This window comes from Leucopleurus acutus (genome assembly GCF_964270905.1).
Source record: "Leucopleurus acutus genome assembly, chromosome: 8".
Classification (NCBI taxonomy): Eukaryota; Metazoa; Chordata; class Mammalia; order Artiodactyla; family Delphinidae; genus Leucopleurus; species Leucopleurus acutus.
In genome coordinates, this window is record NC_139151.1 from 4,533,204 (window position 1) to 4,604,789 (window position 71,586).

Genomic DNA, 71,586 nt, shown 5'->3' on the forward strand with positions numbered 1-71,586 from the left:
AGTGAAGTAAATCAGAAAGAGAAAAACAAATATCATATGCTAACGCATATATAGAAATCTAGAAAAACAGTACTGATGAACCTAGTGGCAGGGCAGGAATAAAGACGCAGATGTAGAGAATGGACTTAAGGACACCGGTGGGGGGGGGGGGTGCTTCCCTGGTGGCGCAGTGGTTGGGAGTCCGCCTGCCAATGCGGGGGACACGGGTTCGTGCCCCAGTCCGGGAGGATCCCATATGCCGCAGAGCAGCTGGGCCCGTGAGCCACAGCCGCTGAGCCTGTGCGTCCAGGGTCTGTGCTCCGCGATGGGAGAGGCCACAGCAGTGAGAGGCCTGTGTACCAAAAAAAAAAAAAAAAGGACACCAGCGGGGTGGAAGGGGAGGCTGGGATAAAGTGAGAGAGTGGCATTGACATATATACACTACCAAATGTAAAACAGCTAGTGGGAAGCTGCTGCATAGCACAGGGAGGTCAGCTTGGTGCTTTGTGACAACCTAGAGGGGTGGGATAGGGAGGGTGGGAGGGAGGCTCAAGAGGGAGGGGATATGGGGATATGTATATATGTGTACATATCACTTTGTTGTACAGCAGAAACTAACACAACATTGTAAAGCAATTATACTCCAATGAAGGTGTAAGAAAAACAATACACAACAGTGTCTTTCTGGCGGTCCAGTGGTTAGAACTCCGTGCTTCCACCATAGTGGGCATGGTTCGATCCCTGGTCAGGGAACTAAGATACCACATGCCACATGGCCAAAATGTAAAAAAACAAAAACAAACTCACAACAACAGTGTCTCTGTCCTGTAACTAGACTGAGTCCCCTTAGGTGAATTACAGTGTCTTATGTGTCCTGTTATCCCCAGCACTCTGGCAAGACACCTAGAATATTTTGAGAAATGATAAGAAGGAAAGAAAGAAGGATCTCAGAGATAGTGAATGATATGGCCAAACAGCCAGCCTCCCCCGCCATGTCCACACACCGTCACCACCACCAGACACCAGTCCTGCCCCCACCTCCCCCCAGTGATTAATCTGTTTGGAGACTGAGCCCCTCCGCCCCAGACCCCCAGTCAGCAGCTCACACCAGTCAAAATGACAAGTGCGCTGGCACGTTCATCTGCAGATGCTGCTTCATCGTATCCACTTCAGAAGCAGGAAGGCACTCTCGGCTACCTCAGTGCTCCAGACCATCTGGTCAGGTGGCACAGCGCCCACTTACAAGGTCAGTTTTTCCTGCCCGGAGCATTCCAGATTCTGCTGCAGAGTAAACTTCCTCTCTGAACCATCTTGGGGAATTCTTCAGACTCATCCTCAGTCCCTCCAACATCCACTTCTTTTTTATATATATATAAGTTTATTTATTTATTTATTGGCTGTGTTGGGTCTTTGTTGCTGCGCGCAGGCTTTCTCTAGTTGCAGCGAGCGGGGTCTACTCGTTGCGGTGCACAGGCTTCTCATTGTGGTGGCTTCTCTTGTTGTGGAGCACGAGCTCTAGGCACACGGGCTTCAGTAGTTGTGGCTCACAGACTCTAGAGCACAGGCTCAGCAGTTGTGGCACATGGGCTTAGTTGCTCCATGGCATGTGGGATCTTCCCGGCGCAGGGCCCGAACCCATGTCCCCTGCACAGGCAGGCGGATTCTTAACCACTGCACCAACAGGAAAGTCCTCATCATCCAGTTCTTATTTTAGTTCTTGGCTCGGTGGCAGGGACATTTCTCTGTGATCTTCTAACTGCCCCTGAGGACAATGGAATGGTCTGGGAGGACAAAGACAGCAGCACTCACTTCTGAGGCTCCTTTTCTGTGAGAAGCAGAGCACCAGTGAAGTGGCCAGCGTTCTGGGAGCTCAGGAATGTGCCCAGTTCCCTTTGTGGGCACTTTGATGCTAAATCCAACTTTTGCTTTAGAAGTGATAGTCATGAACTATGCCCCACATCTAAACAATGGTTCCCTTTGCATTCAAAAGAGATCTTTACCCCAATAGCTGAAACGGAGATGAGAGGAGAAGCCATGATATGCTTCCTGTTGGCACAATTTTGGGTTGGAGTTTGCCTGAAGATTCCTCTAAATATGTGGGGACTAAGGCCATCATGATGAAAAGCTGCTAACAGCACAGAGAGTGCTGAAGACAACCATGAACAGCCCTGTACAAATGATACACGTCCCGTGCCAAAATAAAAAGGAAAGCCACATGCACACAGAGCTCCTGGGGGCCAAAATGCAGAAGGAAGCCGGCTTCACATGAAACTGGCACCAACACTCTTACACCTGGTCAGTGCTACTGTCGAATACTTAATTTTCCTACAGGTAATTCCGTCTGTGTGGACAACTGAAGGCAAAAAACCCAAAACCAATCAAATAGAGCACATTCCCAAGCAAATCTATCAGAAGACTGTCTGAACATACATCTCTATCTCTGCTTTCTTTTCCTATATATTTGGGGAGGAAAAGGGAAGAAGAGATGGAGGGGAATAGAAAGGCAGCCGAAAGGCTCCCTTCTCTTTGAGGTCTCCCTTAACCACTACAACCCACGGTGACCTTTCCTTCCCCTCATACGTATAATAATTTGCATTTGACCATATCCCATACTGACGTGCATTATTAAATATGCACTCATGACCCAAGAACGCGTCTCCGCAATTATCTGCAAGGTCCTTGAGGACAAGGACCGCTTCTACTCCTCCACACTACCTATCACAGGGATTGAACCTAGCAGATGCTCAAAAGATTTAATTGCTCGGGCAATGCCACCAGCAAATAACCCCAAATCACAAAAAAAGATTTTATTATACGGTATTATGAAATTTTAGGAATAAATCTATCTCTGTGTTAATGTTTTATGCCTTGTATTCAGCAATTCCTGAGCACAAGTTCGCTGAGCTGAGCTGGGTGTTGGGAGACGGGCGCTGGGGAGTGGGGGGTGAATGTTAAAATGTATCACCAGGCCAACTAAAATATGCCCAAATGAGAGTAAAGTAATTGGACTACTGAGTTTGCTTAAACGGTACCCGGTGTTTGCAAACTTCATTTAATCCCTGGAGCGGGAAATGAGTCTCGGAGGGTCCTTACCTGCAAGCCTGCTCGCAGGTCCCCATCTCTAGGAAGTGGGCGCACGCTTGGCTAGCTCGCGCTGTGCGGTCACGGAGGCTCCTCACCACCAGGGGGAGCCGGGCCGCGCCGGGCCGCGGGACGCGCGGCGCTCTCCCGACATGCCTCGGTCCCGCCGACCCGGAAGCGGTCGCCGGTGCCGGGCCGGACGGCCGCTTAGACAAGAGCCGGGCTGCGGAGCGCAGGTGCCCGGCGGTTCCAGCCCGGCGAAGGACCCTGTGAGGCCGCGGAGGAGAGGCCGCTAAGTTCACTGCAGGTGGGACTCAGCGGGGCGGGGCGCAGCGCGAGCCGTTCCCGGGCGCCCCGGTCCTCGGCGTCCGTGAGTGTTCTGTGGGCCCACGGCCCTGCCCACCCTCTGAGGCCGCGGGCCGCCGCCCTGGCACCATGAAGGCCGAAGGGTTTTCCTCGAGGGCCGCGCCCCGGCCGGAGGAGGCTGCGGAGAGGCCGAGCCGCCGAGCCACCCCTGTCGCCGGGCCCTGCCTGTAGGACGTCGGGGCCCGCCGCCCGGCTCTCGTGTCCGCGCCGCAGTAGGCGACCCATCGCCGGCTCTGACATGGAGGAGGGGGCAGCTGGTCCGGGGAGCCCCCTCCCGCCCGCCATGAAGGCAGAGACCGCGACCGCGGCGCAGGAGCCCCCGGCCGGGCCCAGCCTCAGTCACCTGCTGAGTAGCCGGAAGCTGGTGGCCCTGGGGGCCGTGCTCGGCTGGCTTCTGGTCATCCACCTCCTGGTCAACGTGTGGCTCCTGTGCCTTCTGTCTGCGCTGCTGCTGGTGCTGGGAGGATGGCTGGGCGCCGACGCCATCGTGGGGCCTTCGGGTCGGCTGCACCTGGAGCGCTTCATCCCCATGGCTGTCTGCCCCCCAAACCCCGAGGCCGAGAGGCAGCTGGAGCAGGAGATCGACCGCACCATCCGGATGGTCATGCGGGACTTCGTGTCGTCCTGGTATCGCACGGTGAGCCAGGAGCCTGCCTTCGAGGAGGAAATGGAGGCAGCCATGCGAGGGTTGGTCCAGGAGCTCCGGAGGAGGATGGCCAGGGTGGACAGCCATGCTCTTGCCCAGAGGGTTCTCACTCTCTGTGGTTGTCACTTGCAGAGCTATCTTCAGGCAAAGGAGGCCACGATGGGGAAGCAGAGTGGCACAGATGAGCCCTCCCAGCTCTGGGAGGCTTACTGCCAGGCCACCGCCCCACATCCTGCAGTACAGAGTCCCAGGGCTGAGGTCGCCTACACACGTGGCATTGTGAACGTGTTGCTTCAAGGCCTAGTGCCAAAGCCCCACTTGGAGACCCGGACCGGCCGCCATGTAGTGGTGGAACTCATTACTTGCAATGTCATGTTACCACTGATCAGCAAGCTCTCAGATCCGGACTGGATCCACCTTGTGCTAGTGGGCATCTTTTCCAAGGCCAGAACTGGCCCAGCAGGAGTGGGTAAACCACTCTGCCCAGCCAGTGCCCTGGAACAGCCCTCAGTGCCCACATCTCTGCCACTGATTGTGGAGGTCCAGAGTCTAGCAGATGCGAGAGCCCCTTCTCCAGCCCCAGTGCTCCTAAACTATAGTGAGCCTTCACACCCCTCCCCAGAAGTCGAAGAAGGCCATGAAGCACTGGAGGGAGATTTGGGGGGAGTGCTAGAAGAGAGAGAAGTAGGAAACAACTCTTCTCACTTCCTGCAGCCTCTGTTCTTGTCCGAAGACTCAGAGCTGGAGTCTCCGTTGTCTGAACTGGGCAAAGAAACCATCATGCTCGTGAACCCAGGCACCTTCCTCTCTGCCAGGATTCAGGACTCCCTGTGTGCCCTAGGGGGTTCCCAGGCTCTGGAGTCTAAGGATGAAGAGGGATCTGAAGGAATTGAAGGGGCAGAAGCTGAGGAGGGTCCAGGAACAGAAACAGAGACCGGCCTGCTTGTCTCCATGCTGAATTCCTGCCCAGAGATCCAGATTGACACAGCAGACAAGGACGTAGAGCAGGGAGATGTCACCTCTCTTACGACTTTGCTGGCCAGTCCAGAAAGGATGTGTCCCCCACGACCCTCGTGCTTAGAGAAAGATCTCACCAATGGTGTGAGCTCCCTAGATCCTAGTCTCCCACAGGTACTGCTCTCCTCCTCTCCACCTGGTCCCCTCAGCTCAGCCACCTTCAGCTTTGAGCCCCTGAGCAGTCCCGATGGCCCCGTTATCATCCAGAACCTTCGTATTACCGGCACCATTACTGCTCGAGAGCACAGCGGCACCGGATTCCACCCATACACGCTCTACACGGTGAAGGTAACAGGGTTAGAACTGTGGTTGTCCACTCTGGTCTGGGAATGAGTCGGAAAGCAGAGTCAGTGAAGCTAGTGTTTTGAGAGGGAGGGGCTACTCTTACTTAGTTTGCTATGGTTAATTCAGCCAGCATCTGTATGTGAATGGTCTGAAGCTCATTTGTGAAGCAGAGTAGGCCTCTGTCTGATACCCTCACAAACAATCCTAGAATCTTGGTATACTGAGAGTCATATTTTTCAGTGGTTCCCAATGGATACAGTCTTGTCCAGAGATTCTTTCCAAACTTCTTCCCTGCTAATTTCTTTCTTTTTTTAAGTACTGGTATCTTTCATACTTTTTGTTTTAGGAAGGAAGGTTATTTACCTGTATATACATCGAAAGGTAGCAAGTTCTTCATTCCTAGAGATGTTTAAGAGCAGTAGTAGGAACTGCTTGGCAGAAATGATATGAAGGGGGTTCATGGATCAGGTGGCTGGTTCGATTAGAGCAGCAGCTCCCTAAAGCTGGTTTGGGGATAAGCTGCCTCCAAGTCAACTGGAGAGTTGTATTTTTAAAAAATACGAATCTTGGGGCCCATTCTTGGGAAATTCTCATTCAGAATCCGTCAGCGCCTATCAGAATCCGTATTCTGACAGCAGAGTTTGTAGCCCAAGTGATTTTGAGGTGCAGCCAAGCTTGGGACCGTGTCAGTATCAAATAGTGTCCCTCAAGGAGCAGACTGTTCCACAGAGAGCATCATAACTCCCAGGTGCTCCCAGTCTGAGAGCTCTAACCTGAATTCCACCTGCATGTCTTACCTAGACCCTTCCTTCTCAGTACTGGTCTCAGGGACTACTTTGCTCATTTCAGCTCATAAGGAATACCTCTCTCTGCCTCTAGAAAAATTTTAAACACCAGCCTCAAGTCCCACCAACAAGGAGATCGTTTCTTCCATCACTTGCCACAGTATAATACCTTAACCAAACAATAACAGTAACCTACTCTTAATGAGAACAAGCACATATATTGTTCTTGCACAGAATTTATTATATCTTAACTACTCTGTCAAAAAGTCTCCCCCTGTAGGTATGAAGTTGCAGCTTTCATGCTGTTCAGGGTGCTCGCTCTGGGGGAACTTTCAGCACCGTTGTCATTTCCGACATACCAGCTCTCCAAGCCTATGAAGACAGCAGACTCTGACCCCTTAAAACATCTCTAGTCTCCACATGACTTCTCATCATACAGATGACCTGTGCTCGGGAAGAAAAATTCAGCGTCACTCCCAAGAATGATAATTAATTTGCCCAAAGCAAAACAAAAACACATGTTCCTTTAATGCATTCCAGGCAAACAAATGATTTTTGTTCATCGGCTGTTTTGGATTATTTGTTCTTCCCCCAACTAATATAGATAATCACTGCTTGCGTGTAATGACAAGATGGTTATCCCCTTATAACATCCAACCCCATAATTAGGGATGAAAGAGGCAGTGTCATTTTTATCAGTGTTGTACCTTCTTTTTTATCCTGTGTCTTTGGGATTTGAAAAGAGTTGTAAGTAAAGAGAGTGTTTGCAGGGAGAGCTTTGAGATGGAAGAAGGAGTGGAGGGCAGTAAAACTCATTTTTCACTTCCTAGGCCACGTCTGTTGGGAAATGCATGTCGTTCCGTAATTCACTCAGTTTGAGTTACTCATTACAACTTAGAGCAACAGTCAGATCTAATACGTTCAGGAACATAATAGAAGCATCTTGCTCCCTTTACCCCTACTCTACTCTTATTGTGTGGCCAGTAAGCTGATGCAGTAAACAAATTTGTTCACCCGACAGTATGAGACCGCCCTTGACTGCGAGAGCAGCAGTGGCCTGCAGCAGCTGGCCTACCACACCGTGAACCGCCGTTACCGAGAGTTCCTGAATCTGCAGACCCGTCTGGAGGAGAAATCCGATCTACGAAAGTTCATCAAAAGTCAGGAGTTACCCCAGCCCCAGAATGCCTGCTTGCTGTTCACATCCAGCCACCCTGATCTGAGAGGCTGGAGGCCTGTTGGTTTGTGGGGAGGGTGGAGGGGGAGAGTGCAGCCTCAGGGATCCTGTGCTCCCCCAGTTTGCTTTTGGGTATTTTGGGTTTTAGTGCTGGACGGTGCTAATGACATTCTTTCCGAGGTGCTACTTTGCCACCGAACGTTTTGTTCTGGGGCCCCATCTAGTTTAAGCTTAGGAAGGAAACTTCCACAGTCCACCTGTGCCTGTGAGGTAGTGTGAGGTGTTAAATTAACTTTTCCAAATTCATAGGTCGATTGCTCTTAGATATTAAAATATCATCTAGAAATCCTTGCCAGCTTTCCTTTAACAACAGGCTTTTTGGTGTGCTGTTTGGTACTTGTGAGGCACAGGAACAATAAGAAAACATAAAATTTTACTCGAAAAATAAGCTAGTAAGCAGCTGCTTTGTTTTTTAAAAAAATGCCAGCGATCACTCAAACATTTTAATAAGTTTTGGCATAAATTGTGTATTTCAGTTGCACATTTTCTTTCTTAATAACAATAATTGATACCAAAAATATATGCCCAGTTCTCTACTAAGCACTTTATACTTATTAGCTCTTTTAGTTCTCATAACAGTCTATAAGAGAGATACTATCATTATCCCCATTTTACAGAAAAGAAAGAAAGAAAGATTAAGCAAGTTGCCTAAGGTCATTATTATAGTAGGGCTTGGAGCCAAAATTTAAACTTCCGGGCCCTTGTTCATAACCACTATAGTGTTTGGCCTCTTATACCTTAATATTATCATTAATAAGGAAAGTAGGTTGTCTGTATTATATCCCTGGGGTATATTTGGAACTCCTGAAGTAAAAAAAATCCGAAGGAGGGGAGGACCCGGGGAGGGACTCTGAAGGGATGAGCCCCAGGCCTTGGGACCCAGCCCCCTCGCCAGCCTCGGGCCGCCTCTCAGCTCCAGCTGGCAGGTGAGGGAACACAAATCCCCGGGAAATGCATTCAACAGTTCTATTTCCTTTACACACAGGACGCTTTTTATATGGAATGGCTTGTAGTGAATGTTAATGAATTAACTTCGGGTTTTTTTAAGATGTGAAGGGTCCTAAGAAGCTCTTTCCAGATCTTCCATTTGGAAACATGGATAGTGACAGAGTGGAAGCCCGCAAGAGCCTCTTGGAATCATTCCTGAAGGTCAGCACCCTCTGCTCTCGTTCTAGCCACCAGGCAGACACCCAAGCCAAGGTGGAGAGAGCTGGGGACCAGAATTTCTCTTTGAAGTCCTTGTGTCTCTTGCAGCAACTCTGTGCCATTCCTGAGATCGCTAACAGTGAGGAGATGCAGGAGTTCCTTGCTCTGAACACAGATGCTCGTATTGCCTTTGTCAAGAAACCATTCATGGTCTCCAGAATAGACAAGGTACGAGCGGGGCCGCCGTGCTCAACCTTAGTTTCTCATCAGTGTGGAGGCGGGGGTGGGAGACGCAGCACCCAGCAGTAAGTGGAACACGCACTGGGATTTTCAAGACCTGTTGCCAATATTGGTTAGGTCGTCTACTTGCCGGACGACAGTGAACAGCTAATGAGGATACGATACCCCGCCACAGTCGGTGTACACACGTCTCCCAGGGATGTCATGGCGTTGCGATTCCAGGGGAGGGATGTAAGGGTGCTTCTGCATCTCCACAGATAGGTGGGGCAGCAAGGTCTCTCCCGGAGACGAAGGTCATTCCCAGGGTCGGTCACTCAGGAAAGAGCCCTAAGACAGGACACCGAGCTGGACTTAGGTTTGTGTAGTGATTCTCTGCTGGAGAACAGAGTGTGAGAGAACTGTACCTTCTTCGAGATGGTAACTCAGAACCTTTGGAGACGGTAGGAGAAGGACATTTGAGCACCACACTGGAGCCTGTGAGCAGAGGTTGCCAACTGATTTTAGCACCTCCAGGGCAGAAGGCTGAGGTTTCTGCTTATCAAAAAATGCATATGTTTTAAGAGGTTAGAAAACACTGACTTGTGGCAGAAGAGGCCTCTCCCTCTTCTCATCTAGACTTCAGGGGATAAAGTGATACAGTGGAACTTCATGTGGTGGGAGTTAGGAGACATTCACTGCTGGGAGGAAAAAACTGCAAATCAGAAAGGGATAGACGAGGTAAAATCCCCAGAGTTCCCTGCAGGTGTGTTCATCCATGCTGACGTGTTCCTTCATTGATTTTTTCAACATCTGCCCCCTGCATGCCTACTTAAAGCCACGTACTGTATGCGTTGCTGATGATACAGGAGTGAACAAGACAGATATGCACCCTCACCACAGACTACCGTCCTGTGAGCCGAGAGAGCGAGTTGTATTTTCTCAGCTACGTTATCCGCATTCATGCGGCTCTCTGTGTTCTTGCCCTGGGTTGCTGTCCCCCGGTCTTTACTGTGGTCCTGCTTGACCATTTCAGCCTTGCCTCGGCTGTGCTGGCTGTGCTCGTGGAGGACTAGCACAGAAGAAAGTCAAGCAGGTGCTGCGCTGCTCTGAGCCAGCAGTGTTCATTAATGAGCCAGAGGCACCAAAGGAAAAGTAAACGTCTCCTTCCATTTGGATATTTTAGGGTTTCATTTGTTTGTTCTTTTTTCTTTTTAGCAAATGTTTGTATGTCATTTTCCCATTCTGAGAAATAGAAATAATTTTTACTCTTCAGTGAGGATTGTTTCATTTCGTCCTTATGAGTAGAGAAGTTTATATCAATTCCAGATTCCTTAACTTTAACCTGAGTGGTTTTTGTTATTCTTTCTCTAGTTAAAGAAGAGAAATTGTTCGAATTAACTGAAAAACCAGATTTTTTACTCTGTGTGAATTGCTCTCAGCATTTTTATATCACATGTTTCTAGAGGGTATTTCTTAATCTTTATCACTCTTTCTTTTCTCCATATATTCCTGTCTGTATTCCTTCCATTAGTCACATCTTGGTGAAAGTATTACCAGTTTGGAAATGAAAAATCATTCTTCTGTATGAGGACTTCCCTGGTGGGTCAGTGGTTGAGAATCCACCTGCCATTGCAGGGACACAGGTTCCAGCCCTGGTCTGGGAAGATCCCACATGCCGGGGAGCAACTAATCCCGTGTGCCACAACTACTGAGCCTCTGCTCTAGAGCCCGCGAGCCACAACTACTGAACCCTCGTGCTGCAACTGCTGAAGCCTGCATGCCTAGAGCCCGTGCTCTGCGACAAGAGAAGCCACCACAATGAGAAGCCCGCGCACCACAACGAAGAGTAGCCCCTGCTTGCCGCAACTAGAGAAAGCCCACACGCAGCAACAAAGACCCAACGTGGCAAAAAAAAAAAAAAAAATTATTCTGTATGAAAAGAAAAAAATTGAAAATGAAAAGTATTTCACCAGCCTGTAGAACTTCCAGATTATTATTTATCCCATTGTTTTGGCTTCTTTTCCCATGACATTGTTTGTCTTAACTCTGTGAGGAAGAAGATTTTTATGGCCAGAGAGAAAAGGGGAGAGAGTTTCCACTAAGTCATTAGCTAGTGTCTGTGTGGATAGCTAAGGCTCTGCTAGATAGGCCAGCCGTCTACTTGTCCTGGGTGCAGAAAGCACCTTTGTGGTTTCTGTCTGACCCTGCATCTCTGACCCCTGCAGGTGGTGGTGAGCGCTATCGTGGACACCTTGAAGACAGCATTTCCTCGCTCTGAGCCCCAGAGCCCCACAGAGGAGCTGAGTGAGGCCGAGACAGAAAGCAAGCCCCAGCCAGAAGGCAAGAAGGCTACCAAGTGAGAAACCATTCCCAGTTCTCAGGTTGATCCCCAGTTTTCAGCCAAAGCCCATTCCCACACTTAGGCCCTAGAAGAGAGGAGATGGGTCATACCTACCAATTTTTATACAAAGCCAGACCACAGACTGAGCCTGAGATCCTGCACAGGCACACTTGCTGAATGTTTGTCTTGCCATGAGAACCCAGGGCCCCAACTGACCAGAGAATTTTGATTAGAAGGAAAATTCTGGAATATGGATATTCTCCTTTTTTATTCCCCTGGAAAATTGAGATGTTTCTTTCCCTTTAAGAATTAAGACTTATGACTGATCTCTGTTTGTCATCGTTTCTGGAAATCTTGGCTCAGATGTTGAGTGTACTAGCAGTAAACAGAAATGGGCTAGAATGGACACCTACAGGGCCGATTTTAGTCACTGGCTATTGCTGCTACTCTCTCCTGCACTAGGGTCCCAGGTGCTCTCTGGCAGCACTCAGAGCCAGCACGTGGAAAGGAAGGGCACCACACTTTCCTTCCTGGACACTTCGTATCGGTATCTGGGCCATTACGAAGGGAGAGAGAGAATGGGGGATGGGGGGTTGTAGAATGTGTGTGTGTGTGTCTGTCTGTCATGTGTCATGTTTCATGGGCCGGCAATAACACTCACAATTCTTAGCCTTTTTTTTTTACTGGGCCCATTTTTGAAGGGTAACCATGGTGCCTGTGCTTATAAGAACGCTGTTCCTTGAAACATTGAGGTTAGCACTTGTGGTTCTTTCCCTGGTTTTATTTGGAACACAAGGGGAATAGTGGATGTGCAAAAAGGTGTGAACAACAAGGACACCCTTCGTCCGTGCCACTTGTCTGTTTAATCTTCAACAAATGTTTAATGAGTGCATAGTATGTGCTAGCCACTCTTCTAGCCTATGGGAATACAACCGTGACAGACTGGTCCTTATTTTACATTAGCAAAAGTCCTTTCACAAATGCAGGGTAGGCATAGCTTAGTGCAAGTGTTGCACTGTATATTAAGAATTGCCAAGAATATATATTGTTTGGGGGTTTTCAGGGCTAGGTCTCTCTGACCCTGAACCATAGTAAGCTCCTAAGAATAAGTATGGGTGTTCTTGTCTTGAGGTATTAATACCTGTCAGCCCTTTTGTATGGGGATCAAGACCATGAATTACATACTGTTTCTGCTCTTCGTTTCTGTACCAGGTCCAGACTGAGGTTTTCATCCAGTAAAATTGCTCCAGCACTGAATATAACTGAGACACACGAGAAGATTCTCTATTGTCTCCGGGAAGGCAGTGTGGTAAGAAGTCCCTGGAGAATTCTTGGACTTTATAGCTGGGATGTTGCATCTGCAGTTATAGGCAGCTGAGACAGTCTCCAAAATCAGAAAGGACTTAGGTGCCTTCCTAAAGGACTTAACCAACATCTGGGTCTCTGATTTTTATTCTAGGAGTACTTTCTCAGAGTGGTTTGGAATTCCTACTAGTTCTGGGTTGGCAGGTTGGCTTCTCAAGAGTTGTGGGCTTGGAATAATGGATGAGAGAATGAGAAAGCCAGTTCCTGGAAGAAAACCCAAAGTTTTTGTGGCAAGTGAGACTACAGAGGCATGGTTTTTCTTGCAATTTAGGTTAAAAAAATAAAAAACTTAGGTGGTCACAGAGTCAGTGGGTCCTCTACTTATGACACTTGCAGGGAAGGAACAGAGGAACCACAAGTGCTGCAGTTGGCCTGATGCTTTCTGCATTCTTCATGTGACATGCCACTGGCTCTTTCTTCAGGAGTCAGAGATCCTCTCCATGTCTGGGATGGAATCCTTTATTGAAAAGCAGACAAAGTTACTAGAAACGCAGCCAGCAGAAGCCCCAGGAAAAGATTCTGAACAAATCTCCAAGGGATGTGTGGATGACTGCGTGTCAGGTGCAGCCGTGCCAGCCCAAGACCTCAGCAACAGTGATCCAGGTAAGTGACAGAGAAGGGAGCCAGGGTACAGTCCACCTGGGACCTGGGACTGTTGGGATTCATTGCTTCAGTTTCTCATCTGTTCAGCTAAGCAAGCCAGGTGTTAGACACTAATGTTTGAGGTACTCTGCTGGGATACGGAGAGAATACGACACAGTCCCAGAGCTGAGTCGAGCAGAGGAGCGTGGCTCGTAAACGGGGAGTTCCAGCAAGATAAGATCTACGGTTATAATACCATCATTATTTATTTTTGGCATGCTTTGGCATATCTTTGGGCGACTCCCTTTATTTAGAAATTTTCTTCCCTTGATGTCTGTGGTGCCACTTCCCTGGTTCTCTTTCTGCCCCTCTTGTGGCCCTGCCTCAGTCCCCTTTGCTGGCTCCTCAGCCTTCCAGAGCTTTATTTTTGGCTCTCTGTTCTTACTCTGCGCATTCCTGGGTGATCTCATCTGTTGGTTGGTTTCAGCCCTAACACATATGCTGGTGATGCCTCAATACTGGAGGTGTATTTCCAACTGCCTACTGGAAGTCCACACGTAGATGTACTATAGGGCAGCTGAAATACAGCATTCACAGAATGGAATTTATCTTTTCCCCTGGATCTGTTCCTTCTGGTTTACTTACTGCTGTGGCAAATGACACCACCAAGTTACCCAAGGTAGAGCAGAGAGGAAGAGGTGAGGACACCACTCTCGCCTCGTAAGCATATGAGGCAGGGCAGGTTTACTTCCCAGCAGTGCAGATGTTTTCTACAGAGGAAAAATTGGGAGCCCTGGATATTAGTAGGTTTGCAGAACTAGAACTTTTTATAAGAAGAAAGTTTTTCAAATCCCCCAAAACAAAGGCTCCCGCTGAAAATAAAAGATCAAAAAATCTTGGGTTCAGAAAAGGAAAAAGGACTGATTTCACCATTGTTTCTCAGGTGCCCACAGTCACCTGACCTCTGCTCTACGGACCTCAGCTTAACTCTGTGAAAAATGGAGTTTACAACCCCATCTCTGTTCACAGAGCTTACATCTCACTGGTTAAGTAAATGAAGTGTTACGACAGCAGAATCATCAGAGAGCTCTAAGAAATTATAAATAAGATGGGATGGGTAAAATAATATAATTCTAGCCAAAATCAAGTCTTTAAATTTTGAACGTTATATCTCTAAAGGGATAATTTATGCCTGAGCCCTTCTGCCAGCCCTGAGAGACTCAACATGCTCACGTGGTAGATAATTTACCACTTTTATCAAGAGGACCCGGTGCCTTGTTAGCTTTCGCTTATTTTTTACTGCTACGACTAATTGTCACCACGTGATGGCAGCTCTGGGTAAATGCTAAACCTGAGAAAATGATAGAATTGAAGAGGGTGAATAAGGAATGCTATTTTCCAAGGAACTGAATATCCCATTTTGAGCAAATGACTAGAAAGCAGACACATCAGCTCCCATGCCCCCTTGAAATACAGTACAGAAAAAAGAAAATATATACTGGATGGGATTAAGAAGAAAGTAAGGTTCAGTTCTAGCAGATTTATCCAAATTTGAAATCATTCATGTTCTAAAGAACCCTTAAGCAAGGAATGCTGGGGCAAGCTGGTGCAGAGAATACCCTTTGGTCCTAGGCTAATAAAATGATTGTTGGTGATTAATTATAACATTAATCACAGCTGTAGCTGTGGTTATAGCTGAGGTTTATTCAGGAACAGTATGTATTTCTGGGGCAGTTTCCTGTGAAGCAAATCAGAAGTGACATGGGACCCCATGAACAGGGTTAGGGAACAGCGCTTGCACCCATAAAATACATCTATTTAAGAGAGTTCAGCTCAGCATGAGTATGAGCGTATTTGTGGTCCTTCCAGTCTTTGAAACAGGAAAGAAATGAGTAATTGTCATAGCATTTTACCAAAGGTATAGTGTTTTTCCTACAACCACATATTATCTCAAAATGGAACTGAAGTCTCCTGGATCCTAACCCGTCAGCTCTGTGTAATGGAGATGCTTTCAAAGCAACTTTTTTTACAGAAAAGTGAATCCCAGATCTGCTCACAACATTTCCTTGCTACTTTGTGGAGGCTGGTGGAATACAAGGATGGAAGGGAGTGGACCTTGCCGGTTCCCGTTAGTCACCAGTTGTGAGCACTTCCTTGGAACAAAATGTATTCAGCTTCCTGGGGGAAGTACAAAAGAAACAGAAGCTAGGGAGGCAAAATAATTATATGCAAAATCTTTTTAAAGATAAACAATACTTACTAAGTGACTAAGGAACATAAAAGAATTGTAAAGAAATACAGAACCTGTTACTGAACTTGGTAGAAATGAAGTAAACATCTCTTGAAAACAGATAGATTACAAAAATTTAAGATGACTGATATAAAGATGGAGAAGACCCAGTGCACTGAAATGTGTTCCTCAAGTATGGGTCTCTTCTGAGTTACTCTTGATGCCTTTCCATTCCCCAGGAACAGAGACAGAGTTGGCTGACACAGCCCTGGATCTGCTTCTCTTGCTGCTGATGGAACAGTGGAGATGGCTGTGTACGGAGAACGTGCAGAAAGTTATTCATCTCATCTTTGGGACCCTGATTCAGAGGTAGGACTGCTTCACATTAGAGTCTCAGGTTGGACAGGGGTTGGATGTGATGCCCAATTCTCCACTAGAAAGGGAAAGTATAGAGTCCAGGAAACCTGTGGCCATAAGAGAAGATAAAATCTCTGTTCTAGGGGTACAGGGATGAAGAGTGCCTGGAGAGTATCACCTTGTTGTCTAAAGTGTGAATAGGTCTGCTTCTGTAAGACTTGTGGCATCATCCAGTGAATGACAGGCACTACCTGTGATCTCAGATACTTCAGCTGAAGTCTTCCTCCTCTAGGATCAGTTCTCCACCCAGTTTTACCCCCGGGCCCTATACCTTCCACCTTGTTACAGTGGATGTGTCTCTTAACTAACAGTGTATAGTCACTGTGACGATAAGCAACAAGAAAGACAAGGAGAAAACTGGTCAGTGCTCAAAATAAAGATTATTTTCTCCGGGAGGGGTGTACATAGTCACTACTGAAGAAGCACTTACTGACACAGGATGGTAAGGAATAGAAAGATACTTGGATTTAAAACTTAGATTTTATAATTCAGGCTTTGTTATCCCAACACCACTTGAATCTCCTGAAAGATTTGTACATAGATGGAGTTTTTAGCTACTGACTTCCTAACCATGAAACTGATGCAAGCTTTGCTGAACTGAAGGCCAGAGACACTGTCTCTGAACCAGACAGACGCAATAGTGCTTGAGCTTTGGCCACTGTTGCGTGAGACATCCTGGCAGATCCCAGAGTAAGAAGAAGCCAAATCCTGAACTCTTCTGTTAGCATGTGGCTCATGCTAATAGGCCACTCAAAAAATAAAAATAAAAACTTAAGAATTATGTATCTATCCTGCAACAAGTAGGAAATCCATTAACAACAAGCAGTTAAATTGCCCCTTCCACACTTAAAGTTACATAGGATCAGGGAGTCTTAATAAGGTTTCATCGTTAGGAAACTAAATGAAAGAAGAGGATGCACGTTTATATTTGCTGAGTGTTTATCATTTCCAGCACCTGACCTCTGTTGGCATATATTTTCTTACAGCAACCAAGTGAGGTAGGTAGCCACATTTCACAGAATAAGAAAGTAGAGCTTGGCAAGGTCAGGCAACATACCCAAGGTCATAGTTAATGACACAGTGGAATTTGAAACTGGATGTGCACAACTCCAAAGCCAACGTGCTTCTTCCTACGTATCGCAGCCTGAAGACTGGTCTCCGTGTGAAGCCCACGTATAAAATGCTGACTGGTCTCTGTGCCTTGCTTTCACCCTTGTCCCTCCTCTATACTCAGCTCTGTCTCAAGGCTGCTTTTTCTGAAAAGCAAATATGAACATATATCCTGCACTTAATATCCATCAGGGTGCTCTGTTGCCTACAAGAGTGATTTTCCCAACATGCTTTCTAGAGTTCTAGGGTTCCACAGAGGCGCTTCAGAAGCCAACTTGGAAGCCACGGGGAAAACCGAGTGGACCATTTTGATCAGTTAAATAGACTGGGGGTCTGGATAAGGTTTTGTTTGAAAAAGGGCTCCACTGTGTTTAAAATATATATTCATTTATTATAGTAAAATTCCAACTCCTTTCTTACGTGATCTGGTCCCAGCCTCACTTTCAGTCCTCCCCATGCACACCGTCCACCGTGGCCTCAGTGCTCTGTGGATGCTCTTCCTTCAGGCCTCTCTTCATCCTCTGGTCTCCGCCTGATTGTCTTCTCTACTCGTTCTTTTCCTGCCCTCTCCCTGTGTCCTAAACTTCCCGTCGTCTTGTCTTCTTGGCCTACTGCTAAATATTTTTAAAAAATTAACATTCAGTGTCATTTATTCTGTGAAACTTTTTATGGCATCCTCTCCCATTTTTCCCTGGATCTAAGGAGTCTTCTTCTCTAGTCAAAGTTTTGATAATAATACTTAACACAGTATATTAGAGAAATGGTCTACTTTCCCAAAACTAGTGATCCACCCAGCGTATCAGTTTTCCCCCACGGTATTTGGCGATATCTCGAAATATTTTTGGTTGTCACAACTGGGAAGGGAGGCAGGATGTGACTAGAGGCCAGGGATGCTGCTAAACATCCTGCACACAGGAGAGCACCCTCTCCGCCCCAAGCAACAACGAATTATCCTACGCTGAATAGGATGTATCTACACCTCAGTAGTGCAGAGGTTGAGAAAGGCCTTGACTTGCCCTAGACCAGTGGTTCTTTAAGGGCCAGAACTGGCTTATGTCCCCAGCAGCTTCCACAGGGCCTGGGACATAGAAGCTGCTCATTAAATATTGGACAAAAGAATAAACATTTCCCTTCTCAATACCTTTATACTGGAAAGTAGAGTCTTCGTATGTTTTGTTCAGTCACGTGTGAATGTTGCTGATTGAGGCTTCATTTCTCTTCCTTTGTTAGGCTTATCTTTGCTCACCTTCCCCCAAAATGGGAACATCCTAAACGAGCTAGTGTGTCATCGTTGACTCCCCACCTCCTGAAGTCATTTAACATGATAAATTGGTTTCAGAACACAAGAAATTACTCAGTAGTAACAGAAAAGTACAGATGAATCTGGAGAAATTCAAAAAGGATTGAGATTCATATATAAAAACGGTAGGAAGGTTACTTGAAGTTTGAATGACTCAGAATATTAAAGAGCTTGGGCCAGAAAGGAGAGAGAAGTGTATTTGGGGAATTATAGGAAGGTCATTGAAGAAATGGTATTTTATGTAGCTGGGGAGCTTTAATACAAGAATTAAATCCGGGGGAATTGCAGGCTGTGAGAATTCCAGGCCGGGCTGCATTACCTCAGTGGGCGATGATCATAAATTGCCTCGTGATAGGGAGGAGACAGTAAGGTGGAGGGTGGGGTGTGAAGTTAATAGACGGTGCTCTCTGGAGTAAGCACTGACTTGACCCGACCGTAGACATGGGTAAGCCTGCATTGTGGCAAACATCCCACTTTACCTTAAAATACTCCTCTCTCTCTCCAGCTGGGTGATTGTTTTGGTCTATTCCTTTATTCACTGAAAAAATATTAAGAGCTGCTCAGTATAAGACATGATGCCTACTTTTACATATTTTACGGTTTAGCAGGGGTGAGAACTGAGGACCTTATCCGTGATCACAAAATGAATGCTTGGTGAGGGTAGAAATCAAACCCAGGTATTCCAAAGCCCAAGTTCTTATCCACTCCAGTATACTACGACTCTGCTGTCTTTAATCTCTCTGGGCTTCGGAATAGTAATGATGTCTATCAGTAGATATCTAGGTGCATAGAACATGTCCAGTAAATGTTAGCTCTTCATATTTGCACTTCAGGAAAAGGAAAGAAGGGTAAAAAGTGCATTCTGTTTCTGATTCCTCCAGCTAGTGGCCCCAAAGTCTCTCCCCTGTTCAGGATGCCCCACCCAGATCAGTCTCCTGCTGCAGCATCCCCTGCTCCTACTGTGCCTGTCTCTGCGATTGCACACAACCCCTGTTCTTCTATACAGGACCACGTGTGAGGCCTTTCAAGGTGACTTCATACCAATGGACTCACTTGCAAAGGCGACAACCAGAGCATCCCCGCATCTGACAGCAGGCGGCAGACCACCTGGTCTCCCTGCAGCACAGACAAGCACAGGTTCTGTACAGGGTGCAGGTTTACTGGTGCTGCTGGAATCAAGTTGCACCTTTCCTCACGAGAAGAACTTGGAGTCAGGCTAAGTTCCTCCCCTTTCCGTCCCCATACCCTGACAGTTCCACTGGAACCACACCTGGTTAGCTGGGTAGATGGCTGTCTGGTGAATGTAGCTTATGCCATAAACAAAATCAGGGAGAGGGCTTGTGGCTGAATTTCCCTTGACTTTCTTCTCTTTTCACTTTTTTTTTTAATTGGGCGGCATCTTTTTTTGTTGTTAAAGGGAGAAAATTCTGAATGTTTATAGTGACTTTGAAGGAAGCCAAAATGAGTACTGTGCAAGAACAGAATTTTGGGGCTAGTTACTTTTGGAAAACTCTGTAGCTGTGGCCTGTTCACCTCTGTTCATCCTAGGTGTTTCCAAGTGATGATGTTTTGCACTTGTTGACTTGCCCCATATTTCTTCCTGTCAGAAAGTTCTTATAGCTAATAAAACTTTATTCTTAAGTCCATTTTGTTTTGTATGAGCTGCAACAGAAATAGCAACACAGCTGTTGACACCCTCCTTGCCCTGAGCCTCTACAAACTAGAATTAAATGAAGAGTCTCACTCCTCCCTGTTCAAGGCCTTTCACCTTTCTCTATAAATCATTACTCCCAGCTTTTTTAATGATATACTTGGCCCCCTTCTCAACTATCTTGTGCTGGGTTCGCATTGTTCTTGAAGCTTCCTTAAGATAGCAGTCAAGAAGTCATGGACATCGGAGAAGGAATCCCAGTGCCCCCTCCAGAGGCTCAGAGGACCTGATGCCTGTGGCCCATGGCCGACACCAGCAAGTTCCATGTGCATGGTACACATGGAAAAGACAGGTCTTAGTTCAGGGTTCAGAGTGCAGACATTAGTAGTCTTATCAGCTGCCGGATTTACCATGCAGCAAGCTTTTGTTGAGAGTTTACTTTGTGCAGACACTGTGCTGAGCACGACAAGCATATCACCGAATGCCCTCAAAGCCGCGTGAAAGGCCCACTGTGGCCCCATCTCAGAGAGGCGAGGGCTCACAGAGAACTGTGCTTGCTCACTCAAGACCACAGAGCTAATAAGTACACGACAGGCAGTCTGCACCCAGGTTCGTCTGATGCTCAGCTGCAGTGGCTGTCTCTCAGGATCACATGTTTGCCCTATGGTTTGAAAGGATAAAAGCCAGCCCCAAAATCTTTGACTCAAAGCAGTATACATTCCCCAAGAGGAGACTGCCAGTCAGTTTGTAAAACAAAAACTGCATTTCCACATACGCCCACTCACATATAACACAGAGTACTCTGCAGCACCCGAAAGTCAGCCCATGGTACTTGTCCCCTGGACAGCTTGCATTTTTATTTTTAAGAAGAGGTTCATGCAGGGAACATTCTTGGGCGTTATTTGCTTTGGTAAGCAAATATGCTGGAACGTGATACCTCCCCAAAGCCGAAGCACCTCCTGCCCCACCTGTCCTCACTACGCCACAGAGGTGTGGGTGGTCACAGCCGGTTCAGTGCTGGCCTCCAAGACTGTCCCCTGACTGCTCCTCTGGAGGCGGCATGTTTGTTCCCTCCCTGAAACCACTTGTGTCTGAGCCATATCCTTTCGCAGAATACTTGGATTCTCTTTCTTTAAGCTCTAAAGAGAAGGAGAGTTGGTGTTGATGCCACAGGTAGCTACCGCCACTTCTCTGGTTATCCTGAACACACTGCCATCCCTGATGGCATCTAGACTTAGACGCATCTCCTTTTAAAAATGTCATCATTTTCCGACCTCCAGCATTATCATCTCCAAGAAGATAAGTTAATTTCTTCGGCTTCCAGCTTTCCTTACCCTCCTTGCTCCCTTAACAGACCTGTATGCATAACTAACTGCCTGGGACGCCAGGGACTGCTGCCAGATCAGAAGCATGCGCTCTCTCACTTCTTCTCTCTCCTGCACAGGCTCAATCTCTCCCTCTCCCTCTCTCCCCTCCCCTCCCCCCTCCTTCTCTATCTCTGGCCTGCAAGGGAAAAGAAGAGAGAGAGTAAATTCAACCTTCTGACCCCTCGTTCCAAGCCAAGGTTGGAAGAGTTCTGATTTGAGCCAGGCTCCATAAATCTCCCTTGATTGTTGGTGGTGTGGAGAGAGAGGGGGCAGGGAGCTGAAGAGAAGTTAGATGCCCAAAAAAGGCATCGTTAAGTCAAAGGGAAGTCTTGCACACACGCGCGCCTGACCTCGTGTGTCAGCTTCTGTGCTGGGAACGTCCAATTATGTAAGAAGGAGCACTCCTTATTTGGACTTAGAGTCTAAGGGAGGGGAGAGGAGTGGGGGTAGAATCTAAGCCAAGGAGTGAGCGCAGCTTGTGTACGCTGCTCATGTCCGCAAGCAGGAGAAACTGACGGTATCCCTGCATGCGTGAGAATCAGGCTTAGGGAACTGGACAAGCACTCAGACACTGACTGGGTTGGAGGGAAGGAGGAGAGATGTACTGTGCTCCATTGACGGTAGAAGGTTTGGGGCAGGAAGACCCAGCCAAGGTGAGGGGTGAGATTATTATGGAGTCCTGATGTAGAGTGAAGGAATGAGAAGAAGCTGGCCCGGTTCCCTGCCTGGATGCCCAGAGCAAAGCCACGATAAAAATACGAGCCAGGCTAGCAGCAGAGTACACGAATGCCACGTCCTGTGGCTCTGCCCTCCCCATGGCCCCGAAGATGGCATCAGACTCTGTGTCAAAAGGGCAGCAGACACATTCCTGGCATCTGTGTGAGGATTTCTTAAAGAGTGAGTGTGGGTGAGTGAGCATGTGTGTGTGTTGAGGGCACGTGGGATTGGAGTAACATGGCAGAAGAGTTGGGAAAAAAGAGAAAGTTATGCGGTCTATGGGTATAGGAGAGTAGAAAAGTACATGAAGTCAGGAAGCAGACAGAGGAAGAAGAAAAAAAAAGAATATGTCAGGTTAAGTTGTTCAGCAAGCAGTGGGTCCAGGAGAAAATTAAATGGCAAGCTCTGGACCTTGTGCCAGGCCATGGAATCGTTTTCTTAGAAAAGAGGTCTCTACAAACCATCTCTCAGGAAAGGTCAGGAGAAGGTTTATGGACAGTGTATGGGACCATTGGAGAGGGCTGTGTTCACAGGTGGGAACATTCATTTTCCTTAAGGGCAATTATGAACGGATGACCGTGAGCTCTTCTGCCTCTGCCATTCTCTTCGGTCACTCCAGAATCTTAGATGTTCTCTGAGTGGAGTCCGTTCAAGGGCCTCTTTCTCGGTGGGCATGTCTAAGTAGCAGATAGTTAAATGGTCTTTCTGACGATGGTTATATCTTACGGGAAGCTCCGGGCCCACCACTAAAAGGTCATGAGCAATTACAACAGAAAAGGAACTGACATTTATTAAATACTAACTATATCAGGTAAGCAGCTGTGTACTTTATATACTAAGGTGCAGTTCAATTCTCTGAGGTAGACATGTATTTTATAAGTGAGGAAAATAATACTCAGATTAAATAAGTTTCCCAGAATCATAGAGCTAGTAAGGGCTACATCTGAGATTCCACTTAAGTCATCCTGGCCTGCAAGCCTATGCCCTTCCTCCCACTGCATACGGGCCTCCCCGCTGAGCAAGCTTTCTCACCAAGCAGTGGCCACTAGAATTGGCCTCACCTGAAAGTCCCTGTGCACTACTTCCGTCTAATCTCTCTTACTTTCCATCTGACCGGCCTCAGAGACACATGTATTTGATGGTAGCATATAAATTCATTTTCATCTGTATTCTTAAAGCACTTCTGGATCAGAACTTACATAGTCTCCCTTTGGTGTCTCTTTTCTAAATCCTTCATCCAGTCGGAAAAAGATTATCAGAGTTACGATTCAGAGTTTCTCAGGAAACATGGATTATGGTTTCTTCCTTTGCTCCATAAATTTCTCTTTCAGTTCAGCTCTGCATTTCCTTGGGACTCTTATTTGCTAGGGCAGTCACACGTCTGATGTAGGACATAATGTGTTTACATTGCAGTGGTTTTTTGGCGAGGTCTTTATAGTGAGCTTGCTTTGTGATCTGTTAGTAGCAAAGACCCCGTGAGACAGACGGCCTTTTCTGCATCCTTCAGATCAGGGTCTCTTCCCTCATGTTAGCTGTCTCTGAACGCCATCCTGTCCTCCTCACATACTTACTTAACATCTCCCCAAGTCATACCCAGAGCAGAAACTCAGAGCTTCAGAACCAGGGAGCTGCCCTTTAACCCAGGTACTCCCAGCCCTCTTCCTTTACTTTCTAGGAAACTCACTTCATTTGGTTCTTGTATGGTGATCTCTTTACAGATAATTTTTGAAAAGTCTGTGTAAGATTTGATGCCTGTGTCTACTTAAGTACTTGTTGGGAGCTAGCTCTTCAGACCTACTATGGCATCATTTCTCTGTTAAGGTCCTTTCAGCCTAAGAGAAGAGATAATCCATAAGAATCAGAAATACTGAACAGTGTGAGGCCAAATGACACAGTATAGACCATAAACACAGTAAAAAAAAAAAATCATAAGGATTCTTGGGGTTAAATGTTGGAGAGGAAGGTGTTTAAAGCTAGACCTTGCATTATAGGAATCATTTAGACCGGTTTAGGGTAAAGAATGTCCCAGGCACTGAAACATTTTTAAAGAGGGAAAGGGACATTATTTTTACTTTTACAATTAAAAGTAACCTTTAAACATATTTTGAATATTTTCAGCCTGCCCCTTTCTGAGTGTCTGTGTGCGGAGAGAGAGATCCTTTTTTTTTGTTAAATACATTATGGAAAGCCCGCCTGCCATTGCTGCTTGGGGGAGTTAGGATGGGATTTCTCCCTGGGCACCAGGTGGCGCTACAGGTTAAACGATACCTATTTACCTTCTTTGAGGGAGCTGTTTATTCTGCAATTTTAGGTCCTTGCCCTGGTGGTTATAGTAATGAAACCATTCGTTGTCCCACTCCATGATTCAGAGGCAGCTTATCTGCCCTCTCCTTCGTGCCCCTGACTCTGAGACCAGCCCAGTTTGTTTTATCCTTCCCCCTCCTCCCGTTTTGATTGTCCTTCAGCATGCACTTCTCTGAGCAGTGTGTGCTGCCAGAAGATGCCCCTTGGAGCAGCCCCTTGGGGATTCAGTGCCAGAGCTGCTTTGTTGAGAACAGTTTTGACTCAGGAGCCCAGAGTGAACCAGGGTTGTTATAGCTGATAAAATCAGCTGGACATCTGAGGTTGAAAAATTTTGTCCGTACTCTCTGTAAGCTAGTTGGTCCTATGCTCAAGAAGGCCTTTCTAGGATACCAAAGTCCTGGATACACATGTCACTGAGGTAAAGATTGTCAGGTTGCACTGCTACTGGGAACCTTATCAGCCTGTTGCTTTCAGCCACGGGTGGAGATCATTTGGCTTTTTCCTATCAGCTTTGGTTTGGAGACGGAGCCAATGTTAATGCCTCAGTTTTGACCTTTACCTCTGTCTTGAGACAGAGACTTCACCAAGTGTCCTGCAGCCTGTCTGGTACTGGAGCAGGGCGGGGAGTTGAGGTGAACTGGTGGGAAACATACTTTTATCTAACACTGATATAATTATAGGACCAAAGGTTTTCTTGGGGTGATATAACCCCCATAAATATAGAACCTATGTAAACACAGTGTGCTTGCTGTGTAAATGCAGCTTCAAGGTATTCCCTCTGCCAGCTCTTCTCTCCCTCTTATTTTCCAACCACAAGTCGGGCCCCCCAAATCTCTGCTGTGTGGAGACTCTGGAGTTGTCACTGCTGTGTCCTGTATTCTTAGTGTCAGGATGGATAGCCTCCTGTTTGGAAAGGTTTTTTAAATTCTGCCTGTAGACATTTAACTTAGAACAGATACCTTCGGGTAGTTCTTCTCCAAGGTGATTCTGTTCATTATACTCACTTTCCTTCTTCCCCATCTTCTGCCAATGTTTGTCCTGCTTTCTTAACTTCCACATCTGCTTCATCAGAGAACAAACGTTCATCCTTTGTTCTCTTCAAGGCTAGTCTTTTCCAGCTTACTCTCGCCGTTTTCACAGCGTAATTTGAAACTCTGCCATGTCTGCTTGTTTACGTACATCCCTCATTCTTCTCTTCCAAATCGTGGCTGAGCGTACTCTAAATCTGTGATCTCTAGTGTTTGTGGACGTTGGGAGCCGGCGCATGGAGTGGAGCACACACTTCCTCATCACCTCTCCCTCCTCCAGAAATCCCCCTCCTTTCTCCCCTCCTGTAGTGACCGTCTTTGCCCAGAGCAGAGCCTGGAGATCTCCCTGTGAGGTGGAGTCACTGGGAACAACAGGGGTCTGGTTGTCAAGACAACCACTAAATTCCCACTGCCGCCCTCCTTTGTGTCTTGCCCTTCTTCCCAGTGCTCCAGCTCTAGTGTTTCTCTCCCTCTCCCTGACCTTTACCCTCCACCAGACACAGGATTCTCCTGAATGCGTGGCCATTTTAATCAGCCTTTCCTTTCCCCACCCACCTCCCTACCGTAGGTGCTGAGAAAGGAAAGGGTCAGGATAACTACCTGGTGACTGAGAACCAGCCAGGCTTGCTGTTCACACGGGACCAAGGAAAGAAGGAAGGGGAGTCACTTTGGATCCTGCAATCCCTGTGGTGATTGTTTCATAGTTTAGTGTAGATAGGTCTCGTTTTAGGAAGGATTCTGAAATAGTGTCCTCAAGTTACCCATCACCCCAGGGAGCCCCTCCTCAACCTCTGTAGACAGTACCAAGATGGTTCGCCCTTCTAATATTTACATCCCTGAACCTGCCAGGAGGAGAGTAAGTCTTACAAAAGGAAAACTAAAGCATGAAGTGCCAAGCCCCCTCAGCATCCTGCCATCATTTAGTCCCTTGGATCTGCTAGAATTTTTCAAGAGGATCCAAAGGAGTCTTTCTCTGACACATACACAAACGCACAAGCACTTTCAAAAATGCTTTCATTTTTCTCCTTTCATCTCGATAACTTTGTGAAGGAAGCAAGGCAAGAATCAGTCTTAAGAAGGAATCCAGAACCCAGAGTTGTGTGGCTTTTCAGTGCTGTTTTCACTCATTACAACACGCTATGTGAAGCCTTTGTGGCTCTTCTGGCTACTGAGGGTTTTTTGCCCTGAAGGGTATGGACCAGTTTTATGTGCAGTGTTGGGGTGAAAACTGTGATGGCCTCTTCTGGACAGGAATCTCTCAGACTTGGAGGAGAGACATGGTGGTTCCAGAGACTCGGAGGGAGTCACTGATTGTGAGACAGATGTCCTGCTGCTGCTTTTACTTGGGTCAGATGAAGAACGGGCGGATATCCAAAACGTGTGACTGATTTTGCCCAGCTTTGAGGTCTGTCGGTCCCGATTTTTCAGAGCTGGTTTATGGTACATTTATGGCCACATAGTGTGGGGCTGAGAAAAGTTGTCCTGAAGGCCTTCAGAGGGGCATAGATTTGTGTAATCATCTTTAAAACTGGAATCCTACAAGTGTCACACTGCTCAAGTCTAGAGCACATTTCTAAACATTCCCACTTGCCATCAATCTCATTTATCCCATGAACACAGAACCCCCAAGCGGCTCCGTCTCATTCTGTATTTGTTACGAAGGTAGGCAGACCTTTGCTTTTGGCCGTTTGTACCCAGACATTCTGCTACCTTATATTCTTCTTACGAGATTCAAGTAATGGGTTGGAATCAGCCCGATGCTGCCCCATCCATCAGGAGCACTTCCCAAAATACAAGTGTGACTCACAGCCCTCATAACCCCTTTGCTTTTGTTTGACTTTCAGTCTCTTCTGTCCTCTGGGCCTATTTGCCAGGAAAACTAACAAAAACACAGACTGCTGGCAGCTGTCTCTCCTCTCTAGGATTTACGGAGTGTGCCAGACACGAAGCCCAGCTGACCCACTCCCTTGCCTTCCACCTCTCTTCCCTTCCGGGGGAGTACATAACCAGGTGTAAATTGCATGGATTATTCATGACGAATTCATAATTGTAGCTCAGCGGACTTACTACCCAGTATACTTCTTACAATATCCACCCTACAGCTAGTGTATTGGCACACAGTTCAATTTTAATATTAGCCTAAACAAAAAGTTCTTAGGAAAATAAATCTGCCAAATGTTTATGTAAATACATCTCAAATGCCAAATACAAAGGATTTCTAGATTGTCTATATTTTTTAAAATTATTGTCCTCCTCCATAAGCACAAATAATTAAGAGCTCACTATTCTTTTCCTGCTTTAAGTATTGGGAGGTTTGCCTTCTACACAGCTTAGGTTGAGCTGTGCGCCGTGCTTTAAGACCAGTGTTTGTCCCATTTACATCATTAATTCACATAGTAACTAATATTTATTGATTACCTACTATGTGCCAGACACTATGTTAAGTGATTAAAATACAAAAAAAGACCCCAAATTCCTACCCTGCAATCTTATAAATAAAGAGGTATAGTATAAAGTTAGGACTTTAAAAAGAACTCTACACATGATTAAGAGAAGGGACTAAGTAAATTATGAGAAGCCCAGGGAAGGCTTATAGAGGAGATGACATCTGAGATAGGATTTAGAGGATGAAGGGAAATCGAGAGCTGACATTGTAGAAAAGAGCATTGAAGGCAGAGTTGTGAAGCAGTGTGGCCTATTTGTGGTACTCGGAGAAGTCGGGTACGATTGGGAATATACGACATGCAACCAGAGTGGCCAGAGATTACACCGAAGAGTTCAATAGGCACCGACCCATACAGAGCCCTGTGCGCTGTTCAAAGAACGTAGGATTTGACCCCATTTATTAGGAAACCATGTACAGAATTTAAATAGATGATGACATGATCAACTTTGTAACTTAGAAAAAGCACTTAAATAGTGCTGTCGAGGGTTAATGGAAGGAAGAAACGTTAGAGCCGGGGAGACAAATTATGAAAGAGTTACACTGACAGAAATGAAAGGTGATGGGGACTGAAACTAAGATGATTGCTACAGCGAGAGTAAAGGGGTGATGAATTCATGAGAAACTGAGCACTGAGGAGGTCGCTCAACTAGATTCAATAATTGTTGCAATGATTATGTGGTCTTGCGTGAGGCACATGGACTAGGGATGGAGGAGAGGAGAAGTCTAGGGTGACTCTGTCTCCTACCTGTGGATTGAGAAGCATAACTAACAGAACGGCATAGTATCCTCTCAACAGGATGTCTGACTTGTGATACTGAAAGTTGCTTGTTGCTTATTAAATCAATAAATCAATAGATTATTACCTACCTTTGTGTAAAAAGAAATAATGACACATGAGGAAGCATGGACTATATCTCTAACAATTTTGAGATTTTTAGTAGAAAACTTCAGGACTTGGAGGCCTAGATTTTCATCCTTTCTTTTAGCCGTAAGCTCTGTCTTTGGAAGAAAAAGGAAAATGTGGAATGAATAGTTAATTGTGTAGCTGGTACAGAGGAAAGGTTTTTAAATTTTCTTCCTCTGGCAAACGATGCTCACCTGGTGGACTCCTGACTGCAGTTAAAACATAACTCAAGGGGAGTAGGAAGAGTATACTTGACAGGAGACCCGTCAACTCAGCAAAGACGAAGAAGCTGCAAGAAAAACTCAGATACAGCTACAAGTGGATGTAATGGAAAACAGCTGACAGAGAGAGGAAAGTAGAGGTAGGTGAGAGGTACTAGAATTCACAGAAGAACATAACAAAGAATCCTGTCTTATATGCCATAATAACAAGTGAACTTAAAGTTTTAACACTGGAAGCTATCGCTGAGAGTTTTGGAATAAGGATGATTCATTCAGTATATATTTGATGCCTTATTATGTGAAGGGCACTCTTACAGTAAATGCTGAGGAATATACCAAAATGAATTGAGATCCCTCCCCTCAAAATTTTGCAGTCTTATTCTTTTGGCACTTTTAAGAAGCTCAACCAGTATGTACTGAGTAAATGGAATAAACAAACACATGACTCCAGTGAGAAAGGAAAAGAATCAGCATCAGATGAAACCAGAGTAGTTAACTGAGCACATATAAAAAACAGAGAAAGGAGAAACATACTGAGTAATGCAGACAACAGAAATGAAAACTGATAAGAATGGCGTCCAAAAAGCTTGACTCAGAAGGAGCTGACATTGTGGATAAATGTTAGTGGAAAAGATTTTTTTTAAAAAAAGGCACATGTTAAAAACAAGAGGAATAAAGAAAATACAGGTAAATTGTTTGGAACAGATGCTGTAGTATTAACTGGTTACATTGAGAAATCATTTATTCAACAATGAATTGGTATACTTTTTGCCTAGGGTATTTACTTTGTTTTTTTCTGTAAAGGAAAATGGTCTAACAAGAAGAATTGACCAAATGTGATTAAACTAGAATTGAAGACTAAAATAGGAATGAAAATAATGAGAGCATTCAGTCTGCTTTAAAACTCATGTACCTGACCCAGATGAATTCTGTTCCATGGAACTGAAAGAATTTGTATTTATCATTGAAGACCTAAGATCATTAAGAAAATTTCCATATAGAGATGTGTTGTGTTGGAGATGGACAAATATCTGGCCTTTTAAAAAATGGACACAGGCTCCTGACCCTGACATTTATCTCTGGAAGTTTCTGAAGTAGATTATTAAGTAGATGTTTTGTGAACACGCGGGAAGAGAAGCAGCAAGCCCTGGAACCCGGTGTGCGTTCAGTGGGAATGCGCCTGCCTGATTAGCAAGGTTTCTTTCCTGGCTCAGCAGGACTATCAGACCGTTAAGTGAAAGGAGTGCATTGATTGTTATATTGCTTGTGAATTTCCACAAGCTTATGCCATATTTTCCTAATATCCATATGGACACACATGGTCTGGACTGTGGTACTCTTAAGTGGTCCATGGCTAACTGAGTGTCTTTAGCCCAAGTAGCTAATAGATTGATAGCCTGGAGGGCATTTTCTAGTGACAGAGCATTGAACTTATCCTGTTGATCAGAAATTTGTAAGTAACTCTAATCTTAGAGGTATAATTAATACTCTGGGTGACAGAAGTCAAGATTCAAAAGGATTAAAAGAATTAGAATGATAGTCTAAAGCAAACAAGACAGAATTTAATAGAAATAAATATTATAAATCATAATTTAGATTTTTAAAAAAATTACACAAGTACAAAAGGCCAAGTCTAGGCTTAACAGGCGCATGTGATTTTTTGTTAAAGTACATACGTGGACTTAGGGTTCTAATTGACTGCAAACTCAGTATGAGTCAGTGCTTTGATGTGTGTGCCCAAAAAGCCAACACAGTCTTTGACTATATTAATAGAAGTATGGTGTCTGGGTCAAGCAAGGCACTAATCTGCATTTTTTACTGGTCAGGGCACATCTGGAAGTTGTGTTTGGTTCTGGGCACTCCGTTTTAAGAGAATAACAAAGCAGCCCACACCCAGAGGAGGGAACCAGGATGAGGAATGGTTCATTTCTCTCCTTCATTCGTCTGATATTGAGTGTGTTCTGTGTGCTCAGCCTTGACGTTGGCAGAATCAAAGATGTATACCTTGTGGAGGAGACTTAGCATAATAGCTGAATTTAAAAATGCATAGTGTTGTCTTTTGAAAGAGATTTGACCAAGTAACTTTAATACCTCCTGTTAAACTTCTGAGGGTATAAATAGGAGCAATGACTGGAAGTTACAAGGAGGCAGATTTTGGTGCCAGTATTTAAGAAGCATCCCTAATAAATTGAAATTACCCTCTTCAGGAGTTAAGCAACTTCCCCAAAGTCACATTCCTCATTGGTGGCAGAGCTAAGATAAAAGCCCAACTTTCTGGAGTCAGAGGCCAGAACCCTTGGCTCTGCCACGATATCACACAGGGGATTTCTACTTTGGGAGGAGGTTAGATAGGGTAACCTCTTTCCTTCCAGCTCTAAAGTTGTATGTTTCTATAAGCCTCTTGCTATGAAATGCTTGTTTTCTCTCAGTGTTTTCATTCGTGAATTGGTGAGATTGGAAAAGATAACCTCTAAGGTTCAACAGAGGATTTCTTTAACCTCCCTGGTTAAAAATATTTCAATTATTAAAGCATATTAATTTTGTATCTGCAACTTATATGTTACTAATCAAAAACAAAAACTTTGTGGCTAGTTATAAAACTATAGAACTCAGATTCTTAAATCATGATGTTCAGTCAGTAGTCTTCCTTTGAAGCACATGTTTTAAAGATGTGGATCCATGATTTAAACCATGAAAAAGCAAAAATCAAAGAAGAAATTGTGTGAGACTCTGCAAGCCACTTCAGATTTCACAACAGTCACTGGGAGGAAGAAACAGGAGTTTCTTGCCCTTGAAGTTCATTTCCTCCTCATTCTTCTCCCCACACAGGGCAGGAAAGGATGGTGACCTAGATACACACTCAGAGGGCCTGAACTCTCTCAGGCACAGCCGAGCAACCTGGGTCTGGCTGCTGTAGGACTGGGAAGCCTAGAGCTGAGCACAGACCGGGAGGGACTGTCTGTAAACACACGAAGGGGCCATAGCAGGAAGGCAGAGGCCTGGGAAAGGAATCAGAGGGAAGGGAACTGTTACTTTTATCAGGTGTGAAGTTGGCAAAAACAACTTGTGTAAAATGGGAAATACCTTGGATCCGCACCGTCATCCTCAAGATCTCCTTTCTCTCCACCCAGTAGATCGGGCCTACTGATTTCATGAGCAAATGCTCAGAGCAGTGTGCTAGGACTGTGCTACAGAACACAGTGTTCGGGTTTATGCCGCTTGGGGGCGGGTGGAGGTGGGGACTGTCTCCAGGAGGCTAAAGATGTGGCTTGAGCTTTTTCCTCCTTCTCTTGGAACTCTTAATTCCTTGTACCATATCGATGTTTTTCAAACTTTTTTTAAACTTCATCTCACAGTAAAAAATACGTTTTACATCATGACCCACTCTGAACACACACACGCACACACACACACAAATACAGATCTGCTATATCCATATATACATGCATAAGTAAAAGGGTCCCAAAACTTGAGGTGCACTTTTATGTTTTCTGTTCTTATCTATTTACATTTAGGTGTTCTCTTAAATGTTGTCACAAACCACAGAGTAGACGCCATGACCTCTAATGCTGTTCAGCCACAGTTTGAAAAACATCCTGTGCCCAACAACCCATTTAGATGACTGTTAACCCTGCTCTAGGGTGACAGGATGAGTGGACACCTGCAGTCTGTAGGTCTGTTTAAAGTGACAGAAGCTTTAACATCTTCTTTTTCTCTCTCTTTCTCGTTGACCTGTATTTGGTACTTCCAGTTGGTTGTAAGTGGCTGAGGCATCATCGCCCTTGTGTTGGATACAGAGTTACAGCCCAGTGGGTGAAGAGGATTCAGGAAGCAGTCTGTTACTGTCTTTCATTTAGACTGCACCAGGCATTTTTGTTAGAATATAGTTATTGCTCTTGTGAATATTTTCGGTTATTATTTCACTGTCCTTCTCCCCCTCCCTCCCCATTAAGCCATACTCATTCAGGGCCTTCCTACTCAGCCATAGCAGCAATCTTAGAGAAGGAGTGAGGGGAATTTGGCTAATTAGATGTGGTCCCTTAAAGCTTTCTCCCCTTCCTCTTGAGGTTTGATTCTGCTGTTTTGATGGAAAATGACCTTCTGCTAACCTTGAAGTGCCATCTTAAGCCCTAGTATTAAACGGTCTTCTTTATAGCCACTGCTTCATCCCTCTGCGTATAGCTGTTTCAGACCAGGTTCCTTTGAGCGTGGACTGGACATGCGCGCCCAGTGGAATGGATGCCCTGATCTCTGCGTCTCACGTCTGGCATCATAGAGGCTCTTGCATGTCTCAGTTACATCTGTTGTTGTTTTTTTCTCATTTTATTGCCTGTTCTGGGCCCCCTAGTAAGGCTTCTTTGTGCTCTGAATCATTCAGAGATGGCCAGACGGAACAGATGTGGTTTGGCTTTTTTTCTTCTTTTCTTTGGGAAAAAGGTAGGATGGTAGAAGAAGATACCTAAATCGAATATCAGAACTAGAATAGTAGTAGAAAATAAAACCAGTGCTATTTGAGGCTATTCTCTACCATTTTTATTTTAGTGTATTTACCTCATGCATCTTGTATTACGTAAACAATAACATTTGTATTTAGTAGATGATTTCTTACAAATAATTTGTAAATAGTAAATAGTCCAAGGGATATGTGTGTGTGTATCCCCCTTGAAACTTGAGCTGTCTGTTAGCTTAACAGTGATAGCAGCAGATTCCAGAAACTGATGCTGGAAAACTGTTGTGACACACTGGACTGCAGACACATAAGTTCCACTCCTTTTGCTTCAAGACACAGATTTCTTTTTAACCTTCCCACTCCTAGGTTAAGAACAGCTTACTCTTAACTTTTTCACGCTTTGGTTCTTCTTCCCAATGCCCCCATTTAGAGTTTGATGAGGTACAGTCTAGTATATTTGTGTAAGTTTATATTTTGCCACGTGCACACATTTCTTTTGCATCAAGGATGTGTGCATGAGACACTCAGTCACTGTGGGAGGGAACAAAGAGGACCTCCTTGCCCAAATGCAGCTCGAGGTCCTGTTCCCATCGAGTGAATGACCATTAATTCAAAACCGTGAGACTCATATGTTGTAAAACGTGCCCTGCAGGTGACCGAGGTGCCCAGGTTTGCTGTCGTATGCTATGCTTAGCCGAGGAAGGGTTGAGTGGATGTTAAGATCTCTCTGAAGAGTTGAGTCACAGGTACTACTGGCTCCTGAGGACAAAGAGAAGGGCAAACAGAAGGGCAAGCCAGCCTGTTGTATGCGTCTGTGCATGAGAAGCTGAGCTAGAACCAATGCTGGCTGAAGCCTTCTTGTTGACGATTCTCCTGGCTCCTTTGGAGGACTTAAATTTTTTGACTCTCAGGTCCTTGCCCCTCTCCCTCAAATCACTTAGGTGAGACGCTGGTGCAGGTCCTTCACCTTAGCTAAAGTCACACAAGTGTATGTGACTTGAGGTGAAGACGAGTTGGGTCACTTGATTCCCTGCAGAGAACCTGATCAGGTCATCGCATCCACCACCCTTTGGTGACCCTCTTCTATAAACAGGAACAGGAATTCTTGCTACTGGATCCCTTTCATCAGGCGTCTTAGACTCACTGAATGAAAAGCCCTGTAAGAAGGAGATGCGGCCCTAATAATAACAATACAATTGTGGTGGCTATTTTCGACAGGGGCAGCTTTGTGCCGCTCTTGATGTCCATCGACGTCTGCCATTCTTGCCCTGCCATTACCTTTCAGACTTCCTATTCTTAGAATCATTTGTGAGCCCTGGGCTTGGGGGATTGCAGCCCCCAAAGCTGGAATGCCTAGCTTGAGTGGAATGCAGACTGTCTGGCAGAGTGGAGGTTAAATAAAGTTTGCGTTGGCAGCCCCCTCTGCTCTTGGATGGGCGACAAGTAGCTCGGGTTGAGAGTGATGGCATGAGCTGCATGTGGTGCGGTACCATATAGAGTCTGTGCGTGAGTATCGTGGCTGATTGGTTCATTCATCACAGCCACAGCCACGCCAGTCTCAAAAGGGGACCTGCGAAGGAGGCCTCTGCAGTCTTAAACCCCAGCTAGTGACCCTATCACTCTGAAAAAATGCAGAGACAAACAAAGAATTAACGTTGAAACGCCTTGCAGGAACTGCAGGTTTCGTATACCTGCCCCCTCAGAGTTACTGACTCGTTTTTGAAAGCAAGACAGAGGGTAAATTGTCATTGTAATAAGAACAATCGCCAGTCAGTCAACCACTATTTCATCTGGGAAGTTTCTGTTATGGGGACTCTTGTGGAGCTTACAGTTCAGCTGGAAAAGTCAAGCTGTACATACATGAGAAGATAATTCATGTTCCAAAGTGAAATTCTGGTGCCAAATCTGTGTTCTAGAACTGAGTGCCAGAGGAGGCCTGAGGAGAGAGAGCATTTCTGGCTGGAATGCTCAGGAAGGATTTCGTGGAGGAGGTGGAGTTTGAACAGGTTTTGCCAGAGGGACAGATTTCTGTTACTGGAACGGTGTGTAAGGAGCAAGGGGCAGACGAAGGGAGTCCTCAGGACAGGTCCTGGGGGCTTGAAGAGCAACTGGATATGGACAGGGTGGCTGGGGAGAGGGATTTGTACAAAATCACCAAACCCTGCACTCTGAAGGCTGTGTGTACATGTTACTGAGAAGTTCTGGTGCTTTCCACTGGAGGACAGTTGGAAAGGTGCAGCCTTTCCCAGAGCCACAGGCCCCTTTAATGTTCTGTTCCGAAGCCCCTAATACTACACGTGCCTCATAGCAGACACTCAGTGAATAGTTGTGATAGTATTATTACTCATCTTCAAATTCTGTGATCCCAAGTTGTGGATTGGCTCGGTTTCACCTGTGAGAGTCGGCGCTCACTTGGCTTTGCTCTGTTCCGATTGCGCACATGACTCACACCTCGCTGCATCCTTTCCTCCAGGTTTACCTGACCCTTCTGTCTTCGACCACAGGTGGCTAGAGGTGCAGGTAGCTACTCTGACGTGTCCTCAGCGCTGGGTGCAGTACCTCCGGCTTCTTCAGGAATCCATCTGGCCTGGCGGGCTTTTGCCTGAGTATCCTCGACCCGTAAGGACCCAGGAGCAGAAGGCGGCTGCTGAGAGACAGGCTTTGCAGAGCCTGATGGGAGTCCTGCCAGGTGATTGGACAGTGAGACTGATTATACCAATAACTGTTCCTTCCCTCCGCTTCACCACCATTAGCCACACCCTTCCCCGTTTTTTAAAAGGGCCTTGACTGTGGCTAAGCGCAAAAATTTGTTGACCCACCATTTCTGAGGCTAACAGGAAAATGATCAGGACTTCCAGTGATGCTAAGGGAACGGGAAGGCTCACTTTAGGGCAGGTCTCTTCATTTTCCCACCAGATGAAGACTTCTGGGTCTCTGCTTTGGACCAGGGAAGAAAATGATACAGGTCCTGCAGAAGCTGAGCTTGGTGACTTGGGGCCAGTGAGTGAAGGGCAATGGTCCTTAGCGGTAGATAAAAAACTCTGAAGAAGGTTTTTTCCCTTTGCTTTATATGGTCTTTTGGAGGGCGGGGAAGGCAGTTTGTTGCCTCTGGTTGTGCTGGGGGAAGCAGGGTACAGTAGTGAACTCTTAGCCTTGGACAGTGTTATTCACTCTTACTTACCTCTGTTCTCCAGCCTAACCTGTTGTATCAGAAGTACCTGCACTTTAGTGACGGGTTACCAGATTGTTTCTTGAGGCCCATTCTAATTTAGATACCTAAAGTTAAGAAACATTTTTCTTGGCTTTTCCCTATTTTCTGACGATTTTAGTTTGGCTGTGTGGTTCAGAGGTGTGCCAGAAGTACCCAGTACGATTAAAGACAGCAGATATCTTGAGGAGACAAACCCCTTAGAAGCTAAAGCTTCAGCGGTGACACTAAAACCACATCTGTTTTTCCTCTTCAGATATCGTCGTAGAAATCCTTGGGGTGAACAAATGCCGGCTGAGCTGGAGTCTTGTCTTGGAGTCACTGCGGCAGCCCCTCATCAACCGGTAGGCATGGCTGATGCCGTCTCTGGTCTGAGGCATCTCGGGTTTCTGGGTGAACAGCTTCACTGAGAGGAACGGTGCCGCAGTCTCTCCTTGCCCTGGGCCCTGGCCCCAGAGTGTGATGACCAGGTCCACACACACTGGGTAAAACCCACTGTGCTGGCTTCTGAGCAGGTGTCAGGTGGTCGGAAGCTGGTGGGACCAGCCACCGTTTGCATTTGGAAGAACTCGATGCAGGCCCCGACGTGAGCTACTGAAAAGGCCCTGTCACCCCCAGGCCTGTCCTTCCTGACACCTGCCTGCCCCTGTGCGCATCTCGAGAGCAGCCCTTGGCCTGGGCAGTACTTTCATCATGGGTCTTTGCCTGATGTGAGGTAGACAAGATGATAAGTTGGCCTCTGATAAGGGGACCAGAAATGCTGGTGCACCTCCTTGAATAGTGCAGAGAGGTCAGTGCTTCCCTGGCTGGTACCTTGGGGTGGAATCTTCTGCACGTGCTGAGTGCTCGCCCACTCCCCTCTCACCCCCGTCCTGCAGCTCACCGTGTCTGCTCACTCTCGCACCTCAAGGCTCCTGGCTTTACCTCATCACAGGTAACCTGAAAATTCTTAGTAAGTTGTTATCACAGGGATTTTTCCCTCCTTCAGAGTTCTTCAGAGCAGTGCCAATGTGCTAATGTAGCTAGCTATAAAGCAATGTGGAATTTCCTAACATCTAGTCTCGAGTACCATCTCCACCTTTACTGGGGTCATAGCCTTTATGAGTTCAACAGACTTTCATTTCATGACAGAGGCTTTGTCCAGCTGTTGATGTTTGGAGTCCACTAAGGATATCAGTAGAGGGGAAAGGGAGAGGGAAGATAAATGTCATAAACAGGATCTGGTGTCTCTAGACCGAGCCAGACCCTCCTCTGAGTTGTTTTGTTCATTTGTTTCAGGCATTTGATTTACTGCCTTTGGGACATCATCCTGGAATTCTTGGATCTCAGTGCCTCTGCTGAGGAGTCCGCCATAACCAGCTCTGCCGCAGACACCCCAGGCAGCCCCAAGAAGATGGGCATCTCCCCTTAGCCAGAGGTTATTTCACCCATTTCTTCGAAGGTTAGGAAGGGAGCATTACTCTGCCACCCAGAGACCAGTCAGGAGGGCTGTGCCTCTGGAACTGGGCTGTGGCTCAGAAGGCCTGGGGTCTCAGTGGCACAGTTCTCCCCCAACTTATACTCCATTTGTACCAGGCGATGAGGGGGTATATGGACCAGTTGCATGCATACCCATTTCCATGCCTCTTTGGTGGTGTTTGGACTGTTGCTGGTGGGCGGATCCTGCTTCCTTTGGAAAAGGAAGCTGTGAGGTAGAGGAATGAGCCCCTTTTGCCTCTCCTTTGCCCTCCTCCCTAAGGTTGTTTGCCGATAGCCTGGCCCTGTGCACACGTGTGCCTCACCCACCAGTGCAGGCTCTAGGTAGACCAGGAGAAAAACCATAGCCAGATTTTCTTAGAGAAGACAATCTTCTGAGTTCTCTGTTCCCACCAGGAAACTGAAAATTCATTTGGGACCACTCTGGAAAGCCAGACCCCTGGTCCTACCTAGCTTCCCAACAGCCCCGCAAGAGGGAGGGAAACCTTTCTCAAGGCGTGCTTCCAGCACATCGGCCCCGTAGAGGGTGTCACTGCAGGCTTTCTCCCTGGGTGGCTGTACTCTTCCTGTCCCAAAGACCCCAGCACAGACTGACAACACTTCTGGTAGATCCACCCAACCCTCCGTACCCTCTCCTGAAAGACAGCCGCACCGCAGGTTTTCTTTACTAGCTTTCTAACCCCCTCCCCAAGAGCAAGTGAGTTTTGACCTTTGTGGCCTCCTCAGTCTTCCTTCAACCCAATCGAATGGCAAGTTGCATATTCAGCCCAGAGCTGCCCGGGGGAAGGGAAGCACTTGCCTCTTGGCTGAGAATGCCCGGAGGAGTGAGGGTTCTCTTCTCTGCAGGTCTCTGGCAGGCCACTTTAGCTCTAAGCCACGAACATTAGCAGCTTACCCAAAGACTGCTTTTTACTTCCTGTTCCTTCAGGATCTAATTAGTCTTGAAGAGCACCAGTGGTGAAAGCAAAGGCATGGCGTCCATTAGAAAGACGGACAATTCGTAGAAATTGGTGGAAGGAAAGGAGGGACGGAGAGCCAGGAGGTAGGCGCTGCACATAGGTCTCACTGCGGGGGGTTCGCTCACCCTCGTCCCTTTAGCTTGCGCTTGCTGGGGCGTGCCTGATGCCACTGAACTGGGACCCTTCCACTTGGAGGAGGGTCTTGGGGTTGGACTGGCGAGAACAGGGTGGGTCTAGGACAAGTGTCAAAGTTCTCTTAGATTAAAACGGCTCACGGGAGAAACCTGTGAAATCTTTCTGCTTCCCCACACCCCACCCCGGAAGGCTTTTAACCATCAAACATGTAGTGAGGTAATTGGGGGCTTTAGTGGTACTGTTAGTGCCTAAAGGCAGGGGGATGAATAAGGTCATGTCACTTGGTTCCTTCTGCCTTAAAAGTTGATTGTTGGGCTTCCCTGGTGGCGCAGTGGTTGAGAGTCCGCCTGCCGATGCAGGGGACAGGGGTTCGTTCCCCGGTCCGGGAGGATCCCACATGCCGCAGAGCGGGTGGGCCCGTGAGCCATGGCCGCTGAGCCTGCGCGTCCAGAGCCTGTGCTCCGCAACGGGAGAGGCCACAGCAGTGAGAGGCCCGCGTACGGCAAAAAAAACAAAAACAAAACAAAAAGTTAATTGTTACAGTCACTTTATGGCTCCAGAGTTCTCAGAGCGTCTCCCAACCCGGGGCACTCACAGGAGAAGCCGCTCAGCATTTCTCCCTGTGGTAAGTGTCTGCAGGGTGAGGGACTCCAGGGGGCCCAGCGACACTGTGCTGCCCCTCCCTCCCACCGCCAGGGCCAGGGTGCTCTCCAGGAGAGGTGGGGGGCAGCCCCGTGCTCTGCTGCCCTTCTCTCCCCATGCTTTGCTCTCATATGTACTTGCCACCTATGTTGCTTTGAATCTCTGCTACTAGTTCTGGCTCAGATATGACACAAAACCAGTACACAAGCTGACAACACCGTTAAACCCCTATAACGGTAAATTCTAAGCAATCTTTTGATACTTCCAGCCCAAAGAACACTTCCTTGTATTTCGTGTTCTATAAGAGACCCCACCTCCATACTCTCTGCCTCAAAAAGATCAGCTGTCTGCAGACCCTCCTCCTACCCAGAAGGGAAATAATGGATGTCGTCAAGGAAATAATCAAACCCCATCTGGCTCTGAAACGACCTCCCATGTTTAGGTAGTAGGTTCAGACAACAAGGGAGATAAGCATTTGGGAGCGAGCCACAGGTCTCAGGAAAAGATACTCCAGCTGAGAGAGAGAGTGATGAATGAAGAATTGGACCTACACTAACCTGGAACATTCGTGATTCTCCAGCCCATTCATTTCCAACTTCCACTCTTCCTTTGCTCATGGCACCCAACAACAGTTGTTAGGTCCTGGGCGGAGTAAAAATATGTGTCAGCATGGTCCCTGGCTATATGAGTTAGGTTGCTTTAGCCTGAAATCAAATTACTAGAAACATTTATTGTCTTCCCTCAGATCAGTACCTGAGTGGGTGAGGCCCAGGGGTTGATGGATTCAACAACTCTGACCTCATAGAGGGCCCAGATTCTTCCCATCTTTTTGCTTTGCCCTTGTAAACATGTTAGCTCGTTCTCAGACTGCCTACCTTCATAGTTGCTGCGCTTCAGGGCATCACATTCACATATAACCAATATCCATGAAAGAACGGGGGCATCTCTCCCACGTTTTCTTCTAAAGAATGAGGAAACCGTTTTCCAGAAGCCCTCCAAGATTCCTCTTCTCCTGACTCGCTGGCCAGAACTGCCCGCCCCTAAGCCAGTCCACTGACATTGAGGATGCATGACCACGACTGGCTCGTAGTCGTGTTTGTCACCCAGGGAGGAGGTCACTCTCCCGGAAGGTTAGATACCTGAAAAAATAATTAGATGTTAGCAAGGAAGAAGCAGAGAATGGGCGTTGATAAACAGTGTCAGGTGCAGGGGCCATCCTGCCAGCATCACCAAAGTCCCCGGTGCTCTAAAAATAGCGAACCAGCTAAGGGTAATGTTTGCGGAAGGTGCCATGTGAAGCCCTTCACGTCCGTTACCTTACGTAACCCACACATCAGCCCTGTGAGGTAGTTCTCCTCTCTGTCCCCACTTTATAAGGGAACACGAGGCACAGAGACGGTGACCTGCCAGTCACTTGAGGGAAATGGCAGAGCTGAGATACAAATCTTGTCAGTCTGCCCTCAGGCCCACACACATAACCATTGTGCTAATCTGCCTTTCTTACAAAGCAAAACAAGACGGGTTCTCACTTTGAAGGAGCCTATGGTCTAGTAGACGTCTGTGGTAAAGGGCCAGGGAACACGTATTTTAGGCTGTGTGGCCACATGGTGGTCTCTGTTGCAGCTGCTCAGCCCTTCCACTGTGGTGTGAAAGCAGCCACAGGCAATGTGTATTCAGATGACCGGCTGTTGGCATAAAGCTTTGTTCACACAGAGGGCGGCCGGCCGGGTTTGGCCCAGGCCCCTCGTCCAGTGAGAACAGTGCTTACTGAACTGGAGTGTGTGCGTGAGTGACCTGGCGCCCTGGTAAAGGCCTAGCGAACTGCGTTCTCACAAGCTCCCAGAGGTAGCCAGTGAGAATGCAAGCCCTCAACCGCACCTCAAGTATCAGGGGCTTAGGACTCGGTGGCCACCTCCAACTGGGTGCAGCTAATGCACCACTAAATATACAGGAGGGGCACTTAATTAAGGCTGGGGAGCCAGGGAGAGCCTGAGGTGATAACATCTGAATTGACTCCTAAAGGATTAACGGGAATTAGCCGGTGAAGCAATGGGGAGGTGTCCAGGTGGAGAGCACAGTGAACCAGGTGGGTAGAGTTACGGGGAGTCCCCCGCATACACATCCTGTCTGGCCTCTTATCTGAGGTGCCCCGAGCGGCCAGGCCCACAGGACAGATGTAATGGCGGTCGAGGGCCAGGGGTGGCCGTGTAGCGGGTGCGGAGGTTCCGCCTCACGAGAGAGGAAGCAGTCCTGGAGACCCGTCTACACCAGTGTGAGTGTTTGTAACCCTGCTTAACTGCACACTTCGAAGTGGCTGAGACGGCACATTTTGGTGTATGTTACAGCAATCCAGACATTTTAAAGAGAGCTGCGTGCGGCCCGGCACAGGGCGCGCCCTGTGTGTGGGGAGGGAGGGGTGAGAGCCGAGGCGGGAGCCCCGGGGCGGGGGTGGGGGGTGGGTCAGGCGGAGGGGGCCTGTGAGCACGAGGGCCCGGCGGGTGAGGGACCTCGGTGGGTTCCCTCTGCACGGCGGGGGTCAAGGAAGAGTCCCCCTGAGAGCGTCTGTCATCTGCAGGCCTGCTACCGGGAACGGGGGGCTCGACCACACGCACGCGAACCGCCTGGCCTGGTCCTGCCCCTGGGACTCGGCTCCTGCCTCAGCCCCTCCTGACCCCCTTGCTCCCTCCCGGCCTGTTCCCGCCGCTGCCTGCATATGAGGTGGCGGAGTCCTCGCCCTGCCACCTAGTCGGCTCTGAGGACGCCATGTGGTTGGGTAACTCACGGGCACCGGGACTCAGGTCTCTGGTAGAAAAAGGGGCGAAAACGTTACAACCCTTTTGAGAGTCAATCGAGATCACGTGTAAGAGCAGGTTTGTCAAGCGCCGGCGCCCTGCTGGGATGCAGCGGTGCCATTACTGGCCCCTCCTCAGCTCCTGGACGGAGCCGTGGAGCAGCCTGGCTCCGGACCCACGGCGGCCGCGCTCTGGCCAGACCCCGCCGCCGCGGCCCGGGAGCCTGCAGTTGCTCCTCGCCGTCCTGCGCGCTGCAGACGGGAGCAGGAGCCGTAACGGGGGAGAAGGGAAAGCATGATGCTGCGCTCCTTGCAGCCCCGCTGGGCGGGCTCCGCCATAACGCGGCTCCTCTGTCCCCTTTCCACCGGGAGAGCCGGAAGTCACAGGGCAGCGCTTGCTTGCACTGCCTTGGTGGGCCAGAGAACAAAGCGCTGGAGGCGGAAGGGTTTCCAGCCAGCGAGCCTCCGTTGCTCCTCTGTGGCGTAAAGGGTGAGGAGGCCCCTACACACGGAACACTGGCAGCTACCCCAAAGCCCCTCCCGCACCCTGAGACTGGTCTGCTACTTCGTAGTGCACAGAGACGCCAGGGTCTGGTTTTCTTAAAAACAGGCAGGAAAACACGAACTCGGAAGAATGTGTCAAGCAAGAAACAAGTGAAAATCATCATAACGTTTCCCGGCCGTGAGCCAGGAGCAGCGGGGTTGAAGCAGAGGCAGCACGAAGCGGTGGAGGAAGTTCGGGCGCCAGCAGCCCCCGTGGCACGTGCACTGCGCTCTTCTCAGATTCGCTGAGCCCTCCTGCCGCGTCCCGCGCACTCCCACCTGTCTCTGGTCTGAAAGTACCTGTGAACTCGGCTTTTCTGGAAGTGCACACAAGCAAGTGATAGGATACAGAGAACTACTCCTGGCTTTGACGTCTTCACCAGCAGGACAGAGTCTGGTTTCCCCACACATCTTGATCCTGCAGACCTCACCCACAGGCGCTTCTCTAGGGGCCACTGGCACACTGCTTCTGGGTGTGGAGGGCTGGAGGGGAATGAAAGAAAAGTAATAGAATCAAGATCCAAACTTAGAAAACGTTTCCTAAGTGACATTTTAAGTGTCACTAACGGGTAGCGGGCAGCTCTGCCATTTCCCTCAAGTGACTGGCAGGCCTATCCCAGATAGGCCTCTTTCTCACCAATGTTCGTTTAGGAAATGCAAGCTAATTTTGGTATTAAAGTGCCATAAAGGTTAAGGAGGTAAATCTGCGGCTTTTATATAAATAATCCGCACTTTGACTTTTTCTCAATTGAAGCGTAGTTGATTTACAATGTTTGTTAGTTTCAGGTATACAGCAAAGTGATTTGGTTATACGTATATATGTGTATATCCATTTTGAATGTTTCGATTATTTTCATTATAGTTTATTACAAGATATTTAATATAGTTCCCTGTGCTATACAGGAAATCCTTGTTGTTTATTTTACATGTGGTCACGTGCACACTTCGACGTTTTTTTCTTCTCCATATGTTCCCTGTAACTGTTGCACTATATTATTATGACCAATGGAGAGTGGGTCATACTTACTTCCAGACACTTGGATTAATCAATGGGGGATAAAGACCAAGACAGATAAACACAAAAGTCTGAGATTGCAGATAGAGGCACTATCGTGACCACAGAAGCTGTGCCTTCTCTGTGCTGGGTATAGCATTGTGTGGTGATCTATAAGCTTGGGGCCTCAGCCCTTTTGTCTGTGCCCCTTGATAAAGAATCATTCTGCCCCTGTAGCTGTCAGAAGGATTTACCATGATTTAGCAGAATGTCTGCATTTCATTTCATATCTTGCCATTAGGGAGGACAGACCTTATTGAGGAAAAAAACCAGCCCTTTCTTTAGAGTTTATATCCTTTACAAATACACAGAGTCCAAATTCAACATAGTGATGACAAACCAGATTCTTTCAAGAACAGTGAGGGCACCGTTCATTAAGGCTTCATGTGTCTCTAGGAGAATCATGTGGGCTTGGTTGGCAGTAGGACTTTTACTTGGGGACAGAATGTATTATGGAGTTGGTTTAGCCAGGAAGTTGGATGAGATAGTTTCACAGAAGTCTAGGGGCCAGTGTTCTGCTCTCTCCTGCTTCTGTCCTTTGGCCCATGCCCTTTCTCCAGGTAGATGCCCTTCCTTCCTCCAGCTGTGCGTGGGTGGGCACCCTCTATCTGTCAGAGCCATTCAAGTTCAACCTTCTCCTTAAAGCTTTGTCTGATTGTGCCACTCAGAGTTACCTATCAACACGCCGCCTCTCAGGTCCTTGTGCATACATGTGGAGTCTTAGCAAGAGGTTATAATTCTTCAAGGGCAATGAACATTGTATCTGTTCTACTCCCGTTATATCCCGGTGCCTTCTCAACCCTTTTATCTACCTAGTGCAAAATAAATACTGAAGCTCGTTTAATTAAAGACTATTATGCTTATCAACTCTTAGGAGGTAAAGTATGTGAATAAGTTGAATGAAAGAAGAATTTGCTGGGGACAAAAGATGGAGAAAGGGATGAGGCGAAGCCAGGTTTTCCTTTTTAGGAGCTTATATCTTTATTCTAAAGCAAATATCAAGTGAAAGAAGTTCATTTTTCTATCGCCAAAACCCACACAGTTTTATAAGAGTGCTGTTTGCCATCTAAGTATGTAGGCCGTAAGGTTCTAAAACTATACGCTTTTTAAAGAAGATTGGTCCTGATTTGAAAATGGTTTCTAAAATGATCCAGCCACAAAAACACCCAGCGTGCCCTGTTTACTTTCCAAGTCCCCACCTTCACCTACTCTTTACCGCACTGGGATCAGAAGACAAAACAAAAATCTGCCTGCAAGAAATATTCTCAACTTCTTCCTGCCCCAGACACAGATTTGTAAGGAATGCAGTTTCCATGAAGAGAAAGACAACTTTCTCTCCCATTTGCTTTCTGGAAATCCTTTGGTCCCGGTCCCAGATCCAAAATTCTCTATTTCACACCTTCTGTAATAGTTTAAGTCATGTCTAAGATACGGCAAGGAAAACTCTTCAAAGACACAGTAATAACCAGGAAGAAAAGGAAGCCTAGCATAAATGCCGCTTCACTCTCACAGGTGTTTGCTATCTTCCCCACCAAGTTTGCTGCTGCAACTCTTTGCCCAACCACAGATCAAAACTGGGCAGCTGCCATCAGAATGAAAACTTAGGAACCTAAGACATCCAAATTAGCTGCAGGTCAACATGAAAGTCGCCTGCTGTTTCTGGGCCCCAGCAGGAGCCTCCAGGCCATGACTTGAAAGAGGGCAAGTGCAGGTAAAGGAGGAAGAAGTTCAGTCTGAGAATTAAGACAGTGATGCATTTCGTGAAAAGTAGGAAGCTCTAGGCAATGTAGTGCTTGGGTCATATATTATCTTAAGAGTCGGCCCACGGAAGAAGGATCCCATCTGCTGAGGAATGAAGTCCATTCCTGTGCCAGTGCACATTTGCACAACACATGATGTGGAATAGTCTCTGGAGCCAAGATTGGTTGTGTATCCACCCCAGGGCAGGTTGGTCAGTCTCCAGTGTAAACCTCCTTGGGATTAAGCACTTATTCCAGTGTAGAGCACTAGGTAATTAATACCAGATCTGTTCCAGACAGCTTTGTATATCCTGCATATGGGTGAGGACCCAGAAAGTTTCCTTTTCAACGATCTGTTTGGATGAGATAGAAGCTGTTGTTTTAATGTTTGAAACAGAATTTTCCCCCATGTACAGGTGTGTGCCTTGCACAGATATGGCCTTGTGAGTGGCATACGGCATTTGCTTACAAGGCGAGAGCTTGTCTGGATGCATAAGAGGGGAGATAAGTATGCATGTGTGGAGACGGCAGTAATACTCGTGGCCTCAGTGCTTGGAGAGCAGGGCTGTGCACCTCCTTCTAGCAGTCTGGAGAGGATTGAGGTGAGTGAGAGCTTGTGTTTCAGCAGGCTCCGCGTCCTGAGGTTTGGGATGTGGAGAATGCCCACTGCTGGAGTGGAGTGACCTGAGATCTATATAAGATTAGGGTTTCTGTAGATGTTTCCCAAGTGATAGAAATTTTCCTCATCTAGTCTTGTTCATAGCAGGCAGCCTTGGACCAATAGTTTGCTTCACCCAATCCTTTCCTGTGTTTATTTCTGAAACCCTTTTCTTAAAAACCAAACTAAGTAAATAATAACAGGAAAAAAAATTTTTATAAAGACTTCATAGCTCTGTCATTTTTCCTTTCTTATGCAACTCAAAATTGCTCTCTCTTTATTCCTTAAATTTTTCTCCTGTATCAGCTTACCAGTCTTTGTGGGTTGACTCGGCTGTCCCACTAGTCTAATTGTCTCTATGATAAATTAATATGGACATCAACTTAAAATTACAGGTAAACCTTAAATGTATGATATTTCTTATACTTGACTCCATATTTGATATTCTATGAGGAAGATTGCCCTAGTATTCCCTTCTGTGAAATCAGAATAACCATCGACCCTAAGATTAAACATTTTCATAAATGCTTTCTTTACATGTTCCAAACTATTCGCACAATGTTGTAGACAAAATGCTTGTGTCCCTCCCACCACAGAATTTTTATGTTGAAGCCCTAGCCCCCAGTGTGATGGTATCAGGAGGTGAGCCAGGGGGAGGTAGTTAGGCTTAGACGAGGTCATGAGGGTGGAAGCCCCCATGATGAAATTAGTGCCCTTGCATGAAGAGACACCAGAGCTTCCTCTCCTCACGCACATGAAGAGGTCACATGGGCCCCCAGTGAGAAGGTGGCCACCTACAAACCAAGAGAAACGGCCTCAGGATGAAACCTACCTTGCCAGCATCTTGGTCTTGGACTTCTCAGCCTCCAGAACCACGAGAAATAAATTTCTGTTGAAGCCACCCAGCCTGTGGGATTTTGTTATGGCAGTCCAAACTGACAGGACAGATGACTAGAAAGGTTAGCCATGGGAATCTCTTCCCCTGACTTTAAGTCTGGGTTCTGAGACTCAGAGAGTTTAGTGACTTGTTGAGTTTTCCATGGAAAACCTGTTGTAAAAACTTCAGACATTAGAAAATGCAAAACAGCCTCTGGAGATAACTGCTGAAGCTTTCCTCTCCCTTAAATCATCTCTGTAAGTTCAACCTCCTAGAGAAAACTTTCTGAAAAGCAGGGAGAAAATGCCAAATAATTAATGCTCAAGTGGGAAAGATGCCATGTAAAAGCAGAAGTGGTTGCTGATTGTATCTGTTCATAGTTCTGCGTGCCTTTTACCTGCTGCCCTGAGAAGCAATGTGTAATGAAGAGGTTCCTTTTTAAGAACTGAAATGTAATGAAACAGAAGTTTCCCTTGAATTGGCTGGGCTCAGCACACCTTGCTGGGACTGTATCCAGCTGTGCTCATGGAGCTGCACCTGGAGTAGGTCTGTCCTGACCTGCCTCTGAGGACGTGCCCGTCTGTCCTCTCCAGCAGCTGTAGAGCCCTTGGGGGCAGATTGTCTTGCGTACTGTGATTTCTCCAACTACTACACCGTGGCATCTCCCTAGTTTCCCCTTAAATATTCTGTTGTCTCACAAATTCTCAGAGGCCATGGCTGGTTCCTTCATCCTCTCACATGGGCTCGGGACAGACTTTGCCTGCACACAAAGGCCTGCATCTGTAAGTGGAGTTGGCAGCCTTCTTGTGTCAGTGAGTAATGTCTTTCTTTCTCTTCTGGTAGACTTGGAATCCTCAACACCATCTGGCAATTTTCTCTCCATCTTCCTGCCCACAATGGAGCCACACCCCTGCAACCCCCCTTAAATGCCAGATGACAGCAGGAACCTTCCACTGAGCAGAGGTGAAGCCTTAGACGTCTGTCAGCACCCCCGCTGTAAAGATCTGCCAGCTTCTCAGATCAGTGTGGGAGGAGGCTGTCTGAGTAGGTTTCATAGCTGCAGCAGTAACACCGGGCCCCACCTCCCATCCCTCTCAGGCCGACCGTCTCATCGGAGGTGCCGACGTCCCCAGAAGCAGGCCCCAGACTGGCGGCCCTTAGCCAGGACCCATCTCAGAAGCACATGCCCAGCTGGAGCCTCCTGGTTGCTGGGGTGAAAGGACCTCTCTATCACCATAGGAGGAATCTGATGAATTCTGGACTAAAAAGGGATGTTGTTTTCCCCCAATGACAGAGGTACTCTCTAGTCCCCAGCCCAGCCCCTGGTGAAAGGTATTTTTGTTTGTCTTTTTTACCTTTTTATTACATTTTGTCTTGTTTATAATGCTGAGCTGAAGTGGGAGGGAGCGGTGACACCAGAGGTTGTGAATTATCTTTCAGTCAGTGGGGGAGATTCAGCCACCAGCACATGATAAGGGAAGGTGAGACGGGAGAGGAGCGGAGAGTCAGCTCCACGGGGACCGGTTAGGTGTTCAGTGGCCGTAACTGACTGTTTCATCTCACAGGAACACACAACTCCGTGTACGGGGAAGCAGGAGTCTTACAGGGAAGCACTCCTTGACACGGGAAAGCAGGCAATCGATAGTCCATGAGACCCCTATGTAGATTGTTCCTATTCAACTCTTCAGGCGTATACAGGCAGAGAAAGAACCATTTCAAAGGTGAGCGTTAAAAACATCACCTGGCATTCTTTGGAATTGTTGTCACAGGGCAGTGTATGGATTGTGAACAAATTCCCCCTCCCTCACCCCAAATCCACCCAGAAGGGAATGTCTGAAATGGGGAGGAAACACACATCTGCCTGGGCACGGTGACCTTGAACAAACCTCTTCACTTCCCTGGACTTTTCTTTCTTTCTTTCCATACAGAGGATGGGCTGGATATTGGATGAAACCCTGTCCAGCTCTGTCACATCAGTTAGAGAGCAAAGACTGTGCCTTCCAGTTCCTGGCCAGTTTCTGGAACAGTGATGATGCTTTCTGAATGTTTGTCATCAAAACGAATGAATGATTATATTTCATCTTGACTCTTATCTCAGTAGAGATTTTCTTCCACTTCATTTGGGTCTCAGTTTGAGGAAGGAAGGAAGGAAGGAACGAAGCATGATGAAAGTGAGGGAGGAAAGAATGTAGCTTTGACTCTGAAGGACTGTCTTGACTTTCTCTGGGCTCCTAGAGTAAAAGTCCCTATCCTCCATTCTCCCTCTGTAAGCCTTCCAAAAGCACATGGATTAAGGCTACCATACAGCTTTGAGGAATAAGCCACACCCCCAGACTTCCATGGAGTCCAAGGACCTATTCATCCCCAGTTAGCCTGTCTCGGGTTGATAATCAAAGTACACACTTTTGCTTTTCATTTTTCTAGAGTCTTTTCCATCAGCTCTTCTTCCATTTTATCTTTTCATCATTCCTCTGAGGAATGTAATACTTTACACATGTATAGGACTTTCTCAATTATGAAGTATTTCATATCCAATGTTTTATTTAGATCTTGACAATCACTTTTTAAGGTAATTTGGGGGAGTTATTAGTGTCTTCATTTTACTGAAAAAGAAACTTTTGCCCGAGGTCCGTCACCCATTTTTTCAAGGGGCAGCAGCACAGGGATTACCGACAAGCAGGTGTGAATCCCAGCCCCACCACTGATCAGCTCTGTGTCCTTCGGTAGGTGATTTAAAATCTCCGCGCCTCAGTTTTTTCATTCATTAAACGGGAATGACATGGAACTCTCCTCACCGAGAACAGGCGGGAGAAGGGGTTAGATCCTTAGTACAAGCTCTAGCACCAGTGCATAATAAAGGTTTGTCGTTTTCATTGCCGAAGCCAAGACTAGAACCCGAGTCCCCCAGCTTCCAGCTCAGGGATATTTCCACTGCCCCCACCGGTGTCATCCTCAGCGTGCAGACCAGAACCTAAGGCCATCCACATTTCAGTGAAAAGCTCATCCAAGTCTCCGTTTATTGGGTCCAGAGCTAACATCTCCTGGAACTCCATTAAACAAAGCTGCTTCCCGTTGCTCTGGGCAGGGTGTCAACCCTCTAAAGTTTCAAAAGTGTATAAACCAAGCTCTCTCATCCAGTATTACTGACAGCCTGAAAGGCAGACACTCCCACTGTCCTGGGGAAAGGCCTTCTTCCTTCAGTCTTAAGAGACAAGGCTCAGGGTGACTTGTTGCTATGGTGATTCTCCCTCCTACCTCCCAGCATTCGCTCAGGCCAAGTGTCCACTGGAAAAGTCTCTCTTCTCTTCCTTCCTCTTGCCATTTTCATTGGTGCCAGACTAGTTGATTCTGGACCATTGGTTTCTGACTCTCTGCGTACAAGTTTTGTCTTTTGCACTTTTATTATGTACCTCTTGCGAGTACGGCCTATGTCGTTTGTGGCTTTGTACTCTCCGTTGCACGTAGCAAATGCTCAGGACTCAGCAGGGACATAAACAGTGCTTAATTCATGAATGGACTGACTGTCTGAGGGATTGGTGGTGGACTCTCCGAGTAGGTGACAATCATCCCCACGCCTTGGTTGCAAGTTCAGGTGGTCAGAGAACTTGCCCAGATGGCGTTCAACACCACAGTGCTTGAAAAGGGGAGAAGTTTCAGGAGTTGTCTTGGGGGAGGGAAGAGAGTTCTCTGTATACTCACACCAGGCCGACTGCCACTGTACACGTGTACACAGTACACGACCCCCTCAGAACCTGGGCTGTGCCACCGTCTGAGAGCAAGGTGTGCGCACGGAAAACGCAGAGGGAACCACAACTCGGGGAGCGCACCCAGCCAGACGTGACCTTATTCTTCAGTTAACAACAAGGGAAAGTCATCTGGCCCAGGGTCACCCGGCACCGAAGTCCCGCAACAGAAGGGGCTCCACTTAAAGGGCAGCACAAATCCAGGGCATTAAAATAACCTGAATGGTGTTGTTTTCTGATCAAGTGCCTTTCCCTCTCGGGTTTGTGATTTTTGAGCCTAAGAATGTCTCCTCACAGCTCAGGTTTCTCTGCTGCCACCCTGGTCTCAGGCCTGGAATGTGCGCACTGGCCGTTGAGGTCTGATGTAACTATGTCACAGTCCCAAAATGGAGAGACATTATCTCATGGCCGGTGGCAGCGGGCAGGCACCGGCGTGCTGCTGGCAGCCCCGGCTCAAGGCGGCTGGTCCCGGGAGTGTTGCATGTCCCAACTCTCAGCGGACAGACGGCCGGAGGCCCTAGGCTCCGATCTGTGCCCAGTAAGTTGGGGTCCTGCAACTCTTCCCGCCCAGAAGCAGACACGGGGAAACACAGGCCTAGGTGCAGACAGGCTCACTTTTGGACCATCACATTGGTTCACAGGAAGGCGGTCCCTGGTCGGGAGGCCCTTGAGCATCTGGAGGGCTCAGTCAGATGCAGGGAGCGGCCGGTCACACGATGAAACGCGTGGGCTCACGGCCACGCTGAGCTGCTATCCTTCCTTAGCTGGGCCCCTGGGGGCGACGGCTTCACCCGCAGGGCAGGTGGGGCCTGGTGGTCTATGAGGAACCATCCCTTTCAGCACTTGGAGGGGCCGAGGCCTCAAGGGGGACCATGCACCACTTGTGCACAAGAGAGGGAAGCAGGGCCTGGCCGCTCAGTCGTGATGACCTTCTGGGTGGGGATCTGCCCCTTCCCGTGCAGCTCGGGGAGGAGTGCGGGCGGGCCCTGGCCTCCTTGGCCAGCCTGCTCACTCACTCACTCCGCCACCTCTGCCGTGAGAACCGCTGTGGCAGCCCAGCCATTGCCCACACGGGGCCCTCCCACTCCTGCCTCTGCGCCACTGACTCCTTCCAGACGGCTGCTCGAGCCGCTTCTCGGTGGTCCGGGCCATGCCTCCTGATGGGCACAGCACGGAGCGCCCAGCCTCCGGGCCCTAGGCGGAGCTCCTCGAGGGCGGGAGCGTGCACCGCTGCTTCCATCCCGCACACAGTTCCTGCCACCGCCCGTTACCGCCACATGTGGGCACCCGGGCACCTTCGAGGCCCTTGCACGCGGAGACTGTAGTTTACCTCTCGGCGCCCCCAGTGCCGGGAGGCGTGCTCACAACACTGACTCGAGAACACACCAGCTCCAATGGCATCCATCACACTTGGTATCAAAACCCAAGATGGGATCCAGGGATGCAGCCTCCTTTCCCACGTGCAGCCTCCTTATCTCCCCCCGCCAGGCCCAGCACACTCGCGTCCGGCCTCTGTGCGGCCCTCCTGCCCGCGTGCCTGCCCGGATGTGCAGTTCTCATGCCCTCATCCGTCATCTCTTGCCAAATGCCACCTTCTCTTCTCAGAGAGGACTTTCCTGATCACGCTGCCTAGAAAACAGCTTTCCTCATCCCACGACCCCTGTCCGCTTTGTCTTCCTAGCACTTATTACCAGCTGACTGTCATTACGTTATCTCACGCTGTAGGACAGTACACGACGCTACACATTTTTCGATTTTTTTTTTTATTGTGTGTGACTGACCCGCACAAGACTGCAAGCTCCAGGTGAGCCAGGACCTCGCTTTATTCCCAGCTTGTCCTTGGTGCCCACAGCAGTGCCAGAACGTTGCAGGCACTCACCGTTTGCTGAATGAATGGGTGGGGAAATGCATGAGCAGATGAACATTCCTTGGTAAAGTAAGGACCGTTATGCATGATAATGTGATGGGTAGTCAACCACGGCATGACATGAGGCTTCATTTTAAAGAACCAAAGAGCATCAGAACTATAAAGGTCCTTGAAAGTCAGTCAACCCCCAACCGTACAGAGTAGGAAACTGAGGCCCAGGGAGGGAGAATGAATGCAATGAACACTCACAAAGTCAGTGTCCTTGACTTCTAACCAACCATCAGCTCTTCCCAAAACAGGGTCTGACGGGACGATTCATCTGAACAGATTCTGAGCTATGAATTTTCTATTAGTTTTGCATTCAATTAAGTTGTATGAGGATGAAAAACAAAACAAACACGAGAACAAGGCCAGCAGCGTCAAATTTCACCTCCTCACACCTTCAGGTGTCTTAAGAGGCATGAATGGAAAGCAAGCTTCTCTACCAATGTTGTCCAGACTCCCTTCAGTAACCTAAGACCTGCACAAACACTGGGACATTGCTTCTGCATTCTTCCCGACATTTGTGTGCTAGGCGGGACCCTGCAGGACTGTCTGCATTTGGAATAGAGGAGATCCAAGCCTGTGCCCAAAGCTAAGCTGGGGCTCTGGGCCTCTGTTCACCCTTCTCCCTGGACACCTGTGGAATCTGACTGCAGCCACTTTAGATGGACAGGACCCACTGGAAAAGTGTCCTGCTCATCGGACATCAGCCATTCCAGATGTTCCTTTAAAAAAGAAATTCTCCAGGGGCTTCTAAGAAAGTCCCAGCCAGTCAGAAGCCTTCTTTCCCAGCTGGCCCTCCAGAGTGACTGCCCCCTTACTCTCCGTGTAAGATTGTGTTTGACAGCAATGGAAACCAACGGTTCAACACCAATCATTTCTTGGCAGAACAGACTGGCATGAGACTTGTCCCCAAACAAAATAAGCCCTTCAGGGAAGTATATTTCAAGCTGGGCTTGCGTTCCCAAGCCTCTGAGATTCTTACATGGCTGACCCAGGAGCCGAGGGCGGCTGAGCTCCAGCAGAGCCAACAATGATCGGCAGTAATAGGACAGCGACAAGGGGACACTCAGGGCCGGGTGTGTTCCTGAAGGGCTCAGACAAGGGTAACTGGACATGCTGCAGACCTCCTCCTGGGGAGAGGCTGTCTACACTGCAGCCTGCTCTTCTCAAATGGCCTCCTTGGTGATTTCAGTCCTGGAGGAGGGGTGTGGAGGTCAGAATAGCACCCCTTCCTTTCCCTCCACTTCTTTTTACTTCCCAATTCCTCCACAATTCTTTCTCACCACCACCGCCTTTCCCACGGCTCTATGTGCCACTTGGGGGAGCTGTGTGGACCTTCTGTCACCAGAGAGCATGCCATGTCATCTGTGTCTGGAAACTTGTTCCATCATACGGCTCTGATCGTCTGCATCCTAAGTTGCTATAAAGCCTTGCTTTCTAGGCTTGGTTCCAGTGCGGGCCCATAGCATGGCTCAAACATCAAAGGTGGAAAAGGCCCCAGGGACATCATGGTTCTCGGCGCCCTGGGGGTAACCAGGCCACTTTTGCGCTGCATCTTCTGAATGCCCACCAGAGGGCGCCCGAGACTTCCGGAGGCAGGCCGCGGCCGGGGCCTCAAGGCCAGCAGGTGGCGCTGTTGCCTCATCCACAAGCAGGGAGAGCGGTCCCAGCTGGGCGCGAGGGCAGCGTCCCCGTGGCGAGCAGGTGGCGCCCCTGAGGGCGGAGGGCGATCCTAAAGGAGATGACGCCGCGGCCCCGCCAAACGCGGCTTCCCCGCCCCAGAAGCACAGCCAGGCCCCAGCTAGCCTGACTCGATGGAAAGCTCCAGGTAGGAACTGGATTCTCGGTTTGGGGTTCTGGCTGCGCAGCTGCTTTGACGGGAGGCCTGGAAGGAAGTCCATTCATTCTCTCTCCCCGCAGCTTCTTCGACCTTCCATGTGTTCGCCCAACATAAATTAAAGCCATACTGTGGGACCAGGTGGGCTCAGGACTTAGGAATGAAAAGGACAAGCCCTGTGCTAGACGGCGTCTTGGTGGGCAGGATGGGGAGGGGCGTGGGGAGATTCTAGACGGTCTGCAAGCTGATGTGGGCAGAGGGGCAGCCAGGGCAGAGGCGGCCAAGGCAGCCTGCAGGCTGAGCGGGCGCGTGTGAGTGACAGGTGGCAGGAAAGGAGCCGGGTGAGGACGCGGAACCAGACGGGGGCTTCAGGCTGGGTCCAGATGTCCCTCCCCGGGTGTCAGGGTCCACATGCTCTGGGCAAGGGAGAATCGCTGAGAGCATGATTTATTTACAGGTGCATGAATCTACACTCACTAGTTGATAAATAAGTAATCCCCAGGGTGAAGGAGAAGGGGGAGACACCCTCACAAGGTCCACCCTCTGCTGGGTTTACCTGGACCCAGAGCCCTCTCCAGGCACTGTTCTCTCTGCTTCCAACCCGACCAAGAAATACAATAGACTCAGTAGGTTGTGGACTTGTCAGGATCTAAAACTGAAGAGCCGCCGTCTATTTATTTAGCAAGATAAATATGCACAGTCATTATTTATGCAGGATAATAAGTAAAGAATTTAGAAAGCCACATATTGTCATTCATTCATCAAAACAAAGGTGCAGACCCACATTTTATAGATAAGAAATGTGAGACTCAGGTCACAGAGTTCATAAATGGTGGCACTGGCACTCCCGTCCGGGCTTTCTGATCCCTCCTCACCAGGGTCCTTATGGAATTGACCACCCAGCTGGGGAAGTGAAGTCTGGCGTCTCTGGTACCCAGAGATATCGGATCCCTGGTTTCAGTTTTCATTCTAAACCCCCTTTCCATCCAATATGAGCACCAGCTGGTCCCCAGCACTGAGGATCGCACTGCACCATGAGTTCTGGAGAGACTGGAGGGATTTTCAAGTGTCCCACTGTATGGGGCACCGTGGCCAGGGCAGTAGTCAGGTGGGCCGTACAAAGATTTGTTGGCATCCAGGACAGTGTTGGAGGGAGGGCCATCCATGAGTGTCTGTGATTTTGTGGACCCAGACACTTGGTCTCCAAACAGAAAACAGGCCTGAAATTTCATTTTCTTTTTTTTTTTTTTACATCTTTATTGGAGTATAATTGCTTTACAATGGTGTGTTAGTTTCTGCTTTATAACAAAGTGAATCAGTTATACATATACACATGTTCCCGTATCTCTTCCCTCTTGTGTTTCCCTCCCTCCCACCCTCCCTATCCCACCCCTCCAGGCGGTCACAAAGCACGGAGCTGATCTCCCTGTGCTATGCGGCTGCTTCCCACTACCTATCTACCTTACGTTTGGTAGTGTATACATGTCCATGCCTCTCTCTCGCTTTGTCACAGCTTACCCTTCCCCCTCCCCATATCCTCAAGTCCATTATCCACAATAGGTCTGTGTCTTTATTCCTGTCTTACCCCTAGGTTCTTCCCGACATTTTTTTTCTTAAATTCCATATATATGTCTTAGCATATGGTATTTGTCTTTCTCTTTCTGACTTACTTCACTCTGTATGACAGACTTTAGGTCCATCCACCTCATTACAAATAGCTCAATTTGGGACCTAATAAAATTTCATTTTTTAAAGTTTCTGCTACAGAGATCCCTTGCCAGTGTATTGAAATTAATAGAGAGAATGTTTTTAATCAACTAACTGCACTGAGTGCTGTGTAAAGATCCTGGAAGGAATAAAGCCCACCAGTGGGGCAGAGAGAAGTGGAATTCTAGCAAAGACAAGTGAAGGACCCCATACTCAACATCACTGGAAGGAAGCTAAACCCTGCAAGAGGACAGTGATGGGGGCAGACCGTAAAAAAAAAAAAAAGCAGTTAACAAATGACATGAAATGGTCCATAAAATAACATGTAAATTAACATCAGATTTCCAAGAATCTTTGGGTTGAGCACTTAAGGAGACCACCTCTCCGAAGCTCACAATCTGGGATGACAGTACTGCACCCCATAGAGGGCAAACAACTTGCTCTCATAGAAATAACTGCTGTCAGCTTGGGCTAACAGCAGGTCCGGCCCTGGTTTCGGTGCTCTATATGAATTAACTCATTTAATCCTCCCAAAGAGGGCCTGGAGGACGGGGGTTTCCCCCGTATTTTCAGATGGCGAAATGGAAGCTTGGGAAGGTTAAGTAACTTGCCAGCTCATCTAGTCATAAGTGGCAGAGCTGGGATTCACATCCACGTGGTCCAGCTCCTAGCCCATCCTCACAATCACGTTGCTTTGTCACTGGGTCCGAGAACCAGCGCAGATCAGTAGCAGAACCAACGAAGCTCTGATACTCCACTCCTAGATCCTGTTCTCTCCACCGTGGCACTCTTCCCTGGTCCTGCAGCCCCTCTGTCAGGAATGCTCTTCACCCAGCTCCCCAAGGGCCTGCTCCCTCAATTCCTTCTCTGACCACCCCAGATAAAGCAGCTACACCCGCCCACCCTGTGCACCCCGGCACACCCGACACCCTTGGCTCTGCAGTTACCACCACCTACTTGTGCTTCATGTGTCTTCTCCCCTAAAACGCATCGTCTGAAGGCAGTGTCTGTTGTTCTCAGGGCCACAGCCCCGGTGCCCGGCACACAGGAGCGTTCAGTAACCAGTCAATGAATAAACAAACGAGCAAGTTGTAGATAAATTCCCAGGCCCGAAGCGGAGAACTCGGGTGCTCCGTGCCCCATGCTGAGGTCGCCCTTGGCTCCTTGTGTCTGAGATGCTACCCACACACCCAAACCGGGCCAGATGCTGCCTCCTCTGGAAACCTGAATCCTTCCACCCTCTGAGCTACCGGTGAGACTCATTCCTCGAGGTTTACTCTCACATCTCCACGAATCTTCTCTTCAACTGTGGGTACTTCTGAAAGGGAGAACGTAATACGTCAATGAATTATCAGCCGTGGACACTCCTGAATATACTAAGATAGTACGTAAACAACATTTTATATATAACAGATCCAAACTAAAATCTAGCTAGCCTGGATGCAGCCCTTAGAGCACCCCCATCACAGTGCCAGCCGCTTTACACGCTGCACGGGGCGCCAGCTGTTTCTGGCTCTCAGCTTTCCTGGCACCCGTGGGGACTGCACTTCCCAGAACCTTTGTGGGTGGGTAGGTGGCACCGTGTGACTGGTCCTAGCCCATCCGATGTAGGTGGGCCTGTTACCCATTTAAAATGCTAACGAGAGACGCTTGGGAGCTCTCTTTCCCTTTTGGTTCAGCCACCCGGCAACCTCAGCCTGAGGCCCTGAGTGACCATGTGGAGCAGGGGCCCCATGTCCCCAGTCTCTGCACAGCACTCTTTGGAGGTGTTCTGTGCTGTCATCGTTGTGCAGATAAAGAACAGGCTCTGAGTTATTAAACGATTTTCCTGAGATGACACATCTAATAAGTGACAGAGGCAAGAATGGAACTCAGGTGTGTCTGATGCTCAAACACATAACTTTCACCTGCTTTTACTCTCTCTTCCAAATCTTTATTAGATACACAAGGAATGGGACAATGGGAATACCAGCTATTCCCTGGAAAACAGAAGCTTTGTCAGGGCACCACGGCTCTGGGGAGTCAGGAGGGCACTGGGGGCCTGGGAATCCAGGGAAGCCCTCGTGTTTAGTTTTTAAAGAGTGAGGATACAAATGCATTCTCACCAATACTGAGGCTCTTTAAGAGGAAGGGGGTGGAGGGGCTTCCCTCCCCCTTCCCTCCCCCTGCAGTGGTTGAGAGTCCGCCTGCCGATGCAGGGGACGCGGGTTCATGCCCTGGTCTGGGAGGTTCCCACATGCCGCAGAGCGGCTGGGCCCGTGAGCCGTGGCCGCTGAGCCTGCGCGTCCGGAGCCTGTGCTCCACGACGGGAGAGGCCACAGCAGTGAGAGGCCCGCGTACCGCAAAAAAAAAGAAAAAAAAAAAGAGGAAGGGGTGGGGAATCAGACACGGAAAAGAAGCCACTATAAATACTGTGACCAACGGAATTCCTGTGGCCTGATGGCTTTGACAATAAACCCCTGGCTAGGTGTAATCACACCTCCTCACCACACGAGATCAGCTAATACGGGTGAAGCACTTGGAGTGCTTCTAAAGGAAGCAAAACACTGTCATTGTTAGTATGACTCTGTCAGATGCCTCCCTCTTGAGATTCTCAGTGGATTCGCTCTGTGCAGTTCGGCTGCTTCTTGCATCGCTGCTTCCTGCATCGCTGCTTCCAGAACCAGGAACAAGTTTCTCCGGATCAGATGGGCTTCCCTGCTACTTCTTTGGAAGATGTGTTAAAATGAAGGTCCTGGGGCCCCAGGAGCAGGTGGAGACCAGCAGGGGGAGGAGTCAATAAAAGGGGAGAAAGAGAAAGAAGGGACAGTAACAGCATCTCAACTCTCTCTTCTTCCGATTAAGGCCTTTGCCGAAGCACCACATTTGTTTAGAAGAGCAAATGAGGTGTAATTTGTTACTGAAAGCAGAGCTTGAAGCTCTCACTATAAATAGCATATAATAAGCAAAATCCTTGCTAGCTCAGAGGAAAAAAAGGGACCCGAAAAAGAAAAAGAACACTGATGCATAGAACAGACCGTTATAAAAATGGGAGAGGAGAGACCTTCAAATTGGCGGAAGAGTAAGAGGTGGAGATCACCTTCCTCCCCACAAATACATCAGAAATACATCTACACGTGGAACACCTCCTCCAGAACACCTACTGGACGCTGGCAGAAGACCTCAGACCTCCCAAAAGGCAAGAAACTCCCCACAACTTGATGTATGCTGCATCGGTGGAATACCTGAATAGACAACGAGTCATTCCAAAATTGAGGCAAGGGGACTTTGGGACCAACGATATATATATATTTTTTTCCCCTTTTTCTCTTTTTGTGAGTGTGTATGTGTATGCTTCTGTGTGTGATTTTGTCTGTATACCTTTGCTTTTACCATTTGTCCTAGGGTTCTGTCTGTCCATTTTTGGGTTTTTTTTTCATTACTTTTTACTTTTTAAATTTTTAATAATAATTATTTTTCTTTTCTTTTCTTTTCTTTCTTTCTTCTTCCTTCCTTTCCTTCCTTCCTTCCTTTTTTCTTTCTTTTCTTTCTGCCTTTTCTTCTGAGCCATGCAGCTGACAGGGTCTTTGTGCTCCAGCCAGGTGTCAGGCCTGTGCCTCTGAGGTAGGAGAGCCAAGTTCAGGACACTGGTCCACCAGAGACCTCCCAGGTCCATGTAATATCAAATGGCAAAAGCTTTCCCAGAGATCTCCATCTCAACTCTAAGACCCAGCTCCACTCAACGACCCACAAGCTACAGTGCAGGACACCCTATGCCAAACAACTAGCAAGACAGGAACACAACCCCACCCATTAGCAGAGAGGCTGCCTAAAATCATAATAAAGTCACAGACACCCCAAAACACACCACCGGACACAGTCCTGCCCACCAGAAAGACAAGATCCAGCCTCATCCACCAGAACACAGGCACTAGTCCCCTCCACCAGGAAGCCTACACCACCCACTGAACCAACCATAGCCACTGGGGGCAGACACCAAAAACAATGGCAACTACAAACCCGCAGCCTGAAACAAACCCGCAGCCTGAAACCCGCAGCCTGGCAACTACAAACCCGCAGCCTGAAACTACAAAGCCTCCAGTCTTTGATGGAGACCCCAAACACAGTAAGTTAAGCAAAATGAGAAGACAGAGAAACACACAGCAGATGAAGGAGCAAGATAAAAACCCACCAGACCAAACAAATGAAGAGGAAATAGGCAGTCTACCTGAAAAAGAATTCAGGGTAATGATAGTACAGATGATCCAAAATCTTGGAAATAGAATGGAGAAAATACAAGAAACATTTAACAAGCACCCAGAAGAACTAAAGAGCAAACAAACAATGATGAACAACACAATAAATGAAATTAAAAATTCTCTAGAAGGAATCATTAGCAGAATAACTGAGGCAGAAAAACGGATAAGTGACCTGGAAGATAAAATAGTGGAAATAACTGCTGCAGAGCAGAATAAAGAAAAAAGAATGAAAAGAATTAAAGACAGTCTCAGAGACCTCTGGGACAACATTAAACACACTAACATTTGAATTATAGGGGTCCCAGAAGAAGAGAAAAAGAAAGGGACAGAGAAAATATTGAAGAGATTATAGTTGAAAACTTCCCTAATATGGGAAAGGAAATAGTCAAGTCAAGTCCAGGAAACACAGAGAGTCCCATACAGGATAAATCCAAGGAGGAACATGCCAAGACACATATTATCAAACTATCAAAAATTAAATACACAGAAAAAATATTAAAAGCAGCAAGGGAAAAACAACAAATAAAATACAAGGGAATCCCCATAAGGTTAACAGCTGATCTTTCAGCAGAAACTCTGCAAGGCAGACGGGAGTGGCAGGACATTTTTAAAGTGATGAAAGGGAAAAACCTACAACCAGGATTACTCTACCCAGCAAGGACCTCATTCAGATTTGATGGAGAAATTAAAAGCTTTACAGACAAGCAAAAGTAAGAGAATTCAGCACCACCAAACCAGCTTTACAACAAATGCTAAAGGAACTTCTCTAGGCAGGAAACACAAGAGAAGGAAAAGACCCACAATAAGGAACCCAAAACAATTAAGAAAATGGTAATAGGAACGTACATATCGATAATTACCTTAAATGTAAATGGACTAAATGCTCCAACCAAAAGACATAGACTGGCTGAATGGATTCAAAAACAAGACCCGTATATATGCTGTCTACAAGAGGCCCACTTCAGATCTCAGGACGCATGCAGACTGAAAGTGAGGGGATGGAAAAAGATATTCCATGGAAATGGAAATCAAAAGAAAGCTGGAGTAGCAATTCTTATATCAGACAAAATAGACTCTAAAATAAAGACTATTACAACAGACAAAGGACACTATATAATGATCAAGGGATCGATTCAAGAAGAAGATCTAATAATTGTAAATATTTATGCACCCAACAGAAGAGCACCTCAATACATAAGGCAAATGCTAACAGCCATAAAAGGGGAAATTGACAGTAACAGAATCATAGTAGGGGACTTTAACACCCCACTTTCACCAATGGACAGATCGTCCAAAATGAAAATAAATAAGGAAACACAAACTTTAAATGATACATTAAACAAGATGGACTTTATTGATATTTATAGGACATTCCATCCAAAAACAACAGAATACACCTTCTTCTCAAGTGCTCATGGAACATTCTCCAGGATAGATCATATCTTGGGTCACAAATCAAACCTTGGTAAATTTAAGAAAATTGAAATCGTATCAAGTATCTTTTCCAACCATAATGCTATGAGACTAGATATCAATTACAAGAAAAAAATTGTAAAAAAAAAAAAAAACATATGGAGGCTAAACAATACACTACTTAATAGCCAAGACATCACTGAAGAAATCAAAGAGGAAATAAAAAAATACCTAGAAACAAATGACAGTGAAAACACAATGACCCAAAACTTATGGGATGCAGCAAAAACAGTTCTTGCAGGGAAGTTTATAGCAATACAATCCTACCTCAAGAAACAAGAAACATCTGAAATAAACAACCTAACCTTACAACCTAAAGTAGTTAGAGAAAGAAGAACAAAAAACCTCCAAAGTTAGCAGAAGGAAAGAAATCATAAAGATCAGATCAGAAATAAATGAAAAAGAAATGAAGGAAATAATAGCAAAGAAAATAAAACTAAAAGCCAGTTCTTTGAGAAGCTAAATAAAATTGATAAACCATTATCCAGACTCATCAAGAAAAAAAGGGAGAAGACTCAAATCAATAGAATTAGAAATGAAAAAGGAGAAGTAACAACTGACACTGCAGATACAAATGATCATGAGAGATTACTACAAGCAACTATATGCCAATAAAATGGACAACCTGGAAGAAATGGACAAATTCTTAGAAAAGCACGACCTTCCAAGGCTGAACCAGGAAGAAATAGAAAATATAAACAAACCAATCACAAGCACTGAAATTGAGACTGTGATTAAAAATCTTCCAACAAACAAAAGCCCAGGACCAGATGGCTTCACAGACGAATTCTAGCAAACATTTAGAGAAGAGTTAACACTTATCCTTCTCAAACTCTTCCACAATATAGCAGAGGGAGGAACACTCCCAAACTCATTCTATGAGGCCACCATCACCCTGATATCAAAACCAGACAAAGATGTCACAAAGAAAGAAAACTACAGGCCAATATCACTGATGAACATAGATGCAAAAATCCTCAACAAAATACTAGCAAACAGAATCCAACAGCACATTAAAAGGATCATACACCATGATCAAGTGGGGTTTATCCCAGGGATACAAGGATTCTTCAGTATACACAAATCAATCAACGTGATACACTATATTAACAAACTGAAGGATAAAAACCATATGATCATCTCAATAGATGCAGAAAAAGCTTTCAACAAAATTCAACACCCATTTATGATTAAAAAGACCCTCCAGAAAGTAGGCATAGAGGGAACTTACCTCAACATAATAAAGGCCATATATGACAAATCCACAGCCAACATCATTCTCAATGGTGAAAAACTGAAAGCATTTCCACTAAGATCAGGAACATGACAAGGTTGCCCACTCTCACCACTATTATTCAACATAGTTTTGGAAGTTTTAGCCACAGCAATTAGAGAAGAAAAAGAAACAAAAGGAATCCAAATAGGAAAAGAAGAAGTAAAGCTGTCACTGTTTGCAGATGACATGATACTATACATAGAGAATCCTAAAGATGTTCCCAGAAAACTAGTAGAGCTAATCAATGAATTTGGTAAAGTAGCAGGATACAAAATTAATGCACAGAAATCTCTTGCATTCCTATACACTAATGATGAAAAATCTGAAAGAGAAATTAAGAAAACACTCCCATTTACCATTGCAACAAAAAGAATAAAATACCTGTGAATAAACCTACCTAAGGAGACAAAAGACCTGTATGCAGAAAACTATAAGACACTGATGAAAGAAATTAAAGATGATACAAACAGATGGAAAGATATACCACGTTCTTGGACTGGAAAAATCAACATTGTGAAAATGACTATACTACCCAAAGCAATCTACAGATTCAATACAATCCCTATCAAACTACCAATGGCATTTTTCACAGAAGTAGAACAAAAAATTTCACAATTTGTATGGAAACACAAAAGGCCCCGAATAGCCAAAGCAATCTTGAGAAAGAAAAACAGGGCTGGAGGAATCAGGCTTCTGGACTTCAGACTACACTACAAAGCTACAGTCATCAAGACAGTATGGTACTGGCACAAAAACAGAAATATAGATCAATGGAACAGGATAGAAAGCCCAGAGATAAACCCACACACATATGGTCACCTTATTTTTGATAAAGGAGGCAAGAATATACAATGGAGAAAAGACAGCCTCTTCAATAAGTGGTGCTGGGAAAACTGGACAGTTATATGTAAAAGAATAAAATTAGAACACTCCCTAACACCATATGCAAAAATAAACTCAAAATAGATTAAAGACCTAAATGTAAGGCCAGACACTATAAAACTCTTGGAGGAAAACTTAGGCAGAGCACTCTATGATATAAGTCATAATAAGATCCTTTTTGACCCACCTCCTAGAGAAATGGAAATAAAAACAAAAATAAACAAGTGGGACCTAATGAAACTTAAAAGCTTTTGCACAGCAAAGGAAACCATAAACAAGATGAAAAGACCACTCTCAGAATGGAAGAAAATATTTACAAATGAAGCAACTGACAAAGGATTAATCTCCAAAATATACAAGCAGCTCATGCAGCTCAATATCAAAAAAACAAACAACCCAATCCAAAAATGGGCAGAAAACCTAAATAGACATTTCTCCAAAGAAGATATACAGATTACCAACAAACACAAGAAAGAATGCTCAACATCACTAATCTTTAGAGAAATGCAAATCAAAACTACAATGAGATATCATCTCACACCAGTCAGAATGGCCATCATCAAAAAATCTAGAAACAATAAATGCTGGAGAGGGCGTGGAGAAAAGGGAACCCTCTTTCTCTGTTGGTGAGAATGTAAATTGATACAGCCACTATGGAGAACAGGATGGAGGTTCCTTAAGAAAGTAAAAATAGAACTACCGTATGACCCAGCAATCCCACTACTGGGCATATACCCTGAGAAAACCATAATTCAAAAAGAGTCATGTAGCACAATGTTCACTGCAGCACTATTTACAATAGCCAGGACATGGAAGCAACCTAAGTGTTCGTCTACAGATGAATGGATAAAGCAGATGTGGCACATATATACAATGGAATATTACTCTGTCATAAAAAGAAACGAAATTGAGTTATTTGTAGTGAGGTGGATGGACCTAGATAGAGCCTGTCATACAGAGTGAAGTAAGTCAGAAAGAGAAAAACAAATACCATATGGTAACACATATATACAGAATCTAAAAAGAAAAAATAAACGGTTATGAAGAACCTAGGGGCAGGACAGGAATAAAAGCGCAGATGTAGGGAATGAACTTGAGGACACGGGGAGGGGGAAGGGTAAGCTGGGACGAAGTGAGAGAGTGGCATGGACATATATACACTACCAAATGTAAAATAGATAGCTAGTGGGAAGCAGCCGCATAGCACAGGGAGATCAGCTCCGTGCTTTGTGACCCCCTAGAGGGGTGGGATAAGGAGGGTGGGAGGGAGGGAGCCGCAAGAGGGAGGAGATATGGGAACATATGTATATGTATAGCTGATTCCCTTTGTTATAAAGCAGAAACTAACACACCACTGTAAAGCAATTATACTCCAATAAAGATGTTAAAAAAAAAAAAAAAAGGGAGGGGCCGATGCATCCCCTGCTTGCCTCCCTCCCCAGGGGCTGAGCACCGGGCCTGCTTGGGACCTGGGACTGTTCTGGCTGCAGAAGGTCCTGCACGGTGGGACCCCTCAGTCCCCTCTCCCAGGACGGCTGGTCACCCGCCCCTGCGTGAAATGCCTCTCCCATGCCTCACCTCTCACCTTACCTTTGGCAACGGTGTCAAATTACTTTTTAAAAATCTCCAGGAAGCTGCCTATGACCCTTGAGCAGACACGCTCTTTCCTCTGTGTCATCATGGCGAGTCTGCATAACGCGACAACCTTGGTTAATGAGTTGTATGGTGATCCTTTGTTCACTGCTAAAATCTGTTTCTCTCTGATAGAGTTTAAACTACTCGAATGCAGGACTCATATCTCTTTTTTTTAAATTAATTTACCTTTTTTTAAAATTTTATTTTATTTTTTTATACAGCAGGTTCTTATTAGTTATCTATTTTATACATATTAGTGTATACATATCAATACCAATCCCCCAGTTCATCCCACCACCACCGCCGGCCCCCACTTTCCCCCTTGGTGCGGGACTCTTATCTTACTTATATTTGAATATCTGGTATCCAAGTAAACAAATGTTTGACTTGAGAAAACCGTATTTTATTCACCATTTAAACATCATAAATTCCTTGAAATATCCCCACGTGTACCAAAATACATGGAAGTGATAGAAAATTCGGAAGGTCTGCATCGCAAAAGGACAAAACAGGGGCCCCCTGCAGTTTTTCACTTGCTGCTAACAAGGTACCTGAAGTTTTCACCATCAAAAATCTATTCCCTTGGATTAAGACGGCGTTCTCCTCCTGCCTGGGACTTGCCCAGACTATCATGTAACGTCTTATTTTGTCCTGCTTCCAAATGACTGGCCTGAGAACTCCTAGCCTCACCCCAGCCCTGAGGTCTGGCTGAAATAACCCAGAGAGCCTGGCGACACAGGCATGGCTATGCTTCTCAGTGATAAATATCTCAGTTACAAGAATGAAAATGTTCTCTAAGGCATTCTCCTCTTAAGTGGTGGATTGGTCCCAAAGCAACTCGAGTAGAGGGTTCATTGCTATTGTTTGTGTTTGGGGTTGGGGAAGGCCAGGATCCCATCTCACAAAGACTAAGTCCTAAGAATTGTTGCTGTCCTGGGCAGAACGCAAATTACCAGCAACAGTGTCTATCACGGGCTCTGGGAGATCAATGGATCCCCTAAGCTTGGATGTAGGTGGTTCTGCGGGAAGTGTGTTCTTTTCTGAGGCTCAGTGGCGTGGAGAGCTGAGAGCCACGGTGGGCACCTTTACAGAGAGAGACAGCTAAGGGCCTGCAGAAAGATAAGTGATGGAAAGTTCTGGCAAATGATGTAGCCTCAGAGGGGAGGTTTAAATGGCCAGAGGGAAAGAAGGGTTCCTTTGTAGCTGGGGAGGGAAGGCATCAGAGTTCAAAGAGAAAGACCTTGAGAATAAATACCCAGAAGCTCACTTTAAAAACCACGGACATGTTAGGATGGTCCAGAGCAACACAAGAATGTATTTATTGACTTAACCCTGACGTGAAATTGCATAATTTGAGACCTAGTTCGTTTTGAAAGCTCTGCCTTTTGGGTCTCTTTAGTTTATAATCCAAGAACATCTTGTGAAAAACTTTGAACCTGGATTTAAGTTGAGCATGAAACACAGCTGAGTGTGGGAAAGAACTGTACACAGATCTGAAAGAGAAATCATTTTAAATCATTGCATAAACCCCTAACCAGAACAGCATGTGAAAGGGCAGAACAGACTTTGTGCCCCGTGGGCCCTGCTCGGCACCAGGTAAACGAAGGCTCCACGGGGAGCACGAACCCCGCTCTTTTGGTGTCATCAGTGAGGCTGATCCCCAGCCAGCGCCTGAAGGGATGTCGTGTTGTGTGTGATGTTTTCTGTAGAGAAAGGATGAGCTCCGGGGTCACACAGACCTGGGCATGTTTACTCCCCTGGGACTGGGGGTCAACCGTGGAACCTCCCAGAACCAGAGTCACCTGCAAGTGACACAGGGGTGACCTGCGGCTCACACACACTTCCTGCAGGCGCAGAGTGAAGGATGGGAGTCAGGTGTCCAGCAGGGAACGCGACTCACGGGAGGCACTACGTCCATCCCTTCCCATCCTACAGGGACAGCAGTGGACCCAGAGACACTGGTCACCTGCGGACTTCTGGGGCCCCTCAGGCCGCGGCCTCTCACCCATGTGACCTCTCGGCCTCTCCGGGCTCCTCTGCCTCTGCCCTCGCCCCCGCCCATCAGCCAGCCCCTAGGCAGCCCCAGAGCTTTTTCCAGATTGCAAACCTCGTTTCAAAGCCCTGTTGGGAACCCTTCAACGGCTTCCCGGGCCTACACCCTCCTCAGGATGGATGAACCTTTCACGAACTGGTCCCACTCCCCTCGACGTTCTCTCTCATAAACGTGCTGCCTTCATTCACCCCCTGTCCCCAGACCACACATACCCACCCTTCCTGCCCTCCAGCACACGCAGGACATACTTTCCCCAAAGGACACGCCTGTGCACAGTTTGTCCCTTCTGCCTGGACGGCTCCCCAGATCTGACTCCCACGAGCCCCTACTTTATTTGGAAAACTCCTCCCCAGTCTTCAGGGTTCAGCTTAGATGTCACTTCCAGCTTGCTCTCACCCTCTTATATTCTCTCCATTGTATGGTGTCCATACACCTGTCCTAACTTACTGTCTCTACTAAAAATACCTGCTTACTTGTCCTTCTGCAGACAGAGCTCCGAGCCTCAGAGCTGCATCTGTCTTGTTCACCAAGATCTCCCCGGCCCAGAGAACAGCCCAGAATAGGTAGGTGCTCAGTGAATCTGTTTTTTAAGCTTCTTGTTTGAAATAATGATAGACTTAAAGAAAAGTTGCAAAAATAACGCAAAGTTCCTATACATCTTTCACACAGCCTCCCCTTATGTTAAAATCTTATAAAATAATAGTAAAATGATTGAAAGGAAGATATTATCATTGATCCAATACTCTTAACTAATGTACAGACCTTATTTGAACTTCACCCATTTTTCCACTATAATAATGTGATTTATAATATGAAATATATACTTGGTCTTGGTCCCCATTCCTAGCTCAGGGCTCCTAAAGCCCTTGGAATTTTCTGCTAGGAAAGCAATCAAGGTGTCTTTTGTTATGTTAATGAGGCGACTTTGGAAAGCCCCAGGTCACCTTAGATGGGGGCTTGTTGCCAGGGGAACCAACCTTGGTGATTAGATGTTTGTCACTTTCAGACCACCCCCACCCGTAACTCCAGGGAAGGGGAGAGGGGCTGGAGATTGAATTTTATCACCAATGGCCAGTGGTCTAATCCACCACGCCTCTGTAATGAAGCCCCCAGAAAAGCCCAAAAGGACAGGGTTAGGAGAGATCTGGGGAGAGAGGACACCCAGAGGGCTGCTCCCTCTCTCCCCGCATCTTGCCCGACTTGTCTCTTCCGTCCTTCTATGATAACCTAGCAAACAGAAGTCAATGTTTCTCTGAGTTCTATGAGCCACTTAGGCAAATTAATGGAACCGAAGGAGGGTTCCATCCGGCTTGCGATTGGGGGCTGGGGCCTTGTAGGGCTGAGCCCTTACCCTGTGGGATCCGGTGCTGTCTCCAGGCAGACAGGGTCAGAACTGAATTAATTGCTTGGTGGTGTGAAAAACACATACACATCGGATTCGGTGTCAGAATCAGACCCAGTAATGTCCGTTTTCTGGCCCAGCACCCCATCCAGTGCCCACGTCACATTTAGCTGTAACGCCGCCTTAGTCCCCGAGAACCCGTGAGATGGCTCCTCAGTCTGTCTTTGACAACTTTGAAGAGTTCAAGTCAGTGATTTTATAGAATGTTCCTCGGTCTGGGTCTGCCCTGCCCGGGTGATCTCCAGGTAAGATGGAGGCTGTGCGTTCTGAGCAAGAGCACAGCAGTGAGGCTGTGTCCTCCTCAGTGCAGCCCCTCAGGCCTGCACGACATTCACCTGACTTATCACTGTGATGGGAACTGAGACCACTTGATGGAGTGGTGTCTGCCGGGTTTCTCCACTGTTACTGTTTTCCCCTTTTCATTAGTAAATATTGTGTGAGGAGGTACTTTAAGATCAGTATGAAGTTTTGTTTTTTTTTTTGCGGTACGCGGGCCTCTCACTGCTGTGGCCCCTCCCGTTGCGGAGCACAGGCTCCGGACGCGCAGGCTCAGCGGCCATGGCTCACGGGCCCAGCCGCTCCGCGGCATGTGGGATCTTCCCGGACCGGGGCACGAACCCGCGCCCCCTGCATCGGCAGACGGACTCTCAACCACTGCACCACCAGGGAGGCCCACAGTAAGAAGTTTTGAATAAATTGATGAATTTGGAATGAAGGGCTGAATCTGAACGAAAAGCAATTAAAAGATTTGTAAATATAAGTTCTGCACCTGCATTACTCAGAAAACGCAGCATAGAAGATAAAAAGGCTACACTCAGGGAAGCGCAGAGTCGTTGCCCTCATCAGCTGCCTTAACGGAACACCACAGGCTGGGCGGCCTCAACAATAGACATCGATTTCTCACACTTCTAGGGGGTGGATATCCAAGATTGAGGCGGCTGAATTGGTTCCTGGTGAGAGCTCTCTTCCTAGTCTGCAGATGGTCACCTTCTAGCTGTGTCCTCACATGGCAGAGACAGAGAAGTTTCTCTGGTCTCTTCTTATAAGGACACTAATCCTGTTGGATCAGGTCCCAACCTTTATGACCTCATCTGACCCTAATTACTTCTATAAAAAACCTACCTCCATAAGGCACAATGGAGCTTGGGGCTTCAATGTGTGAATTTGGGGGACACCCTCAATCCATAGCAGCCCAGGGCTTCCCAGGGCATTACTTGTGCAACAGGATGTCAAAGTGGGACATCTCTTATGGTCTCAGTTTCTGTTGAAGCCCCACACTTTGTCCAATGGGTGTCTGCACCCCAAATTTAAAGCAAGGTGTGAGGCCAAGATTTTTTCCTGCTTACGTTAGCCTGTCACCCACCTCCAGATGATGGGAAAGATTAAGAAGCCATTAGGAGGGAGCAATAAAGGTGACGTTTCTCTAAAAAAAAAAAAAAAGCTTTGTGCCCAAGTGCCCTCCTAACTCTCCGCTGCTCAGGTCAACTGAGATGAGCTTTAAAGCAGCTCCCAGTGGCTTCGACACACGTCCCTTGGATTAGGGAAGAGCATGAAAGAAAGTCTGAAGGAAAAAGGCCGTCTCTGGCTTGGGGGTGTGAGGGCCGTGTTGGCCCAATGAAGAGGAAGCTGCATGGACCTCAGCAGCGATACCAGAGGCGGGACAAAAAGACCTGCTTCCCAAGGTCCAAATACGAACCCCAGGGGAGAGACCAGCCATGAAGCAGCTTGAAAACCTTTCTATCCAAGGGGGCCACCGAAGTTGGGGTGCAGGGTGGGTGACCTCAGCAGAAGAGGACTGAGGTGAGCTACCAGCCGCAGGCTAGGAGGATGCTGTGAGCAGCCAGCAAAGGCAGGCGACACCCACGCCAGAAAACAGCACTTGAACATGCCAAGTGGGAGGGGCTCAAAGAACCTAGAAAAGCCCCGCGCGAGGAAGAGGCAGCCTTGGGTCCTCAGCACGGAGGGCGCTGCTGCCCCATCACACCTGTACCCATCACGTAAGGAAGGCCCTTCTGCCACCACCTGGCGCCCCCCAGAAGCCGATGCAACAAGAATCGTGGGAAGGACAGAAAGACCAGTGAGGGGGACGGGTCTCTGCAGGCTTCCCAGCCCCCAGGCCCGGCAGGGGAGGCAAAGGCAGCGATCAGAGGAG

General features: G+C 47.2%; 1 protein-coding gene across 2 annotated transcripts; it reads left to right on the forward strand.

Moving 5' to 3' along the window:
- Positions 1-3,251: 3,251 nt before the first annotated feature.
- On the forward strand, positions 3,252-39,493 carry SNX19 (sorting nexin 19). 2 transcript variants are annotated; one of them, XM_082843958.1, is made up of 11 exons: positions 3,252-5,377; positions 7,181-7,319; positions 8,445-8,545; positions 8,651-8,770; positions 10,987-11,117; positions 12,315-12,411; positions 12,890-13,070; positions 15,519-15,648; positions 35,699-35,883; positions 36,659-36,746; positions 37,681-39,493. In XM_082843958.1, exons 1-11 carry the CDS (start codon positions 3,665-3,667, stop codon positions 37,811-37,813), a joined length of 3,018 nt encoding a protein of 1,005 aa, XP_082700084.1. In that variant the 5' UTR covers positions 3,252-3,664; the 3' UTR covers positions 37,814-39,493. The 2 variants fall into 2 exon arrangements, with proteins under 2 accessions (XP_082700084.1, XP_082700085.1); XM_082843959.1 differs by lacking the exon at positions 35,699-35,883.
- The last annotated feature ends 32,093 nt before the right edge of the window (positions 39,494-71,586 follow it).

Bases quoted from the DNA above. Each gene is read 5' to 3' on its own strand.
- SNX19 (XM_082843958.1), top strand. From the start codon at position 3,665: ATGGAGGAGGGGGCAGCTGGTCCGGGGAGCCCCCTCCCGCCCGCCATG. The intron at 11,118-12,314 runs GTGAGAAACCAT...TTTCTGTACCAG, and splicing joins GAAGGCAAGAAGGCTACCAA to GTCCAGACTGAGGTTTTCAT. The intron at 12,412-12,889 runs GTAAGAAGTCCC...CTCTTTCTTCAG, and splicing joins GTCTCCGGGAAGGCAGTGTG to GAGTCAGAGATCCTCTCCAT.